The 72,089-nt window shown below is 43.6% G+C and overlaps 1 protein-coding gene across 1 annotated transcript; it reads right to left on the bottom strand.

Moving 5' to 3' along the window:
• Positions 1 to 59,200: 59,200 nt before the first annotated feature.
• On the bottom strand, positions 59,201 to 64,057 carry LOC308485973 (uncharacterized protein). The gene is made up of 2 exons (XM_081022203.1): positions 63,580 to 64,057; positions 59,201 to 60,111 (listed from the first exon to the last, which is right to left on the bottom strand). The coding sequence occupies exons 1-2, from the start codon at positions 63,965 to 63,967 to the stop codon at positions 59,513 to 59,515; spliced, it is 987 nt and encodes a 328-aa protein (XP_080878329.1). The 5' UTR covers positions 63,968 to 64,057; the 3' UTR covers positions 59,201 to 59,512.
• Between the last annotated feature and the right edge of the window lie 8,032 nt (positions 64,058 to 72,089).

Raw genomic sequence — 72,089 nt, 5'->3', positions numbered from 1 at the left:
ATTCACATTTAAAGGCAAGCCTACATAATTTGTACTTTCCTAAAACAATTTGTACTTTCCAAAACAATACTCAAATCAAAACAGACCTATCCGACTTCCGGGGTGGCGCCATCGGCAATGGCGGAGGGACCAGCTCCGCATGAAACGGGTCTTTTCCGCTGCGGCGAAGCGGGAACCCTTCTGGAAATCACAGGCGGATGAAGCCTGTGACCGTGGGACTCGGCGGGCACCCTTAGCGCCCCCCCAACCCGCAAAGGAACCCACAAACGGGCTCCGAAGCGAAGAGGGGGAAGTGGCGCGGTGCTGTGAGTCAATCGCTTTTCCTGCGGAGCGAAGCCGCATAGTCGTTGCCGGAGAGCGCTGCCTTTTTCCTGGGACAATTTGGCATCTAAAATAACCAACTGTGAGTACTGGAACATTGAATATCTGGACTTTAAATAAGAACTGGTGAAATAGAAAGGAATTTGGACTTAAAAATTTACCCTAATTTGGTACTGAAACGGAAAGGTTTAAACAGGAAGTCAGCCTTCCGTTTCCCTGTAGCCAGAACAAAGCAAAGACAACGCAAACTAGAGCTTTAAAAATCACTCTTAAAGGATTGACTTTCATCATTTAAATCGCTGAACCCCCCTTCGGTAGCAGGAGAAGAAGGGGAGCTTTTTTCGAGCTGTTTAAACCTGCAGGAGTGAATCTAAAGCAAAGTAATTTTCCACCGTCCTGATCCTGGAGCGGGGTGTCAGAATTGACGTTTGAAGCTCACTGACCAGAAACAAATGTCTTTGACAGATAGTTAAAAGAAGAGAAACATAGTGACTCCATTGCTCCCTTTCGCATCTTAAAAGAACAAATACGGACAAAATATATTAAAAAAGAAACTTTGTTGCTATTGTTTTTAAGAGAAAGAACAATCAGAAGTTTTTTCCCCCTAGAGGGGAACTGTGAAATTGTAACTAATCCCTGGGAGCTTGCAGCTGTCACTGATTACAACCGTGGGAAAGGGTTTGTGACCTTGCAGGACAATGTCTGCAGAAGCACTGTTGGGTGCTTTCTGCAAAATAAATGCCCTATTGGATCAGCTAAGCCAGAAGACGGATTTGATGACGAATGCGGCCAGAACCTTTGATCAGGTAGTGGGAAACTATATGGAGCCCACCCAGGAACTAAAACAGGAGCGTGCCATGACAGAACAGCTGAGAGATGAGGATTCTGCTGAATCTTGGGCGCCAGAGACGGAAGGAGCTGCGACCCAGCAGGAATATAAATTTTTGGACTTGACAAATGAACTTGGAAAAGACCAGACTTGGAAAGAAAAAAAATGGTTTGATTTGGAAATGGGGGGGGTGGATAGACCCCCCCTATACAGGGAGATTTGGACTTTTCGAGTCTGGAAAGGGGCCGTCAGATGTCTGGAGCAGTGGGGGCTCTCAACTTTGAAGGGAATCTGAAACATGTTTTTAAATACTACATCGAGTCTAGTCTGGACTATGGAAAAGGGACTGTTTTGTTGAAAAGGGTCAAAAACATTACCAAGCTGGAGTTCCCACGAATAAAAGGAAAATATGAAGAAGAGCTGTGGAAGGGACATGGAAGAGACTTGAGGGCCTCGGATATAAGATTGCCAGGTTAATGTGCTAGATTAATAGGACAAAAAGGACTGACAAAACCCGGGACCAGGAGGAAGGGACGCTGGATGAAGATTGGATTGCTTAAATTTCTATTTCTATCATTAGGACTGTTTTACAAAATTGATGAATGTTAGGAAAATGTTGAAATGAAATTATTTGGCTCTTATAAAAATGTCTAAAGAATTAGGTAAGAATGTTATGGTTAGGAGAAGTTGGTAAAAATTAAGATTTAAGTTTTAAACTTTTTTATATATAAGATAAGATGAAAATAGATTAAGGTAATGTGAGGACAGAATATTATGAATTATGGAAAGGATTTGCTGTGATTATTATAAATCAGGATACAGGAAAAGGGAGGAGGAGGAGGTCAAGGAAAGAAGGTATTGAAAGTGAAGAATTGGAGAATGATGGTTTTACTTTTACTTTTTCTTTCTTTTTGTCTTGTTTCTTTCTTTTTGTGCAATTTTTTAAAAAAATTCTCAATAAATATCATTTAAAAAAACACAAAAAACAAACAAACAGACCTATCCTTTAAAATGTGCAGTTATCTGAATTTTGCCATACACTTGCAAATACCAATATGCAGTCAGTTCTCCAGGAGGGTAATGTGTTCAAATATGTAGAGATAAAGATAAAGTGTGCATGAAAACACATGCATTCATGAAAATAATATACAAAAGTGCGTTACCTTAAAAGACACCCCCCCCCAAAAAAGTGTTTATTTGTTACATGGAAGATGGAGCAAGCTTGTTTTCTCCTGCTCTGGAAGCTATGACCCAAACCAATGGATTCAAGTTATGAGAAAGGAGATTCTGACTAAACCTCAGGGAGAATTTTCTGACAGTAAGAGCTGTTAGAAGGACTCCTTCAAGAGGTGGAGGACTCTACGTTACTGGAGATTTTAAGCAGAGGTTGAATGGCCCCCTGTCATGTATTATTTAGCTGAAACACCCCAAAAGTTGTTGAGCTTTGTTTAGTAAACCCCCCATTGCTGGTTTTCCAGAATATTTCCCCAATTTCCAAAAAAATAATCCAGGATGCCATTTTTGGAGGTGAATTCCAGGACATGTCCTGGAAAATCAGGACGTTTGATAGCCCTAGACTAGATGTTCCTCAGGTTCATTTCCAATTCTACAAGTATATGACTCTAGAGCCAGTATGGTGTAGTGGTTAAGAGCGGTAGACTCGTAATCTGGTGAACCAGGTTCGATTCCCCGCTCTTCCACATGTGACCTTGGGCCAGTCACACTTCTCTGAAGTCTCTCAGCCCCACTCACCTCACAGAGTGTTTGTTGTGGGGGAGGAAGGGAAAGGAGAATGTTAGCCGCTTTGAGACTCCTTCGGATAGTGATAAAGCGGGATATCAAATCCAAACTCTACGATCGCCCACAAACAAATCTGGAAAATGGTTAATGAAAACTGGACATGGTCTAACCAGCTTTCTGTAAGCAAATCAGGATAAATCCTCAATATATGATAATCCAGAGGAGCCCCATATCTAGTCAGAAACACCCCAAAGGCAACACAGCACAGATGATATGGCAACACTCTTCTTGGGCAAGGTGTTTGAGCAAGCGGTTGTCTAACAGTGCCAGATACTCTTGGATGAACCTGATTTTCCAGATCTGTTAGGCTTGGTTTTGGCACGGAAACTCTTGCTTCCAGGAGAGAAAGTGCAACCCTGTTGATTTTCTCCTGTTTAATCCTCACTGACCTGGCCCTTATAAACATGTCTGGAAATGTGAAACAGCTACTGCCACGTCTTAATTTACAATGGCCGGAGCAGAAGCATTACCTCCAAGTCTACCACTCCATTGCCTTCCCACAAGACAATAAATGTACCACTTCCTGAAAAACATCCTACCTTTTCATGATGTAAGGCTCTATGTTCTCCCTCTGATGTTACAATGTGTCAAGAGTTAATGTGAATTATAACACAAATTCACTGCACATCGAGGGGAAAGGTAGCTTCCCTTTGGTTCGACATGACAGATTTGCAGGCTTCATTAAAGAAAATAAAGTTTCTAGACCTGTTTTCAGAGGAAGCTCTGGTTCTATAAATCAGTGTATTCCTGCATTGTGTGCTTTGCTCCCAGATGGACAGGAATAACAATGCCAGCAGAACTGTATGAACTGCCTTTATTCATCTTAATGGCATATTCACTTCAAAGCCAAGTGCAAGCTACTTAAATGCTAACGCAGTAAGTTTGCCTCCCACAAATTTCCCACCTCCAGATACAAAAATAAATAGGATGTATGCTGAGTGCAACTAGCTTCTAACAGGAGCAAGTCTTCATTGCACTGAAGTGTAACTTCAAAATGTAAATAAAAGGAATAGGATATATGAAACTGAGAGACTAACATTGGGGTACCAGCTGCTTGCTTTATTTATTTATTTATTTATTTATTTATTTTAACTTTAAATAACCAATGGCCATTCCCCTCCACCTCATACTGGAATCATACATCAGGAGTACAAAACAAAATGAAAGAAAATAGAAGTAAAAAAAAGATCCATGGGCAATACAGAGATAAACACTTGCAGTAGTACAAGGATCAATGCTAACACAATGGGATTTCCCCACACCCTGTGCATGAGCCCCACGCCATCCCAAAAAACTGGTTTGGATGGATGGGCAGAACCACAGAACAGGTTTAGGGGCAACCATGTGTAGGAAGATCAAAAGAAGATCAAACCTATCCATTCTTAAGGAAATCAGCCCTGAGTGCTCACTGGAAGGACAGATCGTGAAGCTGAGGCTCCAGTACTTTGGAGTACTCATGAGAAGAGAAGACTCCCTGGAGTCTTCTCCACCTCATGAGAAGAGAAGACTCCCTGGAAAAGACCCTGATGTTGGGAAAGATTGAAGGCACAAGGAGAAGGGGATGACAGAGGACAAGATGGTTGGACAGTGTTCTTGAAGCTACCAGCATGAGTTTGACTAAACTGCGGGAGGCAGCGGAAGACAGGAGTGCCTGGTGTGCTCTGGTCCATGGGGTCACGAAGAGTCGGACACAACTAAACGACTAAACAACAACAACATGTGTAGGAAAGGGAGGGAAATATCCTGTTGCACAAGGAAAAACCCTTATGCTAATGGATCATTCCCCTCACTATATACAACTCCAGATACAGGGAACTCCCCATTTACACAGGGATTATGTTCTGAGGTACTGCATGTTTGCACAAAATGGCTTGGGTTTGTCATCACTTGATGATTTGATTGTCATCATCAAGATGGCAACGTGGTGTGTTTAGGTGCCATCTCTTTAAAAAGGCTTAAAAAACTGTCACGGCATTCTACTCAGTATTGATCCACAGCAGATTCCAACGTATAGTTAGCAGAGTAAAAACTTAGACACATTGCAGGATTCCCCAAAAACATACCAGAGGCAATTGCATTTCATCCAGCAGGGCTTTACTGCTATTGAAGGCAAATGAGCATCATGGCCACAAATCCAATACATTCAGGAATGGCACTGTCCATAAGAAATCCAGTTGCATCAGACTTAACTTAAACTTACAACAACTTATAATAAATCTCAGCTTTAACACTAAGCATACTATGTACAGAACACCACACCAGAAGGAAAAGAGCTAGAAAGAGAAAAGTAAAACCCAGGCTCCTTCTGGCCTCTTATTATAGTCAGCATGACCTTGTCAGAAGAGATAAGAGAACCAGTTTAAACCAGCTGTACTCAGCTTCTCCGAAGGAATAACCCAAACATCAGGAACCTTCTGCTTGTTTCTTTCACACAGAGAAGCTTCCAGAACCCTCTTGAATTAATTAGAATAGGAAAGATCTGTACCCATCGGATCAATACTTTCTGTACTAAGAAATGCAAGCTGACAAAAAGTCCTCAAAGAAAAATATCAAAAAACCTCCTAAGAAAAGATCTCAAAAAAGTTGTGCAGAAACTCCAAAAGCTTTGCCAAACTCCACCACAATCTCTCCCTCCAAATCTCCTTTCTCAAACTCCAACTTACCATATGCCTCAACGGTCAGTGCAAAGGCTCCTGGCATTGCTAGGTGCTCACACACTTTTTAAAAAGCCTTCCCATGCTCTTTTAGGGCTATTTTTGTCATTTTTAAAGTCATTTTCAGGTCCGTGGAGATGCCTGAGTGTGCAGTCGTGCATTCCTTGAATGTGTGTAAATGTGGAGTTGCCTTCATCTACTATTCCACTGCCCTAGACCTCAGTGCAGGCTGCCTCAGAGTAAACCAATTTATATTTGCCCCTTCTCTTAGGCCCTAGGCCTGTAGCATCATTTCCATGGGATGTTTTTGAGGTAATGAAAAACAGGGAAACATACTGGACTGAGGTTTTGGTACGATCTGAGCACGCTCAAGAACTGGGGTGAAATACAATACAGAGGTTAAACTTAACCCTGCAATAAAAATCTAACAGACCACGAGGAATTTCCTTTGTTTATAGACTGCTAGTATGCATGCTCTCACTGTTTGCAATTCGGACCAATTACAGGAAGACAGCATGTGCATATCAATGAGAGAGAAACAAAAATATCTGATTGGGTAACTGAATTTGTAATTTCTGCAATGAATATCAAAACTGTTGGATCTTTTGTTCATGGTCCAGTCTTTGCAGAGCAATCCCACTGGCTCAAAACTTCTGTGCAGAAATAAACTTGGATTCCTTTTTCACAAACCCCGCCTCATGTGATGCCTGGTCTACTCATGAGAAAGGGAGCAGGTTTTCCTGCAACATTTTGTTGCACGTTAGAAGTGAATGCTGCTGGGCTGCAGAGGGCAATCTACTTTCCATTCACAGCAGCAGCAAAGTCCCCTACATAGAGTTCTGAGAATCACAAAAGTCACCAATGACGCCTTCTGCCATTGCTAGGGAGACGTCATCACGACCAGCAAGCCCACCTGCAAATCCATCCATTGTGTGCCAAGCTCTTAGCATCACCACTCACCAAAGAAACAGCTAGAAAGTGCTTTATGAAGATGACACAAAAAAGCATGGCCTATCCTATCCTGCAATACCACCTTTGTCAACCTGGTGCCCTCCATACATCATGGACTACAACTCCCATCATCCCCAGTCAACATAGCTTACTGGGGTTGACAGGAATTGTACTTTGGGAGGGTACCAGGTTGGCAAAGGCAACTATACTATATCAACACATGCAAGACACACAGTTCTAACAGTTTATTTTAAAAAATTGTGACTGCCGTCGATCAGCCCAGTTATTTTTTCCCAATATTGCAAAGGCAATATGAAATTAATGTTGCTGGATGCAGAAATAAGAATAATTACTTTTAATCAGGCTACGCTGTTTGACATTTCAAGTTAGTATGTCAAGTCACTTGAAATGGCTTCCAAAATTGATCACACTATTAGTAGGTAGATTAATTTCTGGAAGACCAGGGTAAGTCTGGTACCGAAGTCTGTTGTTTAGTTTTACAGACATAAAGACTCTTCACCTTATATATTCCATAGATCCACAGAGGGCAACTGGCAACCCAAGTCAGCCAAATTCAGCCCCAAGGCCTAATATTTTGCCCCGGTGACTATTCAATAAACTTCCTGTTTTTATTGTCTGCCTTAAACAGGATAGATTGAGATTGTATGTATGGGGGGAAGGTGTCAAGTACTTGAGATGCTGCAACGCACAGGTTGTGGGGGTTGGCGATTCATGAATTGTGTATGTCTGGCCTACAGTGATATGGCTAGATCAAGTGGATAGCTCAACGTCTTCGATTTGCACCTGCTCGACCTCTCTGGATGTTTACACAGAAATAGCTGAAGGAAAGAAAAGGAACACTGAAAGCTGAAAATGTGAGAACCCTGAGCCTGCACTATTGAGCACTGGGCGGATATGCAAGCCTTTTGTGCAGTTTGTACTCAAAACCCATCTATTAATGGGAGGGATGTATGAGAGATCCAATTCCAAAATGACTATTATGTTATACTCTCAGACATTTCTCCAATGAAATTAAGGACATCTTACCATAACTTCCAACATTTCTCCAATGTAAATAGGGGCATCCTACCATACCCTCCAACATTTCTCCAATGAAAATAGGAACGTCCTAAGGAAAAGCAGGACATTCTGGGATCAACGACGGCTTCTCTAAATCAGAACAGCCCTGGAAAATAGGGGAACTTGGAGGGTCTGCTACTATTGTATAGAGGCATGGATATCAGTACTCATGTTCTTTGTTGCAGGCTGTCTAATGCTTCCTTGTAGCTACTGAGTGCAGGGCACACACTCTTGCTACCCTGAAAAGATCAACTGTCTTAGCCCAGTGTGGCTAGATGTTCTTCAGCCATCGAGGACTGCAGCTTGGCTTGGTACAATGTAATGGAAACTTTCCTAGCACTGCATCAGCTCTGTGAGATTCCATCTCAGGCTTGGTCACTTGATTCATCCTTGTGCTCTGTATGAGAAGGCAGAGCTACTCATCATGGCCTGGGGAACAACACAGGGATGGGGCTCAAAAGGGGAGCAACACCAGCCTTTTTCTTGATCCATTGACCAACTTCTTCTCTCCAGTGGCAAGCAAAAGCCTAAAGATCTGAGACAGACAGACAGATAGAAATAAAGAATATACTGTTCACTGTCAAAATACCATATTTTTCGCTCTATAGGACACACTTTTTCCCCTCCAAAAATTAAGGGGAAATATGTGTGCATCCTATGGAGTGAATGCAGGCTCCTTGGCTTCCGTGATAGCAACGCGAAGCCTCCGAAGCACAGAGGGAGCGCTCCCTCCGCGCTCCGGAGGCTTCGCGTTGCTTTCGCTGAAGCCTGGAGAGCAAGTTCCAGGCTTCAGGGATAGCCGCCTGAAGCCTTCGGAGTGCAGCGCGAGTTCCTGCTGCACTCCGGAGGCTTCAGGTTCCTTTTGCTGAAGCTGGGAGAGCAAGACTCTCCCGGCTTCAGGAGAGAGGGAGAGCTGCGCAGCGCCCCTTCAGCGAAGCGGGAGGAGAAATGGAAGGGCTCCATTTCTCCTGCCGCTTCACTGAAGGGGCACTGAGCAGAGAGGGGGAGATTTTTTTTTCTTGTTCTCCCCCTCTAAAACAAGGTGCGTCCTATAGAGCGAAAAATATGGTAGTCATCTAAGCAGTTTGCAAGTAAAAAAAAAATCCAGGGTGTGGGTTTTTTTCAGCCAGAACTCACTAGAACTCAGTTCTGGCACCTCTCAGGTGGGTACCATTGCCATTCTAAGAGAATGAGGAGGCATTCATGGTGAGTTCCAGCACCTCTTTTTCTAGAAAAATAGGACTGATAAAAACAACTGTGCGAACGTCAAAATGCAAATATCCATAATTAAAATGTGCGCTAAAACAATCCCATTAATACATTAAAAAATAAACAAGAAGGCTCAAGTTGAGAGGTGGAGGAAATGCCTATGGAAATAGGTGCATCTTCAAAACCAGCTGGAATGGCAATGCAGAAGGGTCGTGCCTTTTTTCCCCAGCAGGGAATACATTTCATAATACTGGTTACGCCTGTGCCAAAGTCTGCTTCCATATCATCACAAGAGGATGGTGGTAGCAAGATTAAACTGGACTCCATTTGTGGGTCTTAATGCCCTTACTAGGCAATGGAGAGTGAATTCTAAAGCAGAAACTGCACTGCTAAATGGTGAGTCAATGGTCAGTGCTCCCTGCATTCTCCTTACCACAGAGGGTCCCAGAAAGCCATATCCTTGGCCAAGAGATGGAAAGAAGATAAAGTCCCTACCAGAGATCAAATTGGTGGATTGTGCCGAAATGGCAAAAATGACCGGAAGAATCAGAAATCAGGAATACCAAAATTTTAATAAGGAATGGGGACAATTGTTAACTTATCTTAAAAACCATTGCAAACAGTTAAACTTGTTAGTAGGATTGGAATAACACTTCTAGTTTTGTGGTGAATTATGGACATAATGGAGATGTAAAAGATTTGGATTATCATAAAAGATGAAGGAGGAAATGATTAGCAATAGGACCCACAAAGGGGAGGAGGGAAGTTCAGGAGATTCTATGGAATCTTGTTTCTATGTTGTATGTTGGATAAAGGTAAAGGTAAAGGGACCCCTGACCATTAGGTCCAGTTGTGGCCGACTCTGGGGTTGCGGCGCTCATCTCGCTTTATTGGCCGAGGGAGCCGGTGTATAGTTTCCAGGTCATGTGGCCAGCATGACTAAGCCGCTTCTAGTGAACAAGAGCAGCGCACGGAAACACCGTTTACCTTCCCACCAGAGCGGTGCCTATTTATCTGCTTGCACTTTGACGTGCTTTCGAACTGCTAGGTTGGCAGGAGCAGGGACCGAGCAACGGGAGCTCACCCCGTCGCGGGGATTCAAACCGCCGACCTTCTGATCGGCAAGTCCTAGGCTCTGTGGTTTAACCCACAGCGCCACCCGCGTCCCTGTATGTTGGATATGTGAGTGTAAAATTTTAATCTGAAAACCAAATAAATAAATTTATATAAAAAGCAACAACAGAAAGCCGACCTCGGAACTACCCCAAGACTCCAGTCTTGAATGTGAGTCACAGTCACCCTATGGTAACTCACCAGCTTTTAAAGCCATCGTTGCACATGTTCCCCCAAAGTTGTAGCATTTGTTCTTTCCATTTACAACAGAACATTTCATTCAAATGGTGTTTCGTTTCCTTACTGAAGTGGCATGAGAGCTAACCACCGTAATTTAAAACTATTATTAGAAAGCTTAAGTTCCCAGTTAATAAAAGCCTTTATATAAAGTTAATAATGGGTTTCAGGCCTATAAACCTTAGAGGGTAACATTAAAATTAGCTGGCAAGGGAAACTTGGTAGATGGAAGTGTAAATACTGGCTGTGAACAAAGGTGCTAATTCTTCTACCTACTCTATTGTTCCCCACCATTTTCTTCCCATACCACTGACATTATCTTGGTATCGCCACTGAGCAAGCAGAATAGAGAGTAGCTTTATTCATGGCCATATACAGCTCAGGCCAGGAGAGACATTCAGATCAGTTCAGATTTAAATGCAAACCTTCTTCCCAAGACGATACATAAACTGAAATGAGCCTTCAGAGAATTTGCACTCCTCTGAATTTTGTGATGCAGGTCTCCAATGGAAAAATGTGGGAAGGGTTGCATGAGAATACATATATACATGAAAGCAACACACACAAATGTATTATATTGGGGGAGGGAGTGCATTGCAAAAATGTGCATATTAGGCAAAATGTTAGGCTTAAAAGCTAATGCACAGTCATGAAGATTTTTGCAAACTGATGCAGAAATGCGGTGAATGGCATTTAAGATTGGAAAAAGGAGAAACTGAAAGGAACAGCTCTAGCCATCCCTTTCTACAGCCTACCTCTCACACCTTTGCACTGGCTGAATCTCCACAGATATTACTGTACCACTTTTGATGGGGCCCAAGGTCTTAGGTCACTTCAACAGCACATGTGACAAGTTAATAATTAAATTAGAGGCTGAGCTGAAGATGGGGAGAACTGCTTCAATTCTCTAGTCAGGGAGAAATCACTAACTGGTTAAACTAGTGATGACAACCCATCTATTGCAGAAGTGGAGGACCTGTTAGGATGGCCACTCCCTGCAGACTGATGGATCCATGCTGGTTTCCTTGGTGATAGGGTGGCTCAGACAGATGACATAACTGTTGCCAAGCACCATCTCATAATTGCTGTCAAGTGGTAGAGCTCAACTGACCAAACCAGGTGAGGGTAGATAATAATAATAATAATAATAATAATAATAATAATAATAATAATTTATTTGTACCCCACCCATCTGGCTGGGTTTCCCCAGCCACTCTGGGCGGCTTCCAACAAAGATTAAAAATACATTAAAATGTCATACATTGAAAACTTCCCTGAACAGGGCTGCCTTCAGTTGTCTTCTAAATGTCAGGTAGTTGTTTATCTGATGGGAGGGCATTCCACAGGGTGGGTGCCACTACCGAGGAGGCCCTGTAGCTTTGGTTTTTGCAGTGAGGGAACCGCCAGAAGGCCCTCAGCGCTGGACCTCAGTGTCTGGGCAGAACGATGGGGGTGGAGACGCTCCTTTCAGGTATACTGGGCTAAGGCTGTTTAGGGCTTTAAAGGTCAACACCAACACTTTGAATAGTGCTCGGAAACAGACTGGGAGCCAATGTAGGTCTTTCAAGACCAGTGTTATGTGGTCTCGGCAGCTGCCCCAGTCACCAGTCTAGCTGCCGCATTCTGGATTAATTACAGTTTCCGGGTCACCTTCAAAGGTAGCACCACGTAGAGCGCATTGCAGCAGTCCAGGCAGGAGATAACTAGAGCATGCACCACTCTGGTGAGACAGTCCAATGGATCTCAAACCATTGGTGAGTTAAGGACTTCTCCTGCATGCAATAACAGGCTCTGGTGGACTGAGCGGACGAGACCAATAGCAGGTCCAACAGTCCATAAGGTGGTTTTTGCACACCGTGCGAAACGATGAGCAGATGGAGCTCATCCCTCATGGAAGGTAGTCCATCTAGGAGAAGGAAAACTCAGATCCTAAACATCCACTGTCTTGGGAGAAGAAAAGGCTAAGGAGTAAACCCTACGCAAATCCACAGTGGAGTGCCTAAGATGGTTGGATGGTACCTTGTACGCCTACTTCCGGCAACTCCTGCAGCCAAGCTGGTGCCAAATATATTGCTCAGTGCTTTTTCCTAGAAAAATAGGTGCTGGTACTCACCATGAAGTTCTTACAGTAAGTACCACATTTTTTAAACCAAAAAAGGGGGGGTGTCGGTACTGTGTGCCATTGAGTACTCCCTGAGGGTGACTGGCTCTGCTTCTCTTTGGACCACATCAGCAAAACCCTGACACACAGTATTATTTGCCCCATATTGCAGATTATTATCCTACACAAGACATACACATAAAGGTGAAATGCTTGATGATGTCACTGAAGGATGCAAATGAGTCTTAGACTCTTATTGCTCCATCCCCACTCATGCATAGATTCTTGACTCTGAATGGAAACCAACATGTGCAAATTGCTATGACACAAGCTACAATCTCTCCGCTGCCTGCCCCCCCCCAAAGCAATGGTAAAGGGTAAAGGGACCCCTGACCATTAGGTCCAGTTGTGACCGACTCTGGGGTTGCGTCGCTCATCTCGCTTTATTGGCGGAGGGAGCTGGCGTACAGCTTCTGGGTCATGTGGCCAGCATGACTAAGCCACTTCTGGCGAACCAGAGCAGCGCATGGAAACACCGTTTACCTTCCCGCTGGAGCGGTACCTATTTATCTACTTGCACTTTGACATGCTTTCAAACTGCTAGGTTGGCAGGAGCAGGGACCGAGCAATGGGAGCTCACCCCATTGTGGGGATTCGAACTGCCGACCTTCTGATTGGCAAGTCCTAGGCTCTGCGTTTTAACTCACAGCGCCACCTGCATCCCTAAAACAATGGTAGGCTCATCTGATTAAGGCCTTCTTAGATGGGCGTTTACTTGTGTTTGCCTAAGTTGAAGAGCTATACTATAGTTGTGGGTGCAAATATTACCCCAAAGCTCAATTCCGTGCTCTCTCTCGCTCTTTCGCTCTCTCTCACACACATATATGTGCAACATGTCTTTGGGGCCATGCATAAAGCAGCTCAAAGTGAGATCAGAACCTTGTATTAAGAAAAAGAAACTCCAGAGAAGGAAGGTTGGTAGAAATCTGTACAGAATTTAGATGAGCTACATTGGTATACTTATGTAAGTTTTAATATGTTCCTTAATAATAAAATTCATTTATATCTTAGACATTGGGTTATTGGTCTTTCGGCTTCTCCCAGAAAGTAATTGAACACCTGTGTAGGGACAATGGGAATTGAGGTGTTCTGATTAGTTTTCTCTAACGATAAATTACTTATCATCTTATTCCATTTTTTACCCCTTCCTTACAGCTTTCACAACCTCTCCCGCCATCATGTTGTATAATAAAAATAAATAAAAGAACACCCAGTTTCTTGTTTGCTCAGCCTCACAAATCATTTAGCATTCTGTAATACCATGGAAATGGCTGCTATGACCCATTTCTGATAGCAGGAAATAAAGAGCTTGAAAAATGCCTTCCTTTAATAATTTCGTTGCTGGAAAGGACAACGACATGACTCATCTGCAGAGAAACAAATGAATGAATGCAAGATCTCGAATATTATACAGGATGACTACCACTTAACCCGCTACTCAAACACAAATGGATTATTCATCATTTAGAACATACAGACACACATCAAGTGCTTCAAAACCAAAGTTGACAGTCTGGTGGCAGAACATTTTCCTCATCATGCACCATTTCCTTGTCTTAATTACCAAATACTCTTTGCATTCACACACACAATTTTCAGAGCCTCCTTAGAGTATTTTAATATGGAGCTAAGATTCGCATAACGGAACTTCATCCTTCTGTCCCAGCTTAACACACAGTCGGATTACGCATTTCTCATAATTTTGTGATGCCGTTTTGACTGGAGAAAAATGGGCACGGAAATGTGTATTGCACCAAATAGCTCACAGATATGCGTATTTTAGGGGGAGAATGCATATAAAATGTGTAAAATTTAGATGCTGATTTTTCAGGGATAAAAAAGAAAAAACAATTTTTTGGGGGGGAGTGAGCGTTAGAGGCAGAACAAAGCATATGCAAAGCTGATACGGCCAGAAAACAAATAGGCTTATATCTCTCCACTTCTAGTTTCCATGGAAGGACTCAAGGTCCCCAAGTCTAAGACAATCTGCACAGCATTAACATTGTGATTATCCACCGTTCAGAAGCTCTCTAAATCAGAGAGAGAGATTAAAATGTTTCTGATGAAAGTCCTGGGCTGTGTACACTTTCCTCTTTATTCTGCATCCAGTGCCCTCCCACTGCTTGTTTGGCAAGCGTGGTATCCAGGACATTAGTCACAATCCATATTTATCCTGTTGTTTCTTACGAAATGTTGTGTTTTGATGTGTTCCATCCCCCAAACCATCTTTGATCTGAATTAAGCAAATGTACAACCTAACTGCAGGAACGCAGGTGGTGCTGTGGGTTAAACCACAGAGCCTAGGACTTGCTGATCAGAAGGTCGGTGGTTTGAATCCCTGCGACGGGGTGAGCTCCCGTTGCTAGGTCCCTGCTCCTGCCAACCTAGCAGTTTGAAAGCACGTCAAAGTGCAAGTAGATAAATAGGTACCGCTCCGGCGGGAAGGTAAACGGCGTGTCCGTGCGCTGCTCTGGTTCGCCAGAAGTGGCTTAGTCATGCTGGCCACGTGACCCGGAAGCTGTACGCTGGCTCCCTCGGCCATAAAGCAAGATGAGCGCCACAACCCCAGAGTTGGTCACAACTGGACCTAATGGTCAGGGGTCCCTTTACCTTTACAACCTAATTGCAGCATTGTAACTCAGTGATGTGCCCACTGTCTCAATGTGTAGGATTATCAAAATGTTGCCGGGTGCTTGAGAGAGGCAAGAGATGAAGACGGAAGAGAGAAATCCAGGAGAGTCTTCAATGAAAGGCTAATCTCTGCTTGTTTCTTTCAGTGCTATTGTTACAAACTATATATTGTTGCAGGACATCAGTGTTGCATCTTCCACTACATTACAGCTTGTTTTAATGTCATAATATATGTTACAGGACTTGGTGCAAAGTCCTTTGCTCTCATTTGGCAAGTGGATAGAATTTCCTGACCCAGATTTCTCCTCTAAATTAAAACAAAAAACCCAATTAATTCTACCAGGGCTATGCTGTGGTTTAAAATCTTTCTGGCTCTCTCTCACATCTTTACTATTTTACAACATACATGTGAATTGATACTGCTCTGATCTGCCACTGAGCGCTTATTTTGGTCTGCTGGAAATTAGGCCCTTTCATTCAAAAAGCTGCCGGTTTTTATTTCACACACAGAGAGTATGCATTGAGGGATGCAATTCTGATAACTGGTGGAACAAACATGGGGAAGTCTAGGTCTCAGGTTGGTTTGGAAAGTGTTTGGCGAATGGAAGTGCAGGAGAGAAATGGTGGATCGGGGATTGCATTAAACATCCTTCATCAACTGAAAGGTTTAATGGAAGGACAGTTTCTCAGACCCAGGCCACACAAGCTTAGCCCTCAGCATCATGGCTAAATGTCAAAGTCAACATCTATCAACGATGAAGACAAGAGCAACTGAAAATAGCAAAGCAAGCAAAATAACCCTTGACATTTATATTTCGAGAATATAGAAACCCCAGCTACTTGTTCCTTCAAGGAATGTGAACCCCCCCAAAACAAGGTTTATTTCTCTGTTTTGATTTCTGTATTCAAGCAAAGACAGAAGCACACAAACTTGGAGTCTCATTACTCTGACGAAACAGAGAAATCCATATGCTTTCCCTCCCCTCTCTGACTGAAAGGCCTGATCCCCCAATGGCCTTCAACAACCTTGCCATTGTTGAAGCAGTTCTCATGTGTGATGTGAGACAAAATGTTTCTCATTACTAAACGCTGTCAGAAATTATTTCTGCGCAGAAAATATATATATATATATTTGCCAACACGCAAGGGGCTCAAATCTGAAGTGAATACATAAGCAATCAGCAATCAGCAAAATGCATAGCTTATGAAATATGCAGCTAAGCTTGGGCACACATCGACAATGGTGAGGGTATGGGTTTGTTTGTTTTTCCTAACCCCATAAACGATACTCGGCACAAAGATTTATTCTTATTCTCATTTCTCAGAAGAAATGTTGAGCAATGCAACATTGCTTATGCAGAAAGCCCGGAAATGAATACAACATGAATTTGACTTGACTGAGTACTGAAATATCCTTCCTTGTCAACACAGAATTCAAACCAGTCTTCTAGTGAATAGATCTGAGCTGAAAGGATTCACTGTTTAGGGGGGAAGTTGTTGTGTTGTTTATATTTTAATATTGTATTTTAATCTTGTTTTTAAGTTGTATTCATTCAACTTGTTTTTATTATTGCTTGTTAGCCGCCCTGAGCCCGGCCTTGGCTGGGGAGGGTGGGGTATAAATAAAAATTATTATTATTATTATTATTATTATTATTATTATTATACACACACATACATATATACATATATATAAACACTCTTCTCTATCAATGTGGGTTTTGGGGGTAGATGGAGGGAGAACAATGAATCCAAAAATGTATTCATTGACCTTACCCTCACTTGCATAGCTTAATTTGCCTCCACAGACATCATCACATAACCTAGTCTGAGTGTTGTCCTAACCCAGAAGTTTTCAACCTTTTGGGGTCCATGGATCCCTTGACCAACCACATTCTTTCTGCGGCACCCCTGTGGGGCACAGTTATGCCCCCCCCTTGCCTGCAGAGCTGGCAGCCTCTCACCCTTTTACCAACACCCTCCCTTGTGGAGTGTTTCCTCAACTTCCTCTCTCCTCTCCTTTCTTTGGGAGTCATTTGGGCAGCCTCAGCTTCCACCCCCAGTCCCTGAGATGCCCCCCTTGTCCCAGAGAGAGGTGCCTCCTCACACTGCCCCACAGGGGCCTGGGAAGCACCCCCTTGCCAGCCACAGAAGCACCATTTGCCTGCGGAGCTTGTAGCCAGGGCTGCTGCGACAAACAGCTGTTCAAGCCTTTGGATGGCAGAGACATGAGAGGGCATCAGAGAAAGGGAGAGAAGAGGGACAGAGGCCAGTGTTGCCCCTGACCATCATTCAAGACACCCCAGGGTGCCATGACAGACTGGTTAGAAGTCAATGCCCTAACCTATTCAGCTGATTGCCTTAATGTGCTTGAGATGACATGTGCATCGAAGCCTCAGCTAGGAATGGAGGGATCTGTCAATCTTACTTCCCTCCCTTTCAGAATTTTCCAATCTTAATTTCTGCAGCAATTTGTGATTTTCTCCTCACAAACACTTTTTTTTTTTTTTTTTGGTATGCAGTTTTGACGAATGTACATATATTAGCAAGCAATTTCCTCTAATACAGTGCATTATTCTATGTTATTTTCACTAATATCATGTTCATGCTTCATTTCGTGCATTTTCTCCCTCCACTTTCCCCTAATTCTTGTGTTTTTGTAAACATAGTTTGGTTCGAGAACGGCATGCAAAATTCTGAGCACCCCTTCTGAAGGGTGGCTGTGTTTTGCTGTAATTTGGGTAAAGTTTGCCTTTCAATGTGAACTAAATCAATATTTATCTCTAGCCCTGCCCCAAATGTTTCCACATTGCTGGCTCCACTTCAGAACTTTCCATATTTAGAATTTTCCCCATTATGAGAAATTTCTCAGTGTTCTCAATAGTGTAGAGGATTCTAAGTGTGTTCATCCAGACATTCTTAGAATCTCTCTTCAGACCTTCCCTCTCAAAGTGACAAGGTCTGAGGTAGAGCTTGAATGGAAGGAAGTCTGGTGGTCTGCTTTTTGCAGTGACCCAACCTCATCTGGAGCTTTCTTGAGGATCAGAATGAAACTCCCAATTGGGCTACGTGCTTCTCCAGATTTTGTGATGCAGCTTCAGTGTAGGAGAATGTGCAAGCAAAAACACATTTTATGTTCAAAGCATGTCCAAAGTGCACATTTGACAGATTAATACATTAACATACACACAAAAGTGCCTACAAAATGTAGCTGTGAGAGACAGAATAACAACATTACAATGTTATAATATGTGCATTATAATGGGTGAAATAAGTATTTGATCCCCTATCAACCAGCCAGCACATCAATCTCTGACTTTGGTCTTCTGGGTTTCTGGGGGTTTTCCTGTTGTTATTCTGTCTCTCACAGCTACAATAAACCTACTATTAAAATTATGGACTGGTCATTTCTTCGTCAGAGGGCGAATGGGAAAATTTAGCAGGGGATCGAATACTTTCCCCCCTCACTGTAAGTGCATGCATAGAGGATCTTCATACACCAACGGATTGTGCAGACATCTTGTTCCTTCTTCGCTTACTTGCTTTCTTCTTACATTCCTGCCAACTCCCACTTATTCTCTATTCTCACTCCAAAGGCAAAGTTAACTGTAAACTCTTCAGAGCAGGGAGTTGTCTCTTTTTTCTTTCTTAATTTTTAAAAATGCTTTATTGGTTTTAAAAATAAAACAACACAAAACAGTCAACAAAAACGATCCAAAATGGATACTTATTACAAAAAAAATAGGTTCATAGATAGCGAATTCCAACATGACTTCCGATCCCCCCATTGTGGTTCCTAAATTACATTTTTAAATACACACTTAACTTTATCTCTCCTAAGTTGTTTCAGTTGTATTGGTTTTGTAAAATTCTCTTATTTCATGCAGAAGTCAATCCAGGCCTGCCAAAGGATTTAGATTTTACAATGTTCTTTTAGGTATACTCTGCAAATGTCCCACTGTCTATTAAATATTTGGTCTGTGTCATCTTGGAATCTTGCCGTCAATCTTGCTAACTCTGCATATTCTAACATTTTGTTCTGCCAATCCAATTTAGAGGGAATGTAGTCTCTTTTCCATCCCTTTGCAATTAGGATTCTTGCTGCTGCTATTGCATACATAATTCTCCTTAATTTTTTCAGATTTTCATTATTCATTGTAACCAGCAGGAAGGCTTCAGGCTTCTTAGGAAAGGAATTTGTAAATATTTTTTTAAGCTCGTTATATATTGTTTCCCAAAATTCCCTTTTTTTTTGCAGTTCTACCACATCGTGCCTTCCGCCTCCCTGAATCTCCAACAGACTCTTGACCTGGATTTATACATTTTGGCCTATTTTACAGGTGTTAAATACCATCTGTAAAGCATTTTCATGAAATTCTCTTTCAAGTCATAGCATGCAGTGAATTTCAGGTCCTCCCTCCACAACCTTTCCCATGATTCCATTTGGATATTGTAACCAAAATCTCTGGCCCATTGTACCATTTCTGATTTTACATTCTGATAGGGCAAGCAGAAAGGCTTTTCCATAGAACTTTCAAGACTCAAGAAAGATCTAATCCAAAAAAAACCCCCAAAACCTGCTCTCTAAAATGTATAGACTTCTCCTTGACTGAGAGGTCAAGGAGGAAGAAGTAAAATCAGAGCAGGGAGTTGTCTCATCTCTTTTGTTTCCAAATATCAATGCTGTTATATTCAGGGCTTTTTTCCCATCCGGAACTCTCCGGAACTCAGTTCCGGCACCTCTCAGATGGGCACCATTGCCATTGTAAGAGAACAAGGGAGGTGTTCATGGTGAGTTCCAGCACCTCTTTTTTGATAATAATAATAATAATAGTAGTAGTAGTAGTAGTAGTAGTAGTAGTAGACTGGTTATATTACTTAATGAATTAACTATGCTATATAAACAGGTATAAAAAATAGCGGCTTCAGACACATAATTGTCATAAAATGAAAACAAACAACAACTGAGATCTAATTTACACAAATGAGAGAACACTTTTCTACCAGTAACTAGACACTTCTTCCATCGCTGTATCTTTAATTTAGTTCAAAGCAAGCCTCCAGCTTTCACCTACCCAAGCACATAAATTATAGGAAGTGTAACGGTACCTGTAACTTTTCCTTAAGATAAACGACACTTTATAAATCCAAACTGTGTTTTGTCTCGGACTGTACAGTGGATGTAATAATTCAGAGCAAATGATAATGTAATGCGGTATTAAGACCATAACCTTAGAAAAAGCAGAGCCCAGTTCCCTGCTTGACTTACAAGAGCAAAACAAGCTCACGGAAGACAGGGCTCTGTTGTCTGGCAAGTAGTCAATAAAACTGTACCTTATGACTTTCTCTCCTAAAGGTTCTAATCAAAACAATTTATTTCAGGCATGTAAACTCTTGCTTTTCGGAGTGTAGCAATTGTCAGGATGCTGTAAGAGCGCTGGCAGAAACCACGGCATCATTTCACTAAGAGTCCCAGAGCTCCCCCATCTGTCTCCATAACAGACAGATTTCCTTGCTAGTTCAATCTAGCATGTCAGCCCCAGTAAAAAAGAGATGCAGCTTCTTTCATATTTTACTAACTGTTACAACTGCTCTTTCAACGTAGAACATCTTCTTTCATTCCAGATATTATGCTCCACAGAGAACTTTGCAAATAACAACACCACCTGACTGCGAAGAAGGTAGGAAAGGAGGTACGTATCTAGTACTAAAGTTCATCTCCATAGCCGCTAAAACTGCTCAGCTGATCAGAGGGCGGGGAAAATCACTTGCCATTATTTTGGGGTATTTTTTATTGGTTATGGCATTTACAAAGTGCTGGCGTGGTGTCATGGGTGGAGTTTGTGGCCTGCACTGGGCAAAATTCCACTCAGCCACCAAGCTCAGTAGGTGATACTCGCCAGTTCCTCTCCCTCACCTTAATTTACCTCACAGAGTTGTTTACTGGAAAAAGTGGGAGGCAACACACACCTTTCTGAAATTCTTGGAGAAAAGGTAAGATGCAATCATAATAAAGGAAGACATTTACTAGCGGCTTCTTGTGCTCAAGGCAGGACACCGCATTTGCCATGCAATAGACTCATACAAATGCAAGTTGAAAACACAGCAAGGCTGCAATTCTATAAACAATTACCTGGGTGTAAACTAGATTTAACACAACTGGGCTTACTTGTTGCTAGAAATACGTCTTATGCAAAGACCTGTAGCCTTATTGGAGTTCACCGATTGGGTCTGCGTTGCTCCCGGGAGGGAGGGAGGAAGTCAAATGACACAGAGGTTGGTTCAAAGAAAGAGTTTATTCTGCTCTCCGGATAGCAGAAGGCACTTGCGTGGTCAGTCCACAGCAAGTCCAAAGGAATGAGAGATTTCATGCAGTATATATATCCTCCAGGCACCCTCTCCCCCCTTCCCCAGGAATCCAGCCACGTCAGCTTGTACACGCAGGTTGACATCACAGATGTCTCTGCTCCGGCACTCTTAACCATAAAAGGGTATTCCTTCCTGTACTTCTGACCATAAAAGGGTCACCAACTCCAAGAACACACTCTGGCACTGTTCCCAGACTAGGTCTGTGCGTCTTTGTGGTCAGGATGTAAGATAAGGCACAGACGTGTCATCCCTGTTCCACTTTGGAATGGACAAGGCCATCCGTCATTACCAGCCTTCATGGACTGATAATGGAGAGAGCTTTGAGCACTTGTTTATACAGCTGGGTTTTGGCTCAAGAGCTCAAGTTAAAGCATTTTAGAAATGCTCCCTTGGAAAAGGAAAAAAATGGATTTTGGGTCCCGTTTCAAACTGACTGCACAGAAACCCATTCCTTCAGACCCGTGCTCTTTATGAGCTAGAAGAGCTTTCAAAAAGGTCTGTCCTGCCACCCTAAACTAGCCTGCTGCCTTGGAGGACTCTGTCTCATCACCAATACTGAAGAAACTTTCAACTGCCAATGCAGTCAGTTGGTGTGCATGGAATGGGGCGGGGCTGCCTTGTTCCTTGCCTTGGGCAGCAAAATTCCTTGGGCCAAGCCTGCCTGCACTAGCCACTGCCAAGTGATGAGCTACAGAATTCACTGGCTATGATTTCTTGCCCATCATCTACAAAGTAGTCTCTAAAAGAGCATATTGCACAGTCTAACCTAAGGTCACAAAAGAACAGATGACAGTGACCAAATCATACAAATGAGGAACTGCATGTTTATAAAAGCGGGAACCGGTTCTCATTCTGCAATCCGCTAATTACATATAGATGCAATCAATTTCCCACTGAAGCCAACAGCAAAACATCCAATAGATCTCGTTTTAATTGACCTTGTTTGTATCCGGAGATTGTTTTCCCCACTAGCTAAATAATTAGCTTTATTCATATGCACGCACACACATTTATATATAATGGAATGTTTGAAATATATTTGAATATTTGAATGTGTGTGTGTGTAAAAATGGAAACAGTTGTATTGTTCACTGTTCGTTCATACCTTGCTAGATGCCAAGCCTTTATCCAGAAATATTTACTGCAGTTTCATTCCCAAATTTAGAAGAATCTGAGCATAATATAACTTTACTTACATTAAACTAGCCTGCTGTTGAAATTGTGCAAATCTATATGCAGAGCAGATTTCCTGATGCAACACCCGGGTGTTTTGAAACATACAATGCTGTCAGGATCAGGCTTGGATTGGCAGGCTCTGGCACAAGAGGAGAAGGGAAAAATGGGAGCAGAACTAAATTATGGGAACCTGGCTTGGAGAAGGGAGGATCTCCCCTTTTCACCTTGTCTTCAGCTGCTTTGGAAGGGAGAGCAGGAATGCTGACTCTCCCCTCCAACCTTCCTGTGGAGTGGATCGCCTCAGTGGAGGCTAGGGAAGACTCTGATCAGCCCAAAGTGAGGCAAACACAGCAGGGACTGAACAGGAGCCCAAACAGGAGCATGCAGCCTTCTTGCCAAGAACCAGGTGCCACCAGGAGCCAGTGCGGTGTAGTGGTTAAGAGCGGTAGTCTCATAATCTGGGGAACCGGGTTCGTGTCTCCACTCCTCCACATGCAGCTGCTGGGTGACCTTGGGCCAGTCACACTTCTCTGAAGTCTCTCAGCCCCACTCACCTCACAGAGTGTTTGTTGTGGGGGAGGAAGGGAAAGGAGAATGTTAGCTGCTTTGAGACTCCTTCGGGTAGTGATAAAGCGGGATATCAAATCCAAACTACTTCTTCTTCTTCTTCTTCTTCTTCTTCTTCTTCTTCTTCTTCTTCTTCCTCTTCCTCTTCTTCTTCTTTGCAGGTGGCAGCAAACCCACCCACCCACCCCCGACAGAGTGCACACTTGCAATATCAGTATATTAATACCTCTGGTTACGAACTGTCCTCCTTGCGAATGCTTCAGGTTACGAGCTCCACTAACCCGGAAGTAGATGCTCCTGGTTGTGAACTGTGCCCTGGGATGTGAGCGGAAATCACACGCCAGAGGCGTGCGTGCAGTGGGAGGCCCCATTAGCGAAAGCGCGCCTCAGGTTAAGAACAGTTTCGAGTTGAGAATGAACCTCTGGAACGAATTATGTTCGTGACCAGAGGTACCACAGTATTCCTGCAAGGTGAGAGTGTCTTGCAAGTGAGTATGGCATGCCTTATCTTCAAGGGCTTGGCAGGTTGGGCGAGGAAATTTGTTGGGACATCTTTGTCACTTCTATCAGGCTCTAAGTTTTTCACCCGATTCCTCAGCTCCTGAATTGTGATTCTTGGTCACTGTGTTTGCTGCAGAGTTTGTACTGTTCCTTGTCTGAATAAAGATCTCTTACTTACTTATTTACTTACAAGTATCTGCATGTTTTGAGTGGGAGCCAGGACACCAGGGCAAACTGGGATAATAGACTGGAATGCAAGCTATCAGATCAAGTTAAGCCCCACTCACACCCGAATTAGCAACAACTGAGTATTGGTGGGCTAAGAACAAGGATGTTGGGAAAGATGGAGGGCACAAGGAGAAGGGGACGACAGAGGACGAGATGGTTGGACAGTGTTCTTGAAGCTACCAGCATGAGTTTGACCACTGCGGGAGGCAGTGGAAGACAGGAGGGCCTGGCATGCTCTGGTCCATGGGGTCACAAAGAGTCAGACATGACTAAACGACTAAACCATAAAACTCTCATTTTCCTACTCATTTTGAAGTACCGTCCCTCAATGAGGCCAAACTTAGATTCCCAAAATGTTTAGGGGTATGCGTACCCCCACATACCCCCAGAAAAAAAAACACTGGGGAGACTCCTGGAGATACTTATCTCAATCACTTCTCTATACCACTCATCTACTTCCAATCCAAAAATATTGTTACAGCCTGGTGGCCCTGCTCATGTAGAGTGGGCTGACCACTCTAACCTGCTTAATCCGGAACAGGCAGGGTTTAGAAAGGGCCATAGTACAACAGGCCATTGTTTGGTACTACAGACAATGATAGATAAGTATACAAAGGTACATAAGAGCAAACTTTTTGTGGCTTTTGTAGATCTCACATCCGCTTTTGATTCAATCTGTAGGGACAAATTATGGCAAAAACTATATGAAACAGATATTGATAGACGACTTCTCAAAATACTTAGAGAGTTACATTCAGACACCACAGTTAAAATCAGAACTGGGATGTCAGGCAACTATACTGACCCACTGCCACTGGGGAAAGGGGTTAAACAGGGCTGTTTGTTAGCGCCGTTCCTCTTTAATTTCTATATAAATGACATTGTTCAACATATGGCAAAGTATAAGTCATCAGCCCCTGCCCTGGAAGGCAAACACCTGAATATATTACTATATGCTGATGACATGGCTGTCATGGCACTTACTCGAAGGGGCCTACATAGCATGCTGGAGGGGCTCGCAGCTTATTGTTCCCAAAACTCTCTAAAGATAAATTATGACAAAACAAAAATTGTGGTATTTACTAGAGCTCGCCACACATTTAGATGGTCTTTAGATGAACACAAAATTGAACAGTGTCTTTTTTTAAAATATCTTGGTATCACTTTCCAAGCTACATCTAGCTGGCTTGCCCACTTCAAGACTGTAGCCCTTCTAACACGTAGGACAATTGGTACTCTGCTCAGCTTTTTTTATTCGAGGGGAGGGCAACTGGTGATCCCGGCACTAAAAGCTTTTGTTGGAAAAGTGATTCCCCAGATGCTATATGGAGTAGAACTCTGGGGATGGAATCAGAAACTGTTAGAACGGCTTGAAATCTTCCAAAATTTTTACCTCAGAAGAATTCTAGGCCTCCCTCAGAGTACTCCGGCAGCTCTCCTAAGAGTGGAAGTAGGATTACCTTCTGTGTCTGCCAGGGCCCACTTAAGATTCCTGCGTTTTTTCACCAACCTCACAGATGCCCCGAACACCTTATTGGCTAAACAAGCCTTTGTATCATTACAGAATAATACTACTTGGCATAAAAACCTACTAGATATCCTATCCAGATACAATCTACCTGAGTTTAATACCCTTAAATTGTGGAGCCCTGATAAAGTTCGGGAATGGATCTTTGAAAAAGACGCCTTTTTGGACTCCACAAAGATAAAAAACTCTGGGTTTTCCTACTGGTTTCCCCGAGTAAAAGCAGTCAAAATCTGTGCCAACTACTTGGTGGAGATCACTGATCCCACTCTTCGGAGAGCTTTCACTATGGCACGGTTTCAAACACTGCCAACTGCATATCTGACCGGTAGATTCACAAAAACCCCAGTAGAACATCGTTTATGCCCTTGCCTTATGAAAATTAAAGAGGATCTTATACATTACCTCCTCTATTGCCCCATCTACTCGGGCTTTAGAGACGCATTGCTGCAAATTATACCCAACTCTATAACCAATCCTGAAGATAGAGTAAAATTTTTGTTAGTTGATGCAAACCCACGTATTACCCATGTGGTAGCGGTTTTTGTGATGAAGGCCATGAAAGCCAGGGAAAGATTTATGGATGACAATGTAAAGACCCCTTCATCGTCTGTTTAACTCGTTGCTTGTTTTCCCTCTCTTTCTATTTTGTGGGATGAAGGTTTTGTTGGCGTAGTATGTAATGAATTTTAATATTTTTTAACTATTGTTGTGTTAATGTTTGTGTACAGGCATGGTCCTCACAATAAACGGATTTGAACTTGACTAAACGACTAAACAACAAAGAACAAGAAACCAATTATTTATACCCATTTACCTGGAAGATTGGAAACTGAGCAAGCAGATCACACTCAGTTCCATTTCTTCATAAATAAATGCACAGGCTCACCTAGTTTTATAATCATCTTTTGGCCATTGTGATTCATTAGCAAGCAAGCAAGCACACACACAAAGGAAGGCCTTCTCTTTGCTTCTCACAATGCAGTACTATTTCTGAGATACCAGCAGACATGAAGTTGTAGTGTGTTATTGGCACAGATATGACATAAAGCATTTTTTTAAAGGAGGCAGCAAGTAAGAGAAAATAACACTTCAGTTATAAAACCTGTTACTTGTCACTTGTAATGTGTCTCTTCCACTTGATTAACTTTCTCTCTGAATGTAACACTTCCCACACTTTCTAATGGCTTTCCAAGTGATCAGAGTTGGGATGCAGTCAAAACTGCATCTTGAAGAGGCTCAAGGCAGGTTTTTCCAATGGAATGGGGGAAAGAATAGGCACACCGTCCAAAGGGAAAACAATTTGTTGCATTTTTTTCAGCAGAAACCATAATTTTGTCTGCCATTAAAAAATGGACTTCTAGGGGTATAATCTCATACATATATATATATATGTGTATATATATATATATATATATATATATATATTTGGGGGGGTTGTACTTCAGAAAGAGAAAATTCTCATCCTATTCTTGGATACGTTTGGGAATAATTTGCACCGAGGAGTAAGCTTTAAAAGCAATTGATGTAGTAACTACTAGAGCAGGGGATCCCAAATTGTGGTCTGTGAACCACCAGTAGTCCCAGAAGTCATTTCAGGTGGTCCATACTGATACTGAATTTTAATTGTATATTTATTTCATATTGTGTTTTATTGTACTACAATTTAAATTCTGTGGAATGCAAATATAAGAAATAAAAGAAGCAATAAAAGATGATGAAAAATCACACAGCATCTAGTGCAATGGCTACAACAGGCAGGGGAGAAAAATCATTAAATGGTTTGCCAAAACCATCAGCAATTTTTGAGGGTTCCATAAGGAAAAAAGTTTGGGAACCACAGTATGTTATTGACATAAATCAAGCTGCCACTTTGACAAGCAAAGGGATTTGTGCCTTTGGCATGGCTAGCTAGTATAAATCTAATTAATGCATTGTAACAAATACTTTCCAGGAGCATAGAACCAGCAGCAGAGCAAGCCAATCAGGCGCCTGGGGCGGTGCTCGTTCCGTGCTCCCAGGGGTGGGGCCAGCCACCTGTGGGGGTGGGGCCAACTGGAGCAGGACGCGCCACAGGGCCTCCGAGGAGTCTGCCTGCCTCCTCCCCCTCAGCCGCCCTATAGCTGAGGGGGAGGCGGCAGGTGGACCGTTTGGGCAGTGTGGCGCCTGCGTGCCAAGCCACCGTGTCACTCCCAGGAGTGACACATGGCTCGGGCGTGCTGCAGGCCCCGTAGTGAGTGCCACCCGGCATTTTGTCACCCCTCTCAGTGTTGACACCTAGGGCGCACCACCCCCACCACACACCCCTTCCTTCGCCCCTGCATAGAACCAGTTAGTCAGTGATAGAGAAATAACCACATGTTCCCTGAAATACAGGAGGGGATGAAAGGCTGTCCCTCAGTCTAGAGCTGCCCATGGATGGTGGAGTGAGGGGGAGAGTGTGTTTTGGTCCTGTGCCTCAAACAACAGATTGATTAATCTTTCCAAAGTATGGAATTGAGCACTGATTGACTATAGTTCGGTAGATGGGCCTTGTGCAACCTGCCAAACTGCAGGAAGTGGTCCACGAGCCTCTGCCAATTAATTTCCAGATTGGGAGATAAAATCCCTCAGATTGTCTCTAAAGAACAGGCATGGGGCTCTTTGATCTTAGTGCTATGCATCACTGTGCTAAAATTGGAGATAACGTCATCTGCCTCTTTACTCTGTAAGAGTGAAAGGAGGCAGAAATGCCTAGAATGATCAGTGCAAAGTAAAAGGCAGCACTTTCAACCACTCCTCACCCTAGCACTGGAGTGGAGAGGGATGGAAATACAGACTGTCTGTGTGTGTGTGTGTGTGTGTGTGAGAGAGAGAGAGAGAGAGAGAGAGAGAGAGAGAGAGATGTTTGCTGCAAGGATGAGCGTGCAACTCCATGAGAGGAGGAGGAGAGGGTGTGGGTGTCTGTACGTCCGGTAAGAGGGTTATCCTGCGTGCACGTGGTGAACGTGCAACTGTGGTGTGCGCATGTGCACTGAATGTGTAGCACGCATGCGCACATGCATATACATTTAGCATGCCCATCGCTGGGATTGGCCCATGGAAGGATGGCTGTAAAAGCCTAGCCACTGTAGATCAAGCTGCGGTTAAAGGAACTTGAACAGAGCTGTTATCAATACAAGAAGGATCAGTCAGCTTGTCATAGTCCATTTGTTTAAATACCCCAATTTATTTTTTTCATTTTGGGGATAAGTTTATTAAATTTTCAGTTTTACAATTTCAAATATTCATTTTACATCCTTAAAAAGCAGTGACTTCCCTTCTTCTCTTTCCATGGTTCATTTTACATATCATAAATCCCTGCATACTTTTCAAAACCTATACCATTCAGTATTCCATTATTGCATCCATCAAAGCTTATTTACACTGTTGAATTTTTCTTAATGCTGCCAGGGTTTTCGGCTGTACAAAATTATTTCCCACATATTCAATAAAGGTTTTCCAATCTTCTCTAAAAGTATGTTCCTCTTGTTCTCTTATTCTATAGGTTAAGTCTGCAAGCTGCTCATGTTCTGTCAACTTAAGTTTCCATTCTTCTTTGGTTGGGACCTCGCTCGCTTTCCATTCAACAAAACATTAACAAAACATGGACCGCAGTAGTAACATACATAAATAACCTTTTTGACACCTGGTAATTTCAGTCTGAATTATCCCCAACAGAAAAGACTCTGATGTTGTTGTTTTTTGGAAAAGTACTTTTAAGCATTTTCCCCCAATTCATTATAGATCATTTCCCAATACTCTTTTACCCTTTCACAAGTCCACCACATATGGAAGAACGTTCCCTCCACCTCTTTGCATCTCCAGCACTTATCTGATTCAGTCTTCTACATCTTAGCAAGCCTACTCGGAGTGAAATACCATCTGTAAATCATTTTCAAGTAGTTCTCCTTCTAAATGCGCTATTTTCCACAGATCTATTTGGGATCAAATTGGCTCACGTAAAAAAACAACAACAGTTTATATAATAATAATAATATAATAATTCATTATTTATACCCCACCCATCTGGCTGCGTTTCCCCAGCCACTCTGGGCAGCTCCCAATCAAGTGTTAAATACAATACAGCATTAAATATTAAAAACTTCCCTAAACAGGGCTGCCTTCAGATGTCTTTTAAAAATAGGATAGCTGCTTATTTCCTTAACATCTGATGGGAGGGGGTTCGACAGGGCGGACACCACTACCAAGAAGGCCCTCTTTCTGATCCCCTGTAACCTCACTTCTCGCAATGAGGGAACCGCCAGAATACCCTCAGCACTGGACCTCAGTGTCCGGGCTGAACGATGGGGGTGGAGATGCTCCTTCAGGTATACAGGACCAAGGCCGTTTAGGGCTTTAAAGGTCAGCACCAACACTTTGATTTGTGCTTTAAAGACAGTAGTGGAATAAGCAAGATACCCAGGGCCGGTCCACTCATGAGGCAAGGTGAGGTGATTGCCTCAGGCAGCAGGATCCATGGGGCAGCAGATTCAGCCTCCAACAAATGTATTGCCTGCTTCTGCTGCTGCCATGGAAGCAACCCTAATGCAGTGGCTTCTTGGCTAATAGGAAGTGCTGCTGGTCTCCTCCTACCCTCGTTCCCAATGTAGCTGTAATTTCCCTATTTCTATTCTATCTTGATGTAATAAGCAAAAAGACTAGTTAACTATGATCCCCGTGCAATTAAAATCCTTAGAAGAAGAAATCAAACAAACAGGAAGGCATAAATAAAGGAACTTACAAAAGGCTGTGGCAAGCAGCACCATTTTTTAAAATAAAAAAGATACCTGATAGCTAAGAATGACAGGTTTCTTTTCTTCTTCTCTGGGGGATAAAGGGAAATGTTGAAAATCCTATTAGGAATATTTATAGCCTGAGCTTAATGTCCAGGATGCAAGCTATATATTCTTTCCAGGTGGTTCTTCAAACTAAGGCTTAAATACTTAAGAAATTCCAAATAGTACAAATAGTTCTTTGAAGATTACTTCTGTATTTGTCTCAGAATAACACAGACAAGGGCATAAATAATAATGAAACAAAAATATCAAAACAAAAACCCTCAGGTTTAAAATCTGACATTTCAAAATGGCAGGTTTCCTCTTTCCCTGCTGAGGCAAACAAAAGCCCTTGCAAACTCTTTAAGATATTGATGGATGCTAAAGAAGGAGGTGGACCTGCCCTGCCAGACCTTTAAACTTCGTTGTGAACCATCTGCCCTTTGCTGGTTGAGAGAATGGTTGCTTCTTGAAAACACCGAAGGGTTGGATAATGGCAGACGAAGTTGATGGACTATAGGGAATTAGCGGAAATGACTGGCAAGATCCGAGACCAGGGTGAAGAGTCGGTGGAAGAAGACTGGAAAAAGTTTAAAGACTATTTATAGAAATATTGTAAAATTAAGGATTGTTAGAAAAATGTTGGAATGAAATTACATGGTAGAAATGTCATAAGGAATTAAGTATAAATAGATTAATAGAAAATTAAAGGAAAAGTATGGCAAGAATGTGTTAAGATAATTATAGAATAGAAAACAGAGTAAGATGGAAAGGAATTGCTGAAACAAATAATAGAAGTAGAATACAAAAAGGGAGGTGTGAGGTAGTCGCTGGAAATAAGTGAATGAAATATAAGATATTGAAAATGTTTGAGGTGTTTTTAAATTGTTTTTGTTTGTTTTTGCTTGATTTGTTACTTGTATTGTTTTTTCTTTCTTTTTTCTTTTTCTCTGTGTTTGTAGTGCTGTGTTGGAAATTTTGAAAAAGTAATAAATATCATTTAAAAAAACCAAAAAACAAAAGCCCTTGCAAACTCTGTTAGGGAGACTTTATGATCTGAGCTTAGTGGGCAAGATTTAGTTTAGCCCACACAACTCTCTGCCCCTGACTTCTGGATTAAGAAAGCCTTCTGGAGCAAACTTCGAGCCTGATTCATCAAAATCCTAACAAGATTTGATTCTATACTCCTATGAAGCAGGGCCACTGCCATAGGTAAACCTTTGAGGACACCTGCTAAGGCTCATGCCTTTGGAGGAAGCCCACTACCAATCCTTGGAGGAGAAATAAGGAACCTCCAGTCTTGGAGGGGATTGAATGTGGTCCTCAAGGCCTTTCTATCTGGTCCTCTGGACTGTTCCAAATCCACACTCCCTCACCAGCCCTGCTTTTGCACTCTCCTAAAAAGCTTTTCCCGGAACATTTCCTTGAACTCTGTAGATGCTTACCCTCCAACGTTTCTCTGACGAAAATAGGGATGTCCCATTCCATGATGATAATTTTACTGTTTATACCCCACACGTCTTACTGGGTTGCCCCAGCACTCTGGGCAGCTTCCAACATATATAAAAACATAATAAAACATACAACATTTTTTAAAAAACTTCCCTATACAGGATTGCCTTCAAACGGCTCGGGCACTGGATAACTCCATATCTTCCAATTTCTCCAAGGAAAATAGGGACATCCTAAGGAAAAGTGGGACATTCCAGAATCAAATCAGCAACTGGGATGGCTTCTCTAAATTAGGGATGTCCCTGGAAAACAGGGACACTTGGAGGGTCTGTGGATGCCTCTTGCATGCCTTGGGGAGGTAAAGGTAAAGGTAAAGGATCCCTGGACGCAACTATGGGGTTGCAGCGCTCATCTCACTTTCATGCTGAGGGAGCCAGCGTTTGTCCACAGACAGCTTTCTGGGTCATGTGGCCAGCATGACTAAACTGCTTCTGGTGCAATGGAACACCGTGGCAGTAGCCAGAGAGCACGGAAACGCCGTTTAACTTCCCTCTGCATCAGTACCTATTTATCTACTTGCACTGGTGTGCTTTCGAACTGTTAGGTTCGCTGCATCAGTACCTATTTATCTACTTGCACTGGCGTGCTTTCGAACTGTTATGTTGTCAGAAGTTGGGACAGAGCAACAAGAGCTCACCCCGTTGTGGGGATTTGAACCGCCAACCTTCTGATCAGCAAGCCCAAGAGGCTCAGTGGATTAGATCACAGCACCACTTGCGTCCCCTATGTGAAGTACAGAGGTGTGTGAGTGTCTGTAGAAACTAACCTACTGTACAAAGGTAAAGTCCTCTGGCACTTTTTTCTGGCCCCACCCACCACTGACATGTAGCCTCTGGAAGTTTGCTTAATGGTCCTTGCACGGATCAACATTCCCCATCCCTGCTCTAGAGCCTATTATTCCTGCTGCTCCTCCTTGCTGCCACGGCCTCTTCATGTGCCCTCCTTAAGTGTAGAAGAGATATAAGGAGAAGCATCCTCTATCTGCCTTGTCCTCTCTCTGGGACGTTGTACAGACTGGGTTGAAGGGAAGGACAAGTAAGTGAGCAGAAGTAACAGTGGAAAGGAGCAGAAGGTCCATGAGATTTGAGCAATGTGCTCTGGTAGCTTTCCCAGGTAACTCAAATCCCTTATTTGTGGACTTTTTTGTGGTTACTCTTTCTTAAAGGCAAATGTCTGTGCCCATGCACATTAGCTAGCAGATATTTCTGAATGTGCTTAGGTTCTGCTTTTCTTCAAAGACAACCAGATCCATTATATTCAATATCCTTAAGATGAATTTGTTTGGGGGTATTGATAGTTTATTAACACATTTCTTTTTATCTTCATACACTTATATCTTGCCTGTCTTATTTCTTGGAACCAAAAGCAGCATACCTACAGTCAGTTACAGGTACTGACTGGACCCAGACATGCTTAGTTCAAGCAGGTAGCCAATGATGGCCTCCTCATGTAGCTTCAGATCACATTCCAGGACCAACCATCCAAATACCTGCTTCGGAAGCCACTGCAGGATAAATTAGCACTGCTTGTGGCAGGTAGCGACCGTCAATGGTTATGCAGCAATCCTCAATGTAGTGTACTTTCATAGGAACAAAGAATTGTGGAGTGGGGAAGGACTCTGAGGACCATCTAGTCCAACCCCCTTTGATGCATTCCCCAACTTGGTACTCTCTGGATTTTTTTGATCTACCACTCCCAACAGCCCCAGGCAGCAATGGTCAGGGATGATGGAAGCTGCAGTTCAATGTATCTGGAGGGCAGCAAGTAGAGGAAGTCTGGTCCAATATTTTATTAAAGCAGACTAAAAGCTCATTCACACTGAAGTTTGCCCCAGGATTTCGAGTCATGGTTCCAAGAGGTTCATAACTATAAATCATGGGACAAACAGTAGAAATCATGGAACAAATGGAAGTGTGGATGAACCCTAAGCCACTGGCCATTGGCCACATGGCAGTAAATTCCTTAAGTTAATTATGCACTATATACAGAAATAGTTATTTTGTCTGCCCACAATCTATTTCCAATGCAATATGCTCTTTCCCAAACAGATTCTACAATCCTGCCCATGTCTAATTTACTATTTATTTCTGGGAGACCTGATTCATTTCTCCGTATTGACTGTTATTTATACTTAGCAGCATATAAAATGTGTGTTCTGTAAAAGGTTTATTATTGAACAGAGCTGAGTGGGCTGGGGCATAATTGCCAATGGAATGTTCACCATTAAAAATATGATATTTCAAATGTCAAGGCAATTTTAAGAGGAACAGGTTCTGGAAAATATAGATCAACATTTCAGGCCACTTGTTGTAAAACAGTTGGATACTAGTAACTGAAATAATGCCCAAACTATCCAACAATTATAAAGCAGTCATAAAATGGTGAGCATATAAACCATTCTGCTATCTTGACACCCAGAGGACCTGACCACAGTGGGAGCTCAATTTAATTTACAAGGGCAGCTGCTGAAGTATAGAAAAAGAAATAAAATTTATATGGGGTATTTTAAAAATTGTGATCATGCAACTTATTGAGTGTATTATGGAAAACCAGCTCCCTTTCTCACAGGCATATCAAAATAGTTAGGATATTTCACTTCCCACAAATTACAAACCTGACATTTGGCTGTGGCAGTTGCCTAGATTACTAGGTGTATTTGAAAAGGAGAGGCTTTTACATCTCAAAACGGGGTATAAAGTGTTTCACCATTTGTTGACCATAAAACATCATCATAGAAGCATAGGCAGTTGCGTTATACAGAGTCAGACCATTGGTCCATCATGCTCAGCGCTGTCTGCACTGGCTGGCAGTGCCTGTCCAGGATTCAGACAGGAATCACTCTCAGTCCTGCCTGAAGGTGAACTCAAGATTTGGAATGCTCTACCTCACAAGTGGGTGATGTCATTTGACTACAGCTTCCATCAACATTCCTGACCATTGGCCATGCTGACAGGAGGTGATGGAAGGCAGAGGCCAACAATCACCCTTGCATTAAAGCAGCCATCCCCAAACTCGGCCCTCTAGCTGTTTTGGGACTAAAATAATAATAATATATACCCCGCCCATCTGGCTGGGTTTCCCCAGCCACTCTGGGCAGCTTCCAACAAAATATTAAAATATAATAGTCTATTAAACATTAAAAGCTTCCCTAAACAGGGCTGCCTTCAGATGTCTTCTAAAAGTCTGGTAGTTGTTTTTCTCTTTGACATCTGGTGGGAGGGCGTTCTGCAGGGCGGGTGCCACTACCGAGAAGGCCCTCTGCCTGGTTCCCTGTAACTTGGCTTTTCGCAGCGAGGGAACTGCCAGAAGGCTCTCGGCACTGGACCTCAGTGTCCAGGCAGACCAATAGGGGTGGAGACGCTCCTTCAGGTATACTGGACCGAGGCCGTTTAGGGCTTTAAAGGTCAGCACCAACACTTTGAATTGTGCTCGGAAACGTACTGGGAGCCAATGTAGGTCTATGTAGGTTATGTGGTCTCGGCGGCCACTCCCAGTCACCAGTCTGAAACTCCCATCAACCCTAGCTAACAGGGCCAGTGGTCAGGGATGAGGGGAATTGTAGTCCCAAAACAGATTGAGGGCCGAGTTTGGGGATGCCTGCATTAAAGGGACATACCCAGTTAGCTCCCATTCTCAAGGTTGTGGAGTGCTCTCACACACACCACATTTGAGTTTCGTTTTTGTTTTTACTTTACAAGGTTGTTATTTTACTTCACCAGACCTTAACCTATTACAGTATTTGTAAGAATGGATTCCAAATATCATTGAATTTATCCATGGCAAGTCTGCGTTTATATGCAAGTTGTTCATATTATATGGGTGTTTTTTTCATTGTCCTAGATTGAAAGATTTTTGGCAGAAGGTAACTGAAACTATCAACAGAACTGTACAGAACAACCTTACATTTACAGAGCAAAATATTCTCTTGAATTATATACCCAGCACATGGAACTTTACAAAAGGACAATACGAGTGGACTCTCCGTGCCCTTACCACAGCAAAAAGACTGATACTGATGAATTGGAAAAATAAAATTGCGGCTCCCTTCTACTATTGGATTGAAGACTTATACAAACTCGCTGCATATGAACACACATCTCATTTGAGTTGGCTTTAGAGCCGCACAACTCTCTCTTACTGCAGCTATTGTGCATGTATTTACATATGCATTGCCTTTATGAGACACATGATGAAATAAATTATTTGGGCTTTGTGCAAAGATTTAAAAATAATAATAACAATAAAGCAATATCTCCTGGATGTAAAGGATGGATTGAAGGCCTCTTATCCCAAATCAGGGTGATTTTGTAGCAGTTTCCTTTAGGGGAATGCATCTTTTCCAGCTACACATGGGAAACCCACCCAGATGGGCAGGGTATAAATTATTATCATTAATTAGTGTTATTATTATGCTCGTGTTAAGATCTATATGAGCCAGTTCACATGTGACTGATGCTTGAGGCATGGAGGAATGGCACATGCCCACTGCAACACATAAGGTAGCACATAAAGTAGTCTGCCACACCAAGGCCAGTTCACATGTCTATTTTCTCGCCAAAAAAAAGGGAGGGGGTGAGGTGCAGGGCAGAACACTGTGTGCAAACCATACATTTCTCTTCAGGTGCCTCCATGTGGCATATGAAGCCCATTTGCTGACTTAGGTGCATAACGGAAGCAGTGCATATCAACCTCTCCTCTGTAAGAAGAGGGGAATTGCTGGGAAGAGTTCCTGGCTCACCTCTATATCTCCCATGATAAAAAGAGGGCTCAGGCTGAGTACTTGACTTGCTGTGTGTGTGTGTGTGTGTGTGTGTGTTGTCTTCTTTTATATGGTACTTCCTATTCTGCTGAGCAATGAAAGGAGCTGCACTCATAATGCCAAAACAAGTGGGGGGTAAGTCATATCAGAATCAGAACTTCAGCTTATTCATAGTGCAGGTTCTGAAGTATGAAGATCAAGAACGACTTCCAAAGGTCTGCCTGTTAATTAGAAAAGGAAGAGGGAGCTGCAGGGTAAAGGAATTAAATGGGCCAAATAAAAAGCTGTGACCTAAACAAGCACAGAAAATGAGCCACACAGCATCAACAACCACATAGCAGAAAGTGAAGGCTTAAGGACTTGAATGGGAACCATATCTGCCCTTCTTCTGCAAGGGCTCAATCCTGGCCTAATTTCTATGAGAGTTTTCTCATTGATGATAGGATGGTTGTGATGGAACGACATACAGCCTTTCTTTTGGGTAGGCATATAGGGATGGATGATCACTGCAGATGGTGACAGCAGCCACGAAATTAAAAGACGCCTGCTTCTTGGGAGAAAAGCAATGACAAACCTAGATAGCATCTTAAAAAGTAGAGACATCACCTTGCCAACAAAGGTCTGTATAGTAAAAGCTATGGTTTTCCCAGTAGTGATGTATGGAAGTGAAAGCTGGACCATAAAGAAAGCTGATCACCGAAGAATTGATGCTTTTGAATTATGGTGCTGGAGGAGACCCTTGAGAGTCCCATGGACTGCAAGAAGATCAAACCTATCCATTCTGAAGGAAATCACCCCTGAGTGCTCACTGGAAGGACAGATCGTGAAGCTGAGGCTCCAATACTTTGGCCACCTCATGAGAAGAGAAGACTCCCTGGAAAAGACGCTGATGTTGGGAAAGATGGAGGGCACAAGGAGAAGGGGACGACAGAGGACGAGATGGTTGGATAGTGTTCTCGAAGCTACCAGCATGAGTTTGACCAAACTGTGGGAGGCAGTGGAAGAAAGGAGTGTGTGGCGTGCTCTGGCCCATGGGGTCACGAAGAGTCGGACATGACTAAACGACTAAACAACAACAACAACAAAGGGATGGATGAACACATTTCTTTCCCCCTAGAGAATTTTGCTATCAAATTTCATTTCCCCTAGATTTCTCCACTGCAATGTTTGGGGTCAGGATCTCTTAATTTGCTTCTGGTTTGGTTCTAGGAAAGAGTCCAGTGGCAACTGCTGATCCGTCATGGATTTTGTGCTTGTTTTGTGAAGATAGCTTTATTGTTGGTTTTATGTTGTTCATCGCTGTGATGTTTTACTGAATGTTGGCAGCTGTAGAGGTCAGTGGGGGGTGCTGGTCACCTGCTTCCCAAGCAGTGTGAGCTTGACGGATTGTCTCCATTGCCGCATCACACATCTCTCTCCCCATTCCGCTCTCTGTCAGGACCTGGCAATGATGCTCAGTGTTCAGAAGGCAGAGAGCAAAACTGTCCCAGCTGCACCAACAGCTACTGATTGGCAGTGCAGACATTTTTGCCAATAAATAAATAAACAAATTCTATACTGGCATAAACCAGCTGAGCTGGTTGCCGAACACTCATGTGGTGCACGATCCTGGCCACAATTGCTCCACGTGAGGAATTGCATGTTCCAGTAGACATAAGGGAGCCACTCACACCCAGTTTGGATGGTCTGAACCCTAAGTCAATGGAGTGTTTGTTTCCATGATCATTACAAGACAAATAAATCAACAGAACTTGGAAGAGAAAGTGGCAGATTGAAGGCAGGAACTGGAATACTACCTCAGCTACATGAATGCATAGTGTCAAGCTGTTTTCCCCATTAAAGCCAATGAGACACAGTTGGCTTCCATTACATTCAATGGCAATAAACTCTGCCACTCCAACTGGACACATTCAGTTCTGCAAAATCATTTCCATCATCAAGTGTATATATAAATGATTATCATTATTATTATTATCAGGACCAAAGCACAGATGAAACCTCATTACCACACCATTCATATCAGTTGGTGCTGGTAATCAGCCACAGTGCTCAGATTTGGAGATTGTGGTTTGAATAAGGATGAGAAGATTTTCCCTGTTTGGGTCTGTTATTGTTCCGTTGGTTGGATGTGCCACACTGTCTGTTCTGCCTGTCTTTCGCTTTATAGAGCAGCATTTCTGAAAACTTACTTCAGAAATGGTGCCTGCATAGTTTGCTGTAGTTTCAGCCGATGGGCTCTTTCCCTATCCCTGCCAGACACATGAGCAATGATTAAGTCTCAGACAAAAATAAATCAATCCAGATGTGACTACATCAAGATTCTTCTTTGGAGCATGATTTGATGTGCACACACACTTGCGCACTTAGGTAACATGGAATGAGGGAGTAATATATATGCAAATAAAAACTGTGGCAACCTTCCCATGCCCAGTGGCTTGAACAATGTATGGAAATCAAACAATGAATGGATGCAGATCACCAATGCTTAAACTCCTTCACTGGGAATGTGATTAGGTAATCTGGAACCGCCAAATCTCAAGGGAAATGTGATTGGGGAGATAGGTTGCTTGTGTGAAAATAGCCAGCTAAAGAATTGTATGTTGGTTTTGTTCCCTTTTAAATGCTTTCAAAGAATCATAGAGTTGGAAGGGACCCTGAGGATCATCTAGTCCAGCTTCTTGCAATGCGGAAAAATGTGGCCATCCCATACGGGAATTGAACCTGCAGTTGTGGCATTATCAGCACCACACTCTAACCAACTCAGCTATCCAGGCCGATTATTGCAGTTGATTGCCACTTTCCCCTCTGACTTGGGACAAAAGCCCACCATGACTTTCTCCTGCACAAACTCAATTGAATGAGGATGTTGCAAGGGTTTGGTAGAGCCAATTTACTGCCCCATTTTCAGGTGGCTCATGAGTTTCAGTGTTAAAGAGCAAATTGCAGCACCAATGATCTTCCATGCTGTTGGTCTATTCTATTTCATAAAAGCCTCCAGAAGTAATGCTATGTGATGACATAGCATCATCTGGTGGGGCTATGCATAAAATGGCAGCATCCAAAGAGCAGGAAGGGATGGGAGATGTTGGAGACACTGCACATACCTTCTCTTGTATGTGCTCATGAGTACACAACTGAACTTCTGAATAGGACTACGGTAGTTAGGGAAAGAGTTAGTTTGTAGTTAGTGAAAGAGGAGAGCACAAAATATGGTTTGAAGCTCAACATCAAAAAAATGAAGATCATGGCCACTGGTCCCATCACCTGCTGGCAAATAGAAGGGGAAGAAATGGAGGCAGTGAGAGATTTTACTTTCTTGGGCTCCATGATCACTGCAGATGGTGACAGCAGCCACGAAATTAAAAGACGCCTGCTTCTTGGGAGAAAAGCAATGACAAACCTAGACAGCATCTTAAAAAAGCAGAGACATCACCTTGCCAACAAAGGTCCGTATATTTAAAGCTATGGTTTTCCCAGTAGTGATGTATGGAAGTGAGAGCTGGACCATAAAGAAGGCTGATCGCCGAAGAATTGATGCTTTTGAATTATGGTGCTGGAGGAGACTCTTGAGAGTCCCATGGACTGCAAGAAGATCAAACCTCTCCATTCTTAAGGAAATCAGCCCTGAGTGCTCACAGGAAGGACAGATCCTGAAGCTGAGGCTCCAATACTGTGGCCACCTCATGAGAAGAGAAGACTCCCTGGAAAAGACCCTGATGTTGGCAAAGGAGAAGGGGACGACAGAGGACGAGATGGTTGGACAGTGTTCTCGAAGCTACCAGCATGAGTTTGACTAAACTGCGGGAGGCAGTGGAAGACGGAAGTGCCTGGCGTGCTCTGGTCCATGGGGTCACTAAGAGTCAGACACGACTAAACGACTAAACAACAACAACAACAGTTAGGGAATGTGTTCTGTAGGCTTCTTCCCTTCCACCACTTCTCCTTTGCAAACTGCCTCATCCCCACGCTGCCTTGCAGAGGAGAATCAGCAACCAGGGTTTCAAGGCCTGAAGCAGAGGCCAAAGGTCCAGTTCTTTTGCCACTTGGTGCAGAAACCTCAATTCCTGCAGATTGTACTGCAGGCAAGATGATGAGAAAGATCTCCAGCTACCCATTAAGGCATTAAACCTCCCCCAGCCTCTAACGAAATAAACAATATGAAATAAAGAACTCAAGTCTGGTAACTAAACTTTTCTGGCTCTTCCTGACCCACTTTCATCACGTACTCAAAAGCACATCAGCAAGGCAACAAAGTTTTTTTATGATATATTATTTAAAAGAGGCTTTTTAAGGCAGTGAACCCAGGAAGCTAAAGATTTCATAAAATCACCCCTCTGACCATTAAAAGGATTGAACAACACATTATTTTTCACTGGTAGTGGAATTTTCGATTTGCTCTGCTCCAAAACATGTGCTTTATATTTAGAGGTAAATGACCCAGATCTTGCCTATATACATTCTTGCAGACAGAGTTAGGTAGGGAAAGTGGCACTTTCCAATGCAGAGGAGAGCTAGTGCTTGCTCTTTTAGCATCCTCTCTAATATAAGGTTGCCAACTTCTCCTTTTTTAAACCAGCCTGAGTTCCAGCGGCTTTAAAAGCAGCTTGTTCTTCAGAAATCAGCAGGAGAAGGAGTCCACAGCATGGTGATCTGAAGATGGTCAGGGAAACATTTTTTTAATGATCAGCTGGCAGCCTTCCCTAATAGCTATGAAGGCATTGTGTTCTTTTGTGTGAGTCTCTCCAATTGCTTTGATTAGCTGGTGTTACACCCAGAGGCGGTCAAGAGCAGGGCTGTTGATCTAATCAGCCCAGGTGTAGAAGTTAATAGATGACCTCTCATTTATTCCATCCTCTTGAATTAGTTTTTTTTTTCAAAGAAACAAAAACAAAGCTTGCCCGACTCTTCTTTCCGCCTTCTTGTTCCCCCTTTCTACATGTCCATTTTTTGGGTGGTGGGGTGGTTCGAGGTAGCACTGAGCACTGTAACATTTCAAGGAATGTGTTGGCAAATTCAGAGATGTGTGAAATCAGAAGGATAGAAGCATTTCAACCTTCAGCGTTGCCTCAGGAGATGTGGATCAAATTTCTCAAGCATCCTTAGTCAGAATTCACAAATGCTGTCCTTTCAAAATTGGCACCCAAATTAGTAATGTATTAATTATTTCTATCCAGCCTTTCAGGCTTATAAAAATAATAAATACAATAATATAATATAGTAAATATAAAAAGGCAAATATAAAACAGGCCAAAAAAACAAAACAACCAAGACTGATTCCACCTAGTTGTGTGTTTGCCGCATTCTGCAACAATTGAAGATGAGGGATGCTATTCTGAATGCTCTTCAAAGGCAGCCCTATGTACCAAGCATTACAGTAATCTCCCCTGGATGTTACTTATGCATGGATAGCTGTCATCAGAGCATCTCTCTCTAAGAAAGAACAAAGCTAGAGCGTGAAGCAAAGTTGATGAAAGGCCTACAACCTCAGAAAGTTACCTGTGCATTCTTCAGCAGCAGCAGATATAAAAAGCATTCCTATACTGTCAATCTAATTCTTAAAGGGACACGCAACCTCATACTTGGTTTTCACCCATCTGTCAATGGAAAAGTCTGCCATCGGGGGTAAAGTCAAACCATTGGAGAGTTACAGCACCTGCTGTGGCTGTAGAGACCAGTACAAGAGAGACATATTCCATTGCAGCTGGGCTAAATGAAGGCATCAGGTTTTGCTGCTACAGGGGCACCATAGTGTTTCTTCTCTCTGTGATCCTCCCAGTGGTCATTTGTGTCTGGTCACTGCTGTGGATTTAAAATCTGACTATCTGTATCCAGGAACACAGTTGTTGTTGTTTAGTTGTTTAGTTGTGTCCGACTCTTCGTGACCCCATGGACCAGAGCACGCCAGGCACTCCTGTCTTCCACTGCCTCCCACAGTTTGGTCAAACTCATGCTGGTAGCTTCGAGAACACTGTCCAACCATCTCGTCCTCTGTCCCCTTCTCCTTGTGCCCTCCATCTTTCCCAACACCAGGGTCTTTTCCAGGGAGTCTTCTCTTCTCATGAGGTGGCCAAAGTATTGGAGTCTCAGCTTCAGGATCTGTCCTTCCAGTGAGCACTCAGGGCTGATTCAGGAACACAGTAGGGTGTGGCAAAGTTGTTCTGCCAACAGGCCTGGTGCCTGAAGCTATATCCCATAAAGCATAACCTTGGGGATATTCCGTTCCGTGTACATGATCAAGTCAGCATAGACATCACTGAGACAGAAGTGCAAACACGCTAGGAATGTGAGCTTGGAACAGCACATCTCTGTTTGATACTTTGTCCTAAACTCTTCCTGATGTAGCGCAAATAGAAGGCACTAAGGCACTGCTCCTGGCAGTAATTTGCCCATGACTCACTTCCATTAAGCAGTTTCCTAAACACAAAAGCCTGCAGAGACCTTCATCTTTGTACAGTGGTACCTCGGGTTACATACGCTTCAGGTTACATACACTTCAGGTTACAGACTCTGCTAACCCAGAAATAGTGCTTCAGGTTAAGAACTTTGCTTCAGGATGAGAACAGAAATTGTGCTCCGGCGGCGCGGCAGCAGCAGGAGGCCCCATTAGCTAAAGTGGTGCTTCAGGTTACGAACAGTTTCAGGTTAAGTACGGACCTCCGGAACGAGTTAAGTACTTAACCCGAGGTACCACTGTATTGGCCATTAGCATCACATTCTCCCATAACCTTTTGGAGAGGTGAGCCATTATCACAGCTGCCTTGCCAATATGCTTGTCCAGCTCAGCATCAATGGAGAAGTTGTTGGTTTATGATGGTAGCCAAAATTAGACAAAATCGTCTACCGCCTCAAGCATATGGTCACCAATGCTGATGCGAGGAGTGCTGGCAACGTCCTGACTGGTCTTTGTCAGACTGATGGTGAGGCACTTTGATCTGATGTAAAGCAGAAACAGAGCTGGGTGTCATCTGTGTATTGAGGGCTCCCAGCTAGAAAGCTCTAGATGATCCCTCATAGTGATTTCATATAGATGCTAAGCAATAGCTTGGGGAAAATACCATAACACAAGTTTGATGGCACTGAACCATTGTCCCCCAGCACTATCTTCTGGATTCTGCCAACCAGGTTGAAGCAGGGCAAAAACAGTGCATCCAACTCTCCCTTTGGGTGAGTAGCCCATGGCTGAGGATTTCAAATAATAGAGTCCTAAGAGAATAGCTGAGACACAGTTCCGCTTTGGGCAAAGGTCATCCACCAGAATAACCAAAAGCATTTCTGACCCAAAGCCAGGCTGGAGTCCAGTTTAAAATAATTCCAGATAGCCAGCATCATTTGGCAGTAGTACTGAGCCACCATGCCTGTATACATGTGGTTGGTAGTACAATAGCTTTGTAAACAAGCATTTTGGTTTCCCTGCGAATGTCCCGGTCCTCAAACACTCTGCACTTCAGCTGGGAGAACGCTGAACTTGCAGAGCTCAGGTGACGCTGGATTTCGGCATCAATGTCGGCCCTTGTGGAAAGATAGGTAGGAGAAGTGATCAACATTTTCCAATGTTACACCATTGGGTTGGATTTGTGGTGCTTGTGAAACATGGACTGCTTATAAACGCCATCTCCAGCTCCTCAAAAGATTCCATCAACCGTGTCTCCGAAAATTCTTACATAACACTTAGGAAGACAGGCAAACTAATGCCAGTTTACTGGAAGAAACAAAGGTCACCAGTGTCGAAGCAATGATTCTTCAACATCAACTTCATTGGACTGGTCATGTTGTGCGGATGCCTGATGATTGTCTTCCAAAGCAACTACTCTATTCCGAACTTAAAAATGGAAAGCATAATGCTGGTGGTCAACAAAAGCAGTTTAAAGACTCTCTCAATGCAAATCTAAAAAAGTGTAGTATAAACACCAACAATTGGGAAACACTGGCCTGCGAGTGCTCCAATTGGAGAACAAACTTTACCAAAGGTGTCATGGACTTTGAAGACGCTCAAACTCAGGGTGAAAGGGAGAAATGTGCTAAGAGGAAGGCACATTTGGCAAACCCTCACAGTGATCAACTCCTGCCTGGAAACCTATGTCCCCACTGTGGAAGGCCATGTGTATCCCAAACTGGCCTCCACAGTCACTTATGGTCACACTGTTAAAACCGTGTTTGGTTAAATTTTTATTTTGCAAAAAGAAAACAAAAACAAATTTCAAATGTCAACATATCAGATAGAATAATCAATACAAATTAAGATGACATAAAAAGAGTAAAAATGACTTCCCTCCACCAGTATGTGACTTTCCCTTTTAAATTTTACTTCTCTCGTTGTGTTCTTATGCTATCTTATACCATCGTTTCTGTTATGCCTGTTATTACTCTGTCACGTCTTCTTGCGATGTCTTAGAGTTCATATCAATATTTCAGTACCAAAAGAATGTTTTCCCATATATTCTTTTACACAACTTCATTCTTTCTTTATTGTTTGGTTTGATTTTCCTCTTACAATGGTGGTCAATTTTGCCATATTTATAAATTCACAAAATTTGCTCTGCCAATCCCTTATTGTTGGGGCTTGTTCCTCTTTCCATTTTTTTGCAGTCAAGATCCTGGCAGCTGCTGTTGCATATTGGAATATATTTTTCATACTTTTGGGGATATCTTCCATTACTAAACCCAGAAGGAAAGCTTCTGTTTTTTTCTTAAATGATATTTTAAATATCTTTTTTAATTCTTCATGTATATTGCACCAAAATATAATTCTGCATCCCCAACAAATATGGTACATTGTTCCTTTTTCCATTTTACATCTCCAGCATAAATTGGATTTTTGCATGTAAATTCTGGCCAATTTATCTAGTGTTAAATACCAACGATATAACATTTTCATAAAATTCTCTCTAATCGTGTAGCAAGCTGTAAATTTCATGTCCTGTTTCCATAGTCTCTCCCATTGTTGCATTTGTATCGAATACCCAAAATCCTGGGCCCATTTTATCATAGCTTCTTTGACCTCCTCATCTTTTAATTCCCACTCCAATAATAAATTGTGCATTCTAGATAGGTTCTTTTGGGGGCTCTTCAACAATTCTGTTTGTAATTTTGACTCCTGTTCTTCAAATCCATTTTTTTTATCTTGTTTATAGAAGTGAGCAATTTGATGATATTGTATCCAGCGAGAGCAGTATTGTTTGATTTCCTCAGAAGATCTTAATTTTAATTGACCCTGTACCTCTTTTAACAACTGTTGATACGTTCCCCATTCTCTCTCCATATTTTTCTTCTTTACCGATAAAAACCTCCCCTAGTGCCAACCACCATGGTGTTTTTGTTGTTAAAACCGTGTTTATGGAAGACAATATTACTTGGCTACGAGTGATTGCCAAAGAAGAAGAAGATACATGTGCACATGCGTACAATATGCATGGTCAAGCACCCCCAGCCACATGGACAAAGATTTGCGTTTTCAGCACTTACAAATGTAGACCAGTAGGTGGGCAGTCTGCAGATCACGTGTGTGTGTGTGTCAGAGACAGGGGAGAGTGAGAAGACAGAATAGTACTTCTCACAGCTGTCCAGTACACAAATTGTATCAAATTGTTTCTGAAATTGCCTACAACAAGTACAACGTCCCTTTCCATGTTCAAAGAAGCTCACTTTTGGCACAATGTGATTCAGTTTCTTCATGATTTGCTGCTCTACTCATTGTTTAATCTCCATTTCAAACATACCTTTGATTTAAACATGCTTGTTTGTGGGTTATTTTAAGTAAGATGTTTTCGGTAATCAAGACGCTACACTATGTTTTGCAGTTATTACATCTATTGCATTGGTGGTGGTTGAAAGCAAACTTATTCCTTCTATTTCCATTAGCATTTGTTATGGAACTATTTTTAGAGGTCATTTGCACAATTAAGGCCATGGGGCAATGTGCAGATGATTAGATGAAAATACGAAATTGAAATCAATTTAGAATTTGAACACACTGGTAATATGAGTTTCAACAATCTATAGTTGTAATAATTGTTCCTATTTTCATTAACACCTAGAACTATTAACACTACTGTTGTGTGTCCACCAGGGGCTGGGTCCTCCGACCTGCTGGCAAACTTCCCCAACAAACACAGCCTCTCACCAACAAAACCTTACCACACCAACTGCTTAGATGATGGCTGCCGGATCATTTTGACTTCCTCCCTACAGGCGACAAAAATATTGAGTGTTATTGATATGTTTCATATGGAGGGGAACAATATACCATCTAGGTTACCATTGTGACTTGTAAAATCTTTTTCTTAGCACAATATCTGCAAGAGTTCAAACAATGTTTTTCCACTGCCGGATCTAGCCATTTTGTGGCAACAATTCTCGAAAATTAGCATAAATTTGTCTGCATAAATTGACGTTGTAGCTTGCATTTTCAGTAGTAGATTGTACCATCATATTCTATTTATTCAGAAAAATTATAAATGCTTTATAATAATAATAATAAACCACGATGGAGTTTACTTAATGTAATATAAAATAATTATCAATAATATACAGATAAAAGCAGTCAAAACTTAGAAACAAGTATACATAGCTAAAGTATATGTTTTGTTAGGCTTGCTAAAAATAATAATAGCAGGCATGTAAAAGAATATTGTGTCTACTCAAATTAACAGGCAGGGAGCTTCACAGCATAGGTGCTGCCACAATTCCTCAAAAATGCAGAATCCACATCTTCCTACAAATCCCTTAAAAATTTGGAATATAATCACAATTTCAGCTTCTTTTGTCTTGTGACATTACCACTGCGTGGACAGGCAGAGTCCCCAGATCCCGAGCGGTCCCCCCCCCCCGTCATGTGGAATAACGACTCAAGACAACATGCTATGGGATTAAATTGGCCACAACTTTATTAAATTTCAAATGTGGGTAGACCTTGGCTCAGGCATTGGGCGTTCTCCCTCCCCAGTCCCCAGCCGGGGACCTAGGGAGCTTCTGGGTTATCCAGTGTGGGGGTGGGGATGGGCCGGCTCTGGAGAACATATGTTCAAGCAGAGATGGCCGCCCCCGTTACGCCGCCGCCGCAGGGGAGAACAATGATGACCTCTCGGCGTACGGTCAAAGCCTCCCTTCAGAAACCCCTTTAACGGGGAACCCTGGTATCGCCGCCGCAAAGAGGAAGATGGTCTAAAGGATTCCGCCCAAGGCCTGATACCGCCAAAGTTGTGATGTTTTGCTACGGGAAAGGTGAAACCTGCCAATGCAGGGAAATTCCTTTCCGGCCCTTTAACAATGACCTTATCGTAGCAGCGCCAGCATACCTGTGAAGAAAAGTTAACCTGCAAAACCTATGAAGAAAAGTTAACCTGCAAAGGAAGACATTAACTGAGGGTGGGTGGGGTGGGAGAAGCTCTGGAGCCAAGTGAGGATTCCCAGGTAAGATCCTCCCTCTATTGTGTGGGCAGGTAATCCCTCCCCCTACCTGACCTGGTCTCCTTGGCAACGCTTCCCCCAGGTGGGATTGGACAACTGACTGAGGTAGGCGGGGACCTCCAGGTATCCCACCTGAGGGAAGGCAAAGCCAAGCCTATGCTGATGGGGCCGCTCCAGATCCAGGGCTGACGCGTCCACGCAAAGGGCGCCCCCCGTTTTAAGCGGGGAGCGGTCATTACCATTATTATTAATGTTGCCAATTATCTGAAAGTATTGAAACAAATGTGGCTTTTGCCCACCTGTTTTCATTGCAACATCTTTTTTGTAGACAATTTTTTTACCAATCATTCAAATACCCAAGCGATTACTGTGATACCACACTATGAATCTGGATAACACAACATAATTTTGGATGACTAGAATTCACCCAAACATTCCTGAAGCATATAAAGATGGGAGGTGGTTAGGGCAGTAATTAATTAGTATCATGGGGGGGACTGAAAGAGTATAATTAAGGAGAGCTCAAGTGAGTTTAGAATATAAGACTATAGTAAGCATTTCATACTAATGGGGATTATTAGTTAATGTTGGTTGCGACCTCTGAATATGGTGATTTTGGCAATGCTACATCTGATGGACAAGCAAAATAAAAATTACAGATGTGGGATACAGTCATTCCCATTAGTGAAATTAATGGGAGCTGAGCTGCTTTCAATGGAGTCACAATTAGAGCCCTGGTCATCAGACTCCGGAGATTTGTAATAAGTCAAAGAGGCAATTTGTTGCTTGCTTCCTAATTTGATATGGGATTAACATAACTTACTACATGTGATAGCTTTTGGCTACATGATGAGGAATCAATCAGCTGCTCCTGCCTTGTCACTTCAGAACCCCAGGCTGTTATTAATGGCTATCTTTACTAGTGTGCATTGTTACCAATCACAGCATAATTACAAAAGGATCAAGAAGGAGCGATGGATTCATTATTGCCTCACTGCTCTAGGCAGGTCTTCAAAAGAAGGCTGATGCATATAACCCATTAGATCATGTCATATACCCTTTCTACATTGTCTCTACATGTGGCACAAATCAATGTCCTTGAATAATAATAATAATAATAATAATAATAAATAACAACTTGCCCATCTGACTGGGTTGCCCCAGCCACTCTCCCTGACATCATGTCATATTGTTTGTGAGCCACAAAGTTCTCAGGAGAACAATAAAACACACTGACACGGAGTATTTTGCTTTATGGGTTCAAATAGGCTACAACTTTATTGGTTACAGGTGTGAGCAGTTTGGCTTAGGCACTGGGGTGAAGCCAGGCTATATCTTGACCCCTGCCTGGCTGCAGGGAGTCCACAGAAGGGTAAACCACCAAATAGGGGCATCCTGAGGGGTCTCTGTAGGGGCTGTGACACGACCCTAGCCCATGTCTGGACTTCAGATAGAATCCACACCCTGGATCCCTTTAATAGGATACCCTTACTGAGGAGGGGCAGGCCAAGGCAACATTACCTCCCTCCAACCAAACAAAGACTTACCCAATGCCTAACCTCATGAAAGTTGTGACAATTGCTACTAGGTAGGCGAAAACCAAATGGCCAATTTGCCAAGTGGGAAAATTCCTACCTGGCACCAAAAACATGGCGACCAACAATTCCCAAAGCAAGGTCATATACCATCCTGTTTCCTATCTTTGCCTTCATTTCTCCAGTTCTTCTACATCAGGGGTGGCCAACTCCCAAGTGGCTGTGATCTACTTTCTGAATTAAAATCTGGCAGGGGGTGTTTCAGGTCAAAGTTGTTGAGCTTTCTTTAGGGACAAGGAAAGCCCTGTTTTTTAGGGGTTCAGGTCATAGTTGTCCAGTGATCTACCAGTAGATCACAATCTACCTGTTGGACATGCGTGTTCTACATCAAGCAAACCAAATATGATGTTCCCTTATACAGTGGTACCTCAGGTTAAGTACTTAATTCATTGCGGATGTCCGTACTTAACCTGAAACTGTTTTTAACCTGAAGCATCACTTTAGCTAATGGGGCCTCCTGCTGCTTCTGCGCCGCCGGAGCACGATTTCTGTTCTCATCCTGAAGCAAAGTTCTTAACCTGAAGCACTATTTCTGGGTTAGCGGAGTCTGTAACCTGAAGCGTATGTAACCTGAAGCGTATGTAACCTGAGGTACCACTGTACAACCCATTCTCTTTCACTGCATCTCAGTGTCTTCTAGAATTCTCTCTCTCTCTCTCTCTCTCTCTCTCACACACACACACACACACACACAGAGAGAGAGAGAGAGAGAGAGAGCGCACTACATGGTGCAACAAACAATTCATATCAGATGAGGAAGTTCTGTCTACTTTACCTTCTGTGATGTTGACACCTTGAGTACTATTTTTAGAAAGCTTTAAAGAACATGATGATTTGATTAAAATTGGGAAAGCCAGAGGGTGAGGTTTATGGATTTCATTAAGCCAAACCACCACCTTTGCTTCCATTATTCAGGCACAGGTGCCAGTTTCCCCTTTCTTCAAATATCTCATTTGAAACAATAATTTGCTACAGAAGCCAATCACACTGGGTGTGATGATCTAGTGTCATATTAACATAGCTCCTGTAGGGAGAGATAAGTATTTGAAGGCAAATATGTCATGTTCGGAAAGCTCAGGCTAGATGACAGTTGTCATTTCATTTCACCTATTAGCAAAATCTGAGGTGATTTTTGAGCAAATTGCCTGATAAACTTCAAGGGAAGTTGAAAAAATGAAAAAATGCCAGTAAGACTAGCAAAATGTCTTAGGTGCCTCTGAATATCACCTTAAGGAACATTTGAGGTGAATTTGGAGGGCCCTGTTCAGGAAAAATATATGAAGAATTTCAAGCATTTCAGAGATATTAGAATAAATTATTGGGTGGAGGGAGAAATTCACGTGAATCTTTGGAATGGGCAAAAAGTCTCTATGAAATAACATTTTGAAGTAAAAGCGATACTTTGATTTAAAATGCATATACAACACCTGCTAGTTTTTACAAATGCTTGCATTATTATTTTTTACATAAGGCACTAAATACTGAAATCAACGAGTTTCCTTTTCCCTTTTTTAACTTTTCATGCATTTAATCTCATGGGTGTTTTTCTTGTCTTGTTATGCATTGTTCTTCCATTTAGTTGCTGGCATTTTCGACTTTTCCCCCACTCCATAACAAAACTTCATGTTTAAGAAACAGTGCTGTCCAATTAATCTGATTAATTAGATAAATATTGCAGCCCTGTTAGTGAATGTACCCTGGGTGATGAAATGAATATTCAAACACTTCAACAGAGGGAGTTAAAGTTTTGGAAAACCCTATACTCTCTCATGCCAAGCTTGCAGGGAGAAATTACAAGCACCAACTATAGCTCTCAGCAAACAAGTGATAAAAATACAGAGTACTTTCCACTGGCATCAAGTTTTTCATCCATAGCCATTAAAAATATATATTCAGTATAAGAAAAGGCATGAGGAAATGGAGATAAGCAATTGTTTGCACCAGGCAATCGTTTGCATGTCCCCAAGGAAACAACGGGGTTTGATGGCAGCAGCAATTGCGACCCAACCTGTCTCCTCACAATTTCCTATACAGTAATGTGCGTCATGATCCATTTCCTGATTGGCCCAGGATTCTCCCTCAGGAAAAAACAAAACCTTCACGTGGCCTTTGAATGCATGTTAGTTAGCATGTGTGCTGGCAGCAAACAGTGGGACTAGCAACCTGTTGCAGACCCTCCAAGTGTCCCTATTTTCCAGGAACAGCCCCAGAATCGTCATGTTTTCCGATTTAATCCTGGAATACCCTGCTTTTCCTTAGGATGTCCCTATTTTCACTGGAGAAATGTTGCCAGGTATAGAGTTATGCGACCCCTAAGCCAAGGAGATAAGAAACTATACAACCTTTAGAAGACATCTGAAGGCAGTCCTGTATAGGGAAGTTTTTTATGTTTTATTATATTCTTATTTATGTTGGAAGCCACCCAGAGTGGCTGGGGCAACCCAGTTGGATGGGCAGCATATTATTATTATTATTATAGTGGTACCTCGGGTTAAGTGCTTAATTCGTTCCGGAGGTCCGTACTTAACCTGAAACTGTTCTTAACCTGAAGCACCACTTTAGCTAATGGGGCCTCCTGCTGCCGCCCCGCTGCCAGAGCACGATTTCTGTTCTCCTCTTGAAGCAAAGTTCTTAACCTGAAGCACTATTTCTGGGTTAGTGGAGTCTGTAATCTGAAGTGTATGTAACCTGAAGCGTATGTAGCCCGAGGTATCACTGTATTATTATTGTTGTTGTTGTTGTTAAGTAGGATGTCCCTATTTTCCTCAGAGAAATGTTGGAGGTTATGCTATTACTCCCTTTACAAACACACGTGAGTGGAATCATGTGAGATAAGGAGCACACTCAGCTTTGTATCTGGTGGAAAATTGGAGATAAATAGAAGTTTGGAGAGTTTAATCAGCCACCCTTTATCCTTCAACTATGTTTCACGGGTCTTGTGCATTCATAAAATATTTTAAAATGCAAGCAGTTATTGCACAACAACAAACTGACTTTCCCCTTATAAGAAATCCTTGTTGCATTCACAAGCTTATCTGGAAGCACCTTGTTTGTGAAGAATTTATAGGCCTGGTTTATTTATAGAACACTATGAAAGTTATGTACCACAGACACCATGTAGTGAGGGCTGAATAATGGCAGAGGAGGTATTGTATTCTTTTATTTTTAAAAAAATCACCAGACAAATCCGTTGAAATGGTCTAAAATTGATAAAGACTGTAATAAACTCCAACACCTGTTCATTGCCTTAAATGAATCCCAATTTATCTCTGTGTTCTGTTAGCTCCAAGAAGTGAGAAGTGTACACTCTGAGGACAAACCCACCGAACAGATGCTTTATGCTTTGGCATATTAAATTATGTACGACACCTGAACATTTTTCTTCATTAACGTGCAAATTGCATCAGAATTTCACCACAAATTTGTGTCTGTCCTGTGCTCTAAGGAAATGACACACACACACACACACACACACACACACACATTTAATCTCATCTTGAAATGTAGAAATAATGACTGCAGAATGGCTCATGTTTCCCAGTTCCTTCTGAGAGTCATCGGGATAGCAAAATAGCCTCTCTCTTGACTTTTTGACAGTTGTGAGTTTTGTACCTGCTGTGGGAAGTGCGAGGCACTGGCAAGCCATCTGTTAATACGGATGGATTCTGTTCCTTAGCGAAAACACAGTGTGACTTTTCAGTAATGGAGAAAGGAAATACACTGAGCATTTGGTTCACTTTGTATTAGGTTTCTGCCAAATATCTTCCACTTTGGAGTAATTTGAGGGGGTCGAAAGTGATATGTTCACTCTAGTCAAAAAATCACCCAGAAAATATGTTGTATTTTCTGTCTTAGGTGTCTTAAAAACTTACCTTTCCTGATCCCATTCAGTGTTAGGATTCCTGCTCCGTGTTTGCAGTCATGAAATTGTTGTCTATCACATAACGGTGTATGTTTTCATTCCACAGTGTGGGAATTGACAGACAGGATGTTTTGTACTACTGTGTTCTGGAATGTAGGACTATTATCCTTTGTTCTTTCTCTCTTTGCTGTCTGATGAGAAAGAGGAAGGAACTAAGTTAAAATGCTCCGAGTATATTATATGTAAATAAACGTAGATGAGCCAAAATGCTGTGCTACTGAGTTCTGTTACGCAAACTGCAAATACTCTGCAGGATTGAGAGTGTGCTGGTACTTCTTGGTATCAGTCGCTGTGATTTTCTGGCAGAAGAAAGCTTTTGAAGCTCCCGAATGACAGACCAGGAGGGAGAGAACATTCCAGTCGGGCATGTGTCTCTACCAAGGTCCTACACGGGACGATCCTAACATTCAGTAGCATTGTTTCCCCTAGTTGGCTGCAGCTGTGTCCTTTGTCCTACCAGTCTCATAGGTGGTCCCACCCAGTCATGGATCACATAGAGATGATGTCACAATACAACCTCAGTCCTAGGCAATCAGATTTGACTTTGTGAAGATGTCTCCAAAGGCAAAGGAGTGCAGTTGGGGGCCTAAACCTATGAAGTTTAAACATGTGGCATCTTAACCCTTAAAACTGCAAAAACCTTACCCCCAAAACTGCCAAAATATATTTTTCCTTCTCAATCCTAAAAATAATTGTGCACCCTCAACATGCTCAGTTAGCTAAGTTGGCATTTAGTTAAATAGCCTGAGACATCATAGGCGGTCACATAAATCAATTCTTTCCACAAGTAGTAATTTGCCTACCATGGCATAGGATTGCACACAGTATATTCTGATATTTGCCTATACCACAGTAAGCTTGGAGGAAATGTACATGGGCTTCTTTGACTTACTGTGTTCACATTGAATTTGGCTTGTCAATTGCCATGTTTCAAAGTGATAGCCAATGAAGTAATTATGATAACTCAAGAGTAATCAGAAAATGATTCTTTATTGCTGTTGCAGGAAATGGATTATTTATGGATTTGGGGCTGGTTTTGTCCAGGAGAACAGATTATGCACCTATACTTAAAGGGCCAGGATTTCAGCCCAAGCCACCAAGCCTTGCTTGCCACCTTTCTTATGCTCTCAGTAAATGAGAAATTAATTTCCGGGAGGATCATTTCTTCCCAAGAGCATTTCTTTAAAAGCCCAACAGGTGTTTTCTTTTCAAGAAATGAGTGGGCTGCATTTTGAAGGTCCCACTGAGTGATTTGGTTTGCAGCAAAATGTGTGCTCCCTTCCTCTTGTTCCTTTGTTTGGAATGCAGCCAAGTCAAGTATTCATGCATGGGGAAAGTGAGGATGACAGCTTTGGACAGGAGGCTGATGCTGGGCTTGTTCTTGCTGCATGCAGCTATTGGCACTGAATGTCATGCAAAGGTCATCAAGATATGTGGAATGAAATGGCCATCTTAAAAGCCTAGAATGTTGAAGGAGCAGCGCTAGCGACTGACCATTAAACATCTTTCAGCATTCACCATCAGCTGGAATTTTGTCCAGCAGCAATATTATACATCAGAACAACAGCCAGCTCAACGAGGACAATTGCTAAGGTGCTTTAAACAGAGAGAAACCCTCATATGCTTACTTTATGTTTGGGTGGAATCAGTGTGGAAACATGAAAAATTAACTTCCTTCATGCTGTCGGTGAAAAGATGAACCTCATGATCCTGTGCCATTGATTTAACTGGTGTATACTAATGCAAGCTTGTTTATATTCTCCACGTACACAGAGCGTATAATTATAAACACCAAATGTTAAGGCAAAAATAGGAGACATGCTTGTGAGCTCCTAGAGGGCTCTCCAGACTGTTATGTTTTGTGGGTCCATTCTGCAATGTGTCATTGTGCAATAATAGTGTGTTAATGGTGGATCAGACTGGACTGTCCACAGATCATTCCACTCTATTCTGTAATGCTTCCCCAATGTTACTGCATTGTTACCAAGTGGAGAAGAATTATTTGGCCACATTCACACCATAAGAATATTGGAAGCTGTAGTTTTCAAACAGTGCTGGGAGTTGTTAGGAGCCCCTATTCCCCTCCCAGAACTACAATTCTCAGAGTGGTTTAACAGTCAATCCCTCAGTCAGCAGGAAGTTTGGGGACATGGAAGCACAGCAGTATGTCGACTCTGAAACTTTGGCAGGTACGTTCTGTACTGCAAGTGGGGTCTTGGTTAGCCACCCTGATACTATCGTGAGCTCAAATCATAATGAATGCACCATAAAAAGGGTATCTGGAGGAGCTTCTGGCTGGTGATGGTTGGATACAGAAGGCTGGACTAGGTAGGCCTTGAGTCTGATCTAGGATGGCAGTGCTTACATTCTTAAGGCAAGTGGAGAAGAGCATTAGCTTGGCTGGAACATAGACAAACTCCAGGACCAAAGAAAGACATATTTAAATCACATGTGAGCCCATGACAGCTTATCATTTAAAATGAAAAGTAATATGGGTGGATAAGCCCCTTGCTTTGCACGGGACTACCTGTCCTTTTGCTGCTGCTACCCTGGCACAGAAATGCCTGCTCTCCAATATGAGATCTCAACCTTGTCTCCTGGTCTGGGGCAAGACTGGGTAAAAAACATTTCCAGCTCTATTACAAGCAAGATTCTAAACTCTGCTTAGTTAAAAGATCCTTAGAAAAAGCTAAGTGTATCACTTTTCTAAATGCACATCGCAGAAATTCCTTGAGCATGCTACTTATTTACACCTTTGCAGGATAATCAGGATTCAAATGAGAAAGAAAAGATATATGCTTCAGTCATCCAGCAAATAACATGCATGTGTATGCTCTTTTAAACATTAGGTGATTTCTTTTGCTACGTTAGATATTTTTAATTCTTGGTAGCGTCTTCTTCTTCTTCTTTTTCTTTTTCTTCTTCTTCTTCTTCTTCTTCTTCTTCTTCTTCTTCTTCTTCTTCTTCAGTCTATTCCTTTGAAACTTCTCAAGAAGCATGATGATGATGATAGCTTTAATGTACCCTCTTGTTCTGCACCCATTCCTAGACCCTGTCTATTTCCTTTGGGAACTGCAGTAACTGAAGTGTTTATTTTTGAAGAAAATGGGTATAGTGGCAGCTGCTACATTAGCAGTTTGGGTGATAAATGAAACCTTTAATGTTTTGTGAAGTTTTAAATAATGTGTGTGTGTGTGTGTGTGTGTGTGTGTGTGTGTATATCTATATCTATCTATCTATCTATCTATCTATCTATCTTCAATGAGTATGCAGATAAGCTGAGCCATATTGAAATGCAATGGACTTTGCAAGAGGCCGTGGGATTTGTTTTGCTGCTTAGAAGGTGAAGAAATCGCCATAGCATTTGGCAGTATTCCAGCACCAGGTTGCTGAGGCCCACTTGCGATTTATGGAAGGCAAGTGACACAAACAAGATTCCACAAACCAACCATCTGAAATGACTGGGGAGAAATCCATCACGGTTCCTGCGCTTCAAGTCGGGAAATCCACGATGGTCTTGTTATGTTTTATAGTGCTGAAGCACAAGCTGAATCATTTGTTGTCCCCCATGCCCATGTTGATTTATGGTGCATTACACAAACATGTAACCAGCAGCAAATCACATTCTGCACATGCCACTTGTGTCAGATGTAAAGAAACTCCTGGCCAAGGAAGGGCTGAGATATGAAAACACTCCGAGAATTTCTAAGCTAAATGAAAAGTTTTGGAAAGACTAGAGACATTTCTTTGAGGGCTTCCATACGGTGAGGGGCTGAAAGCAGAACAGCCTGAAAAACATACATTGTGTTATATAAATCCGCCTACCTCAGCTTGTTTTCATATCAAGAAGGATTATTTTCCCCATCAAATCACCACCCTTTCCCCTGCCCACTAGGTTTCACACAAAGTGAATTTGAACTTTGGGTATAACACTCAGGGAAGTTTGATGGAAGGAAAAGAGTTTCTGTGACCTACTTGGAGAGAAACACAGGTCTGATTTTGCTTATGAAATTATGTAAAATGGACATATTGTTATTAGTCCAACCATACAGGCAAACTAAGAAACTATTGGCATTTCCCTAATTCTAAGAGTCCCTGGTTAAGTTATGTTATGAAAGAAGATCCACTACCTGGATTTTTGAAGGATGCGCATGGAGACAGCCGAGCAGATAATTGGCTGGGTAATATTCCCTACAATCTGGGAAACTTGACTGGGCCCACAGCAAGTTGTAAAAAAAGGCAGACATTAAAAATTAAAATAAAATATGGTATCCTTGTTAATTTACAATCATGTATACTGCAATTCTATGCACATATTTTCCAGGCAGTAAGTCACACTGAATTCTTTAACACAATCTGCATAGATATGCCTAGGATTGTGCTGTCAGTGAACTCAGCATATCATGAGACTCAATAGGCAGAAAGCAAGACTAGTCTTAGGCAGAGTCAGGCAGTTGCCACAGGCAACGGATTTTCAACATCATGAAAGGGCGTTTCCGATTGGATGTTCTGTCTTAGATACCATAATAATTAGATTAGCTATGGGACGCGGGTGGCGCTGTGGTCTAAAGCACAGAGCCTAGGGCTTGCCGATCAGAAAGTCGTGGTTCGAATCCCCGTGACAGGGTGAGCTCCCATTGCTCGGTCCCTGCTCCTGCCAACCTAGCAGTTGAAAAGAACGTCAAAGTACATGAATAGGTACCACTCCAGCGGGAAGGTAAACAGTGTTTTCTTGCGCTGCTCTGGTTCACCAGAAGTGGCTTAGTCATGCTGGCCACATGATGTGGAAGCTGTACGCCGGCTCCCTTAGCCAGTAAAACAAGATGAGCACCGCAACCCCAGAGTTGTCCGCAACTGGACCTAATGGTCAGGGGTCCCTTTACCTTTATGGATACATACTAAGTACCTTGACTTGGAGCATTAACAAAACATTGACCACATGGGCTATTGAAACATGTTTGATAGACGGAATGACATTTTACCTAAAAATCAGATTGTATTCTTAGTGGTAGTAGTATGGCAGGGAATTTTGTTATATTAGAAGATCAACCCTGTTTCATTGAACTTTGGTGTCAAAGGGCTTTGACATTGACAGGAAAACTCACACACAGAATCTGATGAAGAAACCAGTTAAACAGGACTCTGCCTGCCATCTTGAATTTGTTGAATGAATGTATTCTTTTTCTCTTGTATTTTCTTTGTTGCACAACAGACCTCTTTGGTTTATACTTTTTTTGAGATTGCACACTTATTTTTTATCTGATCCTTTTAGATTGCTATGGATTGTTAAAAATGCATTTGTTTGTGTAATTTTCCTTGTTTTGGATTGTTAAAAATGTTTTTGTTTTTTCCTTCTGGCCAACTGTGTTACAAAGATAACTCATGGTCTGTAAATAAGATGATGATGACTTAATAAAAGTTAACAAAAGCAACATATTAATCTGCCTATAGCTGCAAACACACACACACACACAAACACACACAAATCAACAAACAAATGACAACGACAAAGAAATTGGAGTGGTTTATGCGCACAAGAATTCCGTATCTGTTTTAGTAGAAGAAACATTATAATAGTACATTCAGGTAGGTAGCCGTGTCGGTCTGACACAGTTGAAATAAACAAAAAATTGTCCAGTAGCACCTTAGAGACCAGCTAAGTTTGTTCTGGGTATAAGCTTTTGTGTGCATGCACACTTCTTCAAATACACTGAAACAGAATTCACTACACCCTTATATATAGTGGGAGGGTGGGGTGGGGTTTTTCTCATTGCGTGGCTATTCCCTCCCCCACCACAGATGGTAAATGAAGACACAGGACACCAGAATTTAGGTTAATGGGCGAAAATGTCCACAACTTTATTGATTACAGGCAAGAGTGGTATTGGCTTTAGGCATTGGCCCTACCAGACTAACCGGTCTAACCGGTGAGGGTTAAGCACCAACAGGGGGAGCCACCCGAGATGCATATCCCTAGGCGCTCCCCGAGGGGTTACCGCTCGGGGGCGTGCTTTAGGCCCTAGCCTCCGTAGGTTTCGGACGAGGCGACGCCCCTCGGAGTCCTTTAACGAACTACCCTCCAAGCCTTGGGGGAGGTGATGGCGCTCCTCCCCCCCGATCTCATCTGCATGACAATACCCCTGCCAATGCCTACCGCCACACGGGCCGCTTCAAAGCGGCTCGCCACCAATACCCTCAGCCTGTAACCAATCCCTAATGGCCTGAAAGATGTCAGCTAACCAGATATCATTGCCAGCATCAGATAGATGCACGCCATCCCCGCGATAGAGTGGTAAGTTGTCAAACTGGATGCCCGGGTGCCCAATGACTCGACCACCCAGTGCAACCACTCTACGCGCCACCGAGCGCTCAACAATCCTCCTGGCTTTATTCACGGCCACAGGGTTCACCGCGTCCCGCCAGCATCTCCTTTGCAGCAAGGATGACCAAAATATTGTGATGTTATTGTGGGAAGCCTTCAACCCCTCAAGATCATTGATAATGTTCCACATTAGGTCTACCCCTTTCCTGTAAGCAAGGTCGTTCTCGCCCAGTTGAATGACCATAGCCTCGGGAGCGCCTTCTGCCGTGATTTTTCCCGTAACAGCCGGGAGGAATTCTTCCCAGCGCATGCCACGCCTAGAGATCCATGACACTTCGACGTTGCTGGGTAACCACAATCCAGCATCCCAGCCCCTGATCTCTGCGCGCTGCTTGGCCCAGTAAACTATGCTGTGGCCGATAAACCACAACCGAACCACACCGGTACCTGGAATGAGAGAATAAGAGGGCCAGTTAAGGGGAATGTAGATTACTAGAGGCACGTCAGGGTAGTACAGCGTAGGGTTATGCAGGAAGGCCGGGGGGGGTTAGATAAGCTACCGGATGTAACCCTTGTACGCGTTAGATTTCCACCGCCCCATATCCATTATTCTCTCGGCCGGCAAACCCATGTGGACAGCTGTGGTCGCTGCCCCGATGCGAAAGGAGTGTGCTGCGTACTCCTCCTGAGGAAGACCGATGGCTGCGATCGCTTTGCGCAAGACCCTCGTGAACTGGTGTTTTGAAAGGAAGGAACCGTCCGCATGGATGAAAAAGGGGCCACCGGAATTAGGCCTCACGCGCAAATATTTCGCGCCATCCTTTACCGGGCACGGACCAGGCTTCTGGGTTGCCTGCAGGCGAATCATGGCCCCCCTACCGAGCTGGTCGGTCTTAGAGCTACGGATTTTCAAAATCACGTGAGAGTTGGCTATCGATACGTCCCCAATCAATAGCCCTCTGTTTGAACCGGTTGGGCGGTCCTCACAGACCACTTCCCCGATGCGCAAGGCGCCATAAAATGCAAAGGAAAATGCCGCAGAGAATAACCTGGCTTCGTACTTTGACCAACAGATGGACCTGAGTCTCCAGCGAATTTGTGTGAGAATATCGAGAGTTATGGGCCTTCTCGTATCAGGGCCTGGCAGCCGTGACCTGCGCCAGCCCTCCAACATTTTCCGCACCATGAAGTGAGCACAGGGATCAGCGGAAAATAGAGCTTTTGAGAAGAAGGATATCGCCGCCGAATGGATATTAAGAGTTTTGGGGGCCCGGCCCAGGTCACGAAGGTGGACCATATACTCTATGACCTCAGACTTAGAGGGGGCTCTGCCTGGCTTGAACCGTTCCTTTTTCCTGCGAAAAGCTGTGAAATCTAACCAAGCCTTATTGTAAGATCTTAGGGTGGAGGGTGCCAAGGCGGACAATACTCCCTTTATTGCTTCTCGCTGCCAATACTCCAAAGGTGTTCCGGAAACGGTTGCGGCCGCAGCTGCGCATCCGGCGCCAATGAGCGAAAGCGCTCCATCTGGAAACGAGATAGAGCGTCCGCGATGTTGTTATCGATGCCAGGGACAAACTTGGCAGAGGCGTGAAGATTTAGCTGGAGACAGGAAAGGACAAAATAGCGCAGGAGGGACGCTACTCTGGGAGAATGCGCTGACTGTTTGTTGATAACTGCCACCACTGACTGGTTGTCCGTCCAGAAGCACACCCTACGATTCTTAAACTGGTCTGCCCAAATATGGATTGCTACTAAAATGGGGAAGAATTCCAGGAATGTCAAATCGCGCAGGATCGGTTTTCCTTGCCAAGAGGAGGGCCAATGCTGGGCGCACCACTGACCCCTGAAATAAACACCAAACCCTAGGGAGCCCGCAGCGTCCGAATGCACCTGGAAATCTGACTGCAAGGCCAAGCAGTCCTGCCATAACGAGATGCCATTATAGCCGTCAAGGAATTGCAACCAGACCTGCAGGTCTGATTTCACCGCCTTAGAGAGGCGTACCCTGTGGTGTGGAGACCTTAGCCCCGCGGATAGCTTGGCTAGCCGGCCGCAAAAGGGGCGGCCGGGGGAGACCACGTGGCAGGCAAAGTTAAGGTGCCCCAGGAGTGATTGTATTTGCCTCAGGGTTACCTTTTTTAACGGCAACATCTGCTCAATAAGCTCTCTAAGGGCGGACAACTTCTCAGCCGGTAGGCGTGAGGTTTGGGCAAAGGTGTCCAGTTCGATACCCAGATAAGTCATGGTGTTCACCGGGCCCTCTGTCTTCTCGTTCGCTAAAGGGACCCCCAGATCGCTTGCTAGGGACTCGAAGGCCTGTAGCAGGGTCCTACAATCGCTCTCGCTACTTGCCACCAAAATAAAATCATCCAAGTAATGCCCCACCCCCTGCATGCCTGTCCTAAATTTTAAGGCCCATTCTAGGAAGGTGCTAAAGGTCTCAAAAGCGGCACAGGCGATCGAGCACCCCATAGGCATCGCCTTGTCGATGAAGTAGGCACCCTGGAATTTGAAACCGAGCCAGCGATAGTCCTTTGGGTGAACTGGAAGAAGGCGAAATGCAGACTCGATGTCGCACTTTGCCATAAAGGCGCCCCTGCCAAATCCCCTAACCAGCTTTACAGCTTGGTCGAATGATGCATATTTCACTGTGCACATTTCCTGGGGAATTGCGTCGTTAACAGAGGCTCCCTTGGGGTAGGAGAGGTTATGTATCATACGAAACTCCCCTGGGGCCTTTTTAGGGACAATGCCCAGCGGTGAGATATGTAGCTCCTCGATAGGGGGTGATTCAAAGGGGCCGGCGACCCTACCCGCGGCAATCTCCTTCCTGATTTTTTTAAGGGCGATGTCAGGTCTCTCTAGAACAGATTTTTGGTTTGGGGGGCATCCGGTATTGGGGGTACAAGCAACTGGGATCCTAAAACCCTGGGAAAACCCTTCATCTAGCATTCGGGCAGCTTGTCTATTAGGGTAGAGATCCAGCAGCACTCTCAACGGCTGTAACTTTATCGGAGAGTGAGCCAGACCTAAGGACCGATTAGTATCGAGACCCAGCAGGCCCTTGGGCGGGTCCTGAAGGTCCGGCTGGGGGACCCCGACTCCCCTGGTTGAGGTTCCCCCTGCCACCACGAAAGGGCTGCTGTTTCCCTTTATAACAGTGAATGGCGGGGTGGCTTCCCAAGCACTTATCGCATTCATGCAAATACTTACACGTGGTGCGCTGACAGGCCCCCTTATTGAAGTCCCAGCAATGCCTCCGGCGTTTTGCCTCCACCTTACCCGATTTAGACTGATCTTGGGGTTTCTTCTCGATATTGGGGCCCACATGCTCCATCCAGCAATTATTGTCCCTTTGGTCCCAACGTGTGGACGACAGAAGCGAGGCATTCCTCCGGAAGTCCTCATCATACGATATGGCGGCTTCATCTCCCGCCAGCTCCCGCGCTCTCCTGACATGCGCCAGGTACGACGCAAGATGCATGCCACGTTTTGGGTAACAACCTGTCACTACTGCCATAAAAACCTGATAGCCGTTAAGCCAATTCTCAAATGTACGTTCGACTCTGGGAGACCTATATCTCTTCCTACCATAGAATCTCCTTTTCTCCCCTTTCCCCTTAACCTGTACTGGAGGTAGCAGGGAGAACATATCAATGAAATCACCATTCAGGATCTTGTCCCTCTTTCTCTTAGTAAGGTGGTTCCCCGGGACAAAGTCGGTAGCCAAGTGAGTAGAGACTCTAACGTCTTCCACTAAAGCACCGTCTTTCCACTCGAGGGTGCCGTTGAAAGCCTTCCTATGCGAATTGGCCCGCCTTTCGTGAACCCACAAGGGGAATCCCGTGTCTTCCCCTTCCCCCCAGTACGTCCCCAAAGGCGCATCACTATCCTCCTCCTCAGAAGAAGTACCTGTCTCCTCGTCGGAATCCGATGTGTCCTGTTTCCTGCTCTTCTTGGACCTGTGTTTCTTCTTCGACTTCCGCTTCCCACCACGTGAACCGGCGTTCCGCGGCGCTGGGTCACCGACAACAGGGACCGCCTGTTGCGGGGGAAGCTCCTCCTCCGATGTTGACCCGTCCGAGGAACTTTGTTGAGCTGGGTTATCCTGGAAGACACTGGGGACATCTATTACCGCTGGGCGGGACGCAGCGCGGGCAGGCACTGAAGGCCCAGCCTTTTTTGTACCGGTTTTAGGTTTTTTTGCGGGCGCCTTCCCCTTCTGAGGGCCTGCCTTAGATTTATGTGCACGCGCAGTCTGCTGGCGTGTCTGGGGCCTGCTAGTAGCCTGCTGTGCCATGCCAGCTGCGCTTGTGGAAGGACCATCCTGACCTTGCTGGCTGGGAGGAGTATCAGGTATGCAATCTTGGGACACTTCCACTATGTTTGGCGAAGGTAATAGGGGTCCTGCATTGTGCGTAAAATGCTTGCAGCGCGGAAAAAAGCTGAGCCATTGCCTGGGGGTTGCATGGAGCCATAGGCACTAATGCGTTGCCATGCTGTGGCGCTTGGGGGTTGCTGTTGCCCTCCATGTTAAGGCAGGCACACTATGGGCGTATGCGTGTGAGAGTGAGCCAGAGAGTGCGCACGTGAAGGAATCTGAACCACCAACTTTCAGATCAGCAAGTCAAGGCTCAGCGGCTTGACCCACAGCGCCACCCGCCACTTATTGGATTCCTGCTTTATTTAGTTTTATTTTATTTTATTTTATTTTATTTTATTTTATTTTATTATTTTATTTTATTTTATTTTATTTTATTTTATTTTTATTTTTATTATGATTATTATTTATTTATTTATTTATTTATCAGTAATTTGTTTTTGTATATATTTTTTTTTTATGTATTTTTATTATTATCGTTATTTAATGCTTCTCCAAATATTTCACTTTGACGCAGGAGTGGTTAAGTGAGTTTCAAGAATCCAAAGCTTCTATCTCCTTAAGTTATTCGCTACAAGTCCAGCCCTTTGAATAACGCACGGCCGGTTAATTAAAATTGCTACTAATCCAGGGAAGCCAGGACAAAGTACCAGAAGGAAGAAAGCTGGACAAAGTACCTAAACGACAAAGCTGAAAATCAAGGCCAAGCTGGCACCAGGCAAATAAAGGCAACTAAAGCTGCAAAGAAAGGCACTCAGATTTTGAGCTGCAGATGGAGGGGGATGTACCCACGGGGTCTGCCTTTAGCAAGATGGCGGCCGCAAGGCCAGCCACGTGGCTCTCAAAATGGCGCCGGTCGCCTAGCAACGCAAAGGAAGGGGACGCTGGCACACAAACTACCCACAAAGAAAGTAAATTTACTCCCCAGAAGTGGCGAAACGGACCTCGGTACCCCGGGAAAGCCCCACCCGAGACCAGCCCGCAGCCTCGCCAACCAGACGCGATACAACCTGGGCACTTAGGAGAAGCCTCCGCGTCACAGGGAGGACGCAGACTCCAGCGACGGCAGAAGGTTCCGGGGAAGGCTGCGGCGTGGAATCAGCTGGCCGGCGGGATCTGGAGGCCGGCTGGAAGTTCAGCGGCGGTGGAAGGTTGCGTGGCGAGGACAATTCCGGGGGGAGGCTGCGGCGCAGAATCAGCTGGCCGGCGGGATCAGCTGACCGGCGGGATCAGCTGGCCGGCGGGAAGATAAGATAGCCGGGGAGTGACGAACAGCTCCAGCGGAAGGATCCGGGGAAGGTTGCGTGGCGAGGAGGATTCAGAGGGGAGGCTGTGGCGCTCGATCAGCTGGCCGGCGGGATCAGCTGACCGGCGGGATCAGCTGGGCGGGAAGATAAGGTAGCCGGGGCGTGACGATCAGAGCCAGCGGAAGGTTCCGGGGAAGGCTGCAGCGCGGAAGCAGCTGGCCAGCGGGCAGATCAGCTGGCCGGCGGGAAGATCCCCGCTGCTGTTGCGGAGATGAGGCCGCTGCAGGCTCGCACCCGATAAAAAGGAAAAGCTTCCGGCTCCACGAGGCTCGAAGGAATGGACGACGCGAGCACCCCCGGCGAGATTTCAGCTCCGGTAAAAACCGCGTTGGAACGAAGAGGAAAAGGGGCTAGCCGAGGGCTGCCCTGACCTTAAATGGCCCCCTAGCAGGCCCGCCCCCGCCGCAAGCCGATTGGCTGGCGACGCGAGGGTATGTTAATTATGGGAATCCCCGGCTCCCGCGAGGCTGGGACCCGCCCCGCGGGAGTGTGGGCGGGGTCGAGAGCCCGCAACCCCACCCCCTCCTGATATTCGGTAGTGGCAGAAGGGTGTTAGGAGATGGGTGGTTGACTCAATGGGTATGATAAAGCTGCTGACGACTGTTAACAACTGCAATTAGTCCTACAGGAAAAAGCAAGGGATAGTATGCAGATGACCAAAAAATAGCTTTAGCATCTGTAATGAGACAAGACGTTATAGTAGTAGTCCCACTGCATTGTAATTTGAACCAAAGGGCACGATCAACCCCTGGGTTCCATGCATGTAAAGATTGTCCAAAGGGATGGTTCTAGTGACACTAATTCTGCATTCAGTCCCCAAATGCCTGTCCCTATTGGATTCAGTCAGCTTTACTATGGCTGCACCAGATGTATCAAGCCAGATTTGTGGGCATTCCCATGCTGAGCCTGTCTCCTTTCCTGTCCAAGGCAGAAGAACTTACAACAAAACACTGTGCAATACTGATTGCTCCCTTTTAAAAATCAACATTGGATTAACCGATCTAAAATCACATTTTTCTACCACAAGAAGATTCCTCAACTGCAATACATCACATTTTCACTTGGCTTTGTGACATCTCATTTTTTTAAAAAAAATGCTTTTTGAAAAATTATTATATGATTGACCACAGCACAGTTATATCTATAACTATTGATTAGCCAAAATATTTATTTTAAAAGTGTTCAGAGCAAAGCTTGATTTAAAAAAATACATTTAGGTCCGTTTAGATGACTCAGGAGAACACATTTATTAAAAATTGATCTTTGAGTGCAAAAAGTTTATGACAGGGACAACTTAGTTATAATTATCACATTACAGTAATTAGAAAATGAAGTCTACATAATGCATGGCTTTTTCACCCAATACCGGATGTGAGGAAAAGGAAGAGCAGCGATTTCATCTCTTTTCAAGCCTCCACAGTTACCAGAAGAAACTAAGGTTGAACTATCTGGATGTGGAGACAGCTCATGGACCTCCAAGCAAGAGAGACACCAAACATCCAAATTATAATAAAATATGATTATTAATAATGTTATTATTTATACCCCGCCCATCTGGCTGGGTTTCCCCAGCCACTCTGGGCAGCTCCCAACAAAATATTAAAAACACATAAAACATCAAACCTTAAAAGTTTCCCTGAACAGGGCTGCCTTCAGATGTCTTCTAAAAGTCAGATAGTTGTTTATTTCCTTGACATCTGATGGGAGGGCGTTCCACAGGGCGGGTGCCACTACCGAGAAAGCTCTCTGCCTGCTTCTCTGTAACCTCGCTTCTCTCAGTGAGGGAAGCTCCAGAAACCCCTCGGAGCTGGACCTCAGTGTCTAGGCAGAACGGTGGGGGTGGAGACGCTCCTTCAGGTATACTGAAAGAATAACAAAGCTCTCTTCATGCAGTAACCATACAAAGGACTAAAGTATGAATCAGGGAGAGTGACAGTGTGCTTCTGGTTCGGACACTGATGCAGCTGCCTGGCTTCTCCCCTCTAGTTTCTGCATATTCAGCAAAGGTCTGATGTGGGAGTCAGCTGTACCCATATACCTCAGAAACCCTGTGCAACTGGGGCTCCCAACTGTGTGTGGAGTCAAACGCACAGAGTTTAGAAGGGCAAAGCCAAGTCGCAATGCATAACCTCACAGGAGGGGCTAATGATATTCCTCTCCATTTTCTCTTCAGCTATAATGCAATGATCAGGGTCATGAAGTGATGGAATTTCCCCCTATTTGGAAAGTAGGTTGGGAGTTGAGGAACTTGATAGATTCAAATAAAAATCAAAAAAATCCTGGGAATTATATATTCAGCACCAAAAAAATGACAATTTGTTGTATGCTATATGGTAATTTTTGGGACGCGGGTGGCGCTGTGGTCTAAACCAGTGAGCCTAGGGCTTGCCGATCAGAAGGTCAGCGGTTTGAATCCCCGCGACGAAGTGAGCTCCCGTTGCTCGGTCCCTGCTCCTGCCAACCTAGCAGTTCAAAAGCACATCAAATTGCAAGTAGATAAATAGGTACCACTCCGGTGGGAAGGTAAACGGCATTTCCGTGCACTGCTCTGGTTCGCCAGAAGCGGCTTAGTCATGCCGGCCACATGACCCGGAAGCTGTACGCCGGCTCCCTCAGCCTATAGAGCGAGATGAGCACCGCAACCCCAGAGTCGGTCACGACTGGACCTAATATTCAGGGGTCCCTTTACCTTTATATGGTAATTTATTGACCTAATAGGTACCTAAAGCGATTTGCACATAACAAATAGGAGCCTACACAACAAAAACATTGTTACTATATGTAGGGTTTATTTTATTTTGGAAATGTACATCCAGTCCCGTCCCGTCCCCTTTAATTTCCTTTAATTTTAATTGACAAAGGACAGCTGGACATATAAAAGGGCACCATGACCTTCAGTAGTTTAAGGCCTCATAAAACCTAAATCTGGCTCTGGATTCAGCCCAGAAATGGATTGGTTTTTCCACTCTTAAAGTGTGTCACAATCTTGCAGCATATCCAAATCACAGGGGTGACATGAAGGCGGGATTTCATACAGTCAGCACTTCCATGGAACCTCAGCCCAGTAGTAAGTGATCCTGGGGAATCCCCAAACTCTCTGAAACCCAACCCATGACCAGAAATACAAAATGGTAACAGGAGGGCTGTTTAAGTGGGCCTGGAGTACAGAAATGAGGTTGCCGATTAAAGCACAAGGCCCTGAGAGTGCAGTGCAAATTGCAAAATATATGAAAGGAGCATCATTTAGATATTTGTATTCAGTGCAGAAGAGTAAACTGATTTACAGTTCCTGGCAGAGCCAGATTAATTTTTATTACATGAACTGAGATCCTGAAATCCTATTAACCTCAGAGGCAGGATAACTGCTCATAATTTGTGAGAAATATAGCTTTCAAAGTAACCTGTCCAAAGCAAGTTGAAGATTTTTGAGCCGCTGCAGGATGGAAAATGTAGATGCTTTAACATTCTGTACCGACGCATTTTAATTTGAGATTGAAGTCCACTGGGTCTGCTCCCCAGTCTAAGAAATGTGGGGTCTGGTCTGGATAGCTGGCACTAGTGGCAGTGGGGCCAAAGATGAATTCAAATAATTAATTTCTCTTCCTTCCTTTGCATATAGAGGGGGAATTCACAACTGAGCTTGCATTTGAAACCAAATCTTTCAAATTCACTGTTATGTACTGAAGTTCTCACCCGGGGCCAGCAGGGGGATACTGTAGATAGTTTTCACTCAGGTCCATATATGCAAATAAGGAATTGAAAGTGACGTGCAATGATTGGATAGTTACAGAAAGTTGTTACTGTTGCTTTGTAGTTGAGCTCTATATAAGCAGGTTGGCTGAACCCTTTAGTTCAGTTCTGTTCTGGCCTGTGAATAAACAAGAGCTGTCTGAAGAATCACTGTGTCATCTGATATGTTCACCCATAACTTAACATTCAAACTTTCTGAAACAATATGAGAAGCGAAACACAGCCATCCTTCAAAATTCTTATATATCCCAATTTTGTGATGCAGTTCCATGGCCAAACAATGTTTACAAAAATGTATATTTTAGGTGTAAGTGTGGATGGAATTCAGTATATTACTGAAAAGAACATAAAAATGCATTGTATTCTGATTTTTAAAAAATTGTTTATTATTATATTTATATCCTGTCTTTTATCCAGGGAGCTGAAGGGTGATATTCATGGTTCTCACCTTCCCCATTTCATCCTCTCAACAACCCTAGGAGGTAGGTTAAGCTGAGAACACATAACTGGCCCAAGGTCACCCACTGGACCCCTTCCAATCGGGATTCAGGCCTCATCACGGGACTGAAACTGCCTTGGTCGCACTGGTTGATGATCTCCGGCGGGCTAGGGACAAAGGTGAGAGCTGTTTCCTAGTTCTGCTGGATCTCTCAGCGGCGTTTGATACCATCGACCATAACATCCTTCTGGACCGTCTTGAGGGGCTGGGAGCTGGGGGCACTGTCATACAGTGGTTCCGCTCCTTCCTCCTGGGCCGTGTTCAGAAAGTGGTGGTGGGGGATGAGTGTTCAGACCCTTGGGCTCTCACTTGTGGGGTGCCTCAGGGTTCTGTCCTCTCCCCCATGCTTTTTAATATCTATATGAAGCCGCTGGGAGAGATCATCAGGGGGTTTGGACTGGGTGTTCATCAGTATGCAGATGACACCCAGCTCTACCTCTCCTTTAAATCAGAACCAGTGAAGGCGGTGAAGGTCCTGTGTGAGTGTCTGGAGGCGGTTGGAGGATGGATGGCGGCAAACAGATTGAGGTTGAATCCTGACAAGACAGAAGTACTGTTTCTGGGGGACAGGAGGCGGGCAGGTGTGGGGGATTCCCTGGTCCTGAATGGGGTAACCGTGCCCCTGAAGGACCAGGTGCGCAGCCTGGGAGTCATTTTGGACTCACAGCTGTCCATGGAGGCACAGGTTAAATCCGTGTCCAGGGCAGCTGTGTACCAGCTCCATCTGGTACGTAGGTTGAGACCCTATCTGCCCGCGGACTGCCTCGCCAGAGTGGTGCATGCTCTGGTTATCTCCCGCTTGGACTACTGCAATGCGCTCTACGTGGGGCTACCTTTGAAGGTGACCCGGAAACTACAACTAATCCAGAATGCAGCAGCCAGACTGGTGACTGGGAACAGCCGCCGAGACCATATAACACCGGTCTTGAAAGACCTACATTGGCTCCCAGTACGTTTCCGAGCACAATTCAAAGTGTTGGTGCTGACCTTTAAAGCCCTAAACGGCCAGATGGGCGGGGTATAAATAATAAATTAACCCAGATGGGCGGGGTATAAATAATAAATTATTATTATTATTATTATTATGAGCATCATGGCTAAGCAGGGATTCAAACCTGGCCTTACTGGTCCTAGTCCAACACTCTAACCACTTGTTATTCAAAACTGCATATAAGAATGTGTTTCTCAAGATAAATTCACACTAAAATGCTGAAGAATTTTCGTGAATGTTTTTTAAAGGGGTATTCTTGAAGGAATGTGGAGAAACTGATTTAAGCTTGGAAAAATGAGAAACTTGCCAATGAGAGCCAAAATGGACAGATTCTTTCATCCCTATCTGTACATGATGACTTTAGGGCAGGGGTCAGCAAACTTTTTCAGCAGGGGGCCGGTCCACTGTCCCTCAGACCTTGTGGGGGGCTGGACTATATTGGGGGGGGGAATGAATGAATTCCTATGCCCCATAAATAACCCAGAGATGCATTTTAAATAGAAACACACATTCTATTCATGTAAAAACACCAGGCAGGCCCTACAAATAACCCAGAGATGCATTTTAAATAAAAGGACACATTCTACTCATGTAAAAACACGCTGATTCCTGGACCATCCATGGGCCAGATTTAGAAGGCGATTGGGTCAGATCCGGCCCCCAGGCCTTAGTTTGCCTACCCATGCTTTAGGGTCTCAGAACTTGGAGAACTTACTGGATGGTTAAATACGCATCTAGCTAAGGAAGCCATTTTAGTCTTCTTCTTCTTTGGTGATCACTCATAGCTGAATATGGTTGTCTTCCATAAACATGGTTTTAACAGTGATTCCGTGACTGTGGAGGCCAATTCTGGATCCACACGTCCTTCCACGGTGAGGACATAGGTTTCCTGGAGGGAATTGATCACTGTTCCTTCCTCTTAGCATGTTTCTCCCTTTTGTCCTGAGTTTGAGCATCTTCAAAGCCCACTTGGGTTTGGGATGGGTTTTTGGAAGATGCCTGTGTGTGAATTTGTTTTATGTGTGTAGATCAGTGCACGCTGACCAACACACAGTCTTCTCAGTAAGGCTCTGTTCTGATGACATGAGTATCACGACTTCATCCGCCATCACAGCTGCTGTAACATACATGTTGTGCCATTGAGAACTTCTTGGATCATTCTTTGTCTAGCTCCTTCCCTTTGACCTTACCACCTTGGGACCCTGCTGGGAGTACGAGACTCCTAACGGCTTCGCTCACAAGGGTCATAGGAATGTGCAAGCCCACTCACAACAACGTGATGATCCAGCAAGTGAGAGCCATTTTACAACCTAAGTCCTCTTCAGGTGTTCAGCCTGGACATAAGAGGGCCTGTGGGTAAAGGAAGCATGCCCAGTGCATGGCCAAGATGCAGGTCCAAGCTGAACACTTGATATGGACTCTATGTTGCCATAACTCAGCCCCTTACCACCTTGCAGAAGTGACCAAGCTGAATGGTTTAGCTACATCTTTATG

The sequence above is a fragment of the Podarcis pityusensis genome, assembly GCF_964106645.2.
Source record: "Podarcis pityusensis genome assembly, chromosome: 9".
NCBI classification, from domain to species: Eukaryota; Metazoa; Chordata; class Lepidosauria; order Squamata; family Lacertidae; genus Podarcis; species Podarcis pityusensis.
Note: the sequence above shows the minus strand (reverse complement) of the source record. Positions and strands in the feature narration are given on the sequence as shown.

Bases quoted from the DNA above. Each gene is read 5' to 3' on its own strand.
- LOC308485973 (XM_081022203.1), bottom strand. From the start codon at position 63,967: ATGGCACAGCAGGCTACTAGCAGGCCCCAGACACGCCAGCAGACTGCG. The intron at 60,112-63,579 runs GTACTTCTTCTG...CTCTCATTCCAG, and splicing joins GGATTCCGACGAGGAGACAG to GTACCGGTGTGGTTCGGTTG.